At 42.1% G+C, this 72,089-nt stretch overlaps 1 protein-coding gene across 1 annotated transcript; it reads left to right on the plus strand.

The window, feature by feature from the left end:
- Positions 1 to 2,843: 2,843 nt before the first annotated feature.
- LOC140639341 (dehydrogenase/reductase SDR family member 2, mitochondrial-like) lies at positions 2,844 to 26,639 on the plus strand. The gene is made up of 11 exons (XM_072837711.1): positions 2,844 to 2,964; positions 11,118 to 11,281; positions 11,523 to 11,649; positions 19,878 to 20,042; positions 21,588 to 21,765; positions 22,659 to 22,760; positions 23,958 to 24,028; positions 24,748 to 24,799; positions 25,528 to 25,662; positions 26,015 to 26,070; positions 26,387 to 26,639. The coding sequence occupies exons 3-11, from the start codon at positions 11,558 to 11,560 to the stop codon at positions 26,496 to 26,498; spliced, it is 963 nt and encodes a 320-aa protein (XP_072693812.1). The 5' UTR covers positions 2,844 to 2,964; positions 11,118 to 11,281; positions 11,523 to 11,557; the 3' UTR covers positions 26,499 to 26,639.
- Positions 26,640 to 72,089: the final 45,450 nt, after the last annotated feature.

Consider the following 72,089-nt stretch of genomic DNA (forward strand, 5'->3'; position numbering starts at 1 on the left):
GGCCATTTCACTAGTGTTGGATATTTAGGTTGATTTTCACTTTTGCTATTAAAATTCATTTTATGGTGAATATATTTATGTATAAAACCTTTAGATATTTGGTATTATGCCCCTAGTATAGACTCCAAAAAGTAGAATCACCACATCAAAGAATACAAACATTTAAAAATCCAAATCGTTCTCATCAATTATACCCTCATGTGACTTCACTCTAGACATTTTGATTGAAGTTTGGCATCAACTTGTCTCTTCCGACTTTGATCTGTTCCTTAAGGTGAATTCTTTAGATAGCTACTCTCATCCATTAAAGATTTATTTTTACTAGTTTAAATCTCAGAAGGCAGGCATCTGCAAGCTGTATCTTTCTGGTTATAAGGCACAGTTATGTTAATGAACAAAATATGACACATACTCTTAACATAGCTATTTCTTTGGATTACACCTTAATGTCATGATATGTGTGTGGACATTTCACATTTGCTTACTAGAAAACACACATTGCAGTGGCATGGTTAAGGGTCTAAGCTCGTAGGTCAGACTTTCCTGGATACAAATCATAGCTCCACTGCTCACTACTTTGTCACTTTTGGCAAATCATTTACCCTCACTGAACTTTAGATATTTTAGATATTTTTATCTGTCAAATGAATCCTAGCCACTAGACCACCAGGGAGGTTTATCAGTCAAATGAAAACAACAATAGTACCTAACTCAAAAGGCTGCTGTGAGAGGTAATTGAGATAAAAATCTAAATCCCTGGGTACACACAAAAGAAGGTGCACAGTAAGCCCTCACAAGTGTAGCTGTTATTAACAACTGGACTTCAGAACCTGGTGGCCCCTCCCTGTGGCCCCCATATCCTGGTGGCAGACAGTGGCCATGGGGAGCCTGTCTCTCTCCGCAGGGCTCAGTTTGTCTCCTCTCTTTTCTACTTCTAATAACACGCTATAGATGAGCTAAGTGTAACATAATTATTTGTTTTATTTTCTTTTTATCTTAGTCTTTAATTTTTTTTAGTTTTTTTTTTTAGTGTTTTTGTTTTTGTTTTGTTTTTAGTTTTCAAAAACTAAAAAGTTATTGGGGTGCCTAGGTGGCTCAGTCAGTGGGCTTTCAACCATTGGTTTCAGTTTGGGTCATGATCTCAGGGTCCTGAGAACAAATCCTGCATCAGGCTCTGAACTCAGCATGGAGTCTGCTTGGGACCTCCCCACCCCCGCTCCTCCTCCTCCTGCTTGCACGCTGTCTCTCATAAATAAATAAATAAATAAATAAATAAATAAATAAATAAATCTTTTAAAAATATTATAGATACCACTGAATGTTTTTAAATTGTGGTACAATACACAACATAAAACCATCTTAACCATTTTTAAGTGTACGATTCAGCGGTATTAAATACATTTATAATGTTGGGTCAACTTCACCACCATTCATCTCCAGAACTCCTTTCATCTTCTAAACTGAAACACTATGCCCGTTAGGCAATTCCCATCTCCCTCTCCCCTGCCCTTGGCAATCACCATCCTACCTTCTGTGTCTATGAAGTTAACTCTTCTAAGTACCTCATATAAGTGGAATCACTCAGTGTTTGTCTTTTTGTGACTGACGTATTTCTCTTCGCATGATGTCCTTAAGGTTCATCCACATTATAGCCCATGTCAGAATTTCCTTCCTTCTTAGGCTGAATAATATTCTGTTGTACAGATTCACCACATTATGCTTATCCATCCACACTAAAGCCACTTTGACAACACTCCTACTCCCCAACCTCTCTCCCTCACATCCAGGTTGATCAGACTCATGAACTAAGCTTTTCTTTCCAGACTTAAAACAATTTTTTCATACAAATACTTGTACTCACAGAAAATGCATGGAATATGTATAGTGTTTTAAATAATCTATATCAGACAGCATACAATATTTTGCATCATATATTTTCACTTAGTGTTTTTGTGTTTATCCATGCTGCTATAGATGGATCTAGTTACTCCATTTTCATATAATATAATTTTCCATTTTATGTATATGTTTCAAATTTTATTTACCCACTCTCCTCATGATCCTTAGGAGGATCTTTGAGTTCAGTAGCTTTTGATGCCTTTCTGATACTTTAAGGTATATTAAAAATAATTTGTCCAGATTTTTCAGTCCTCAGAGAGAGAGGTAGTCCTGGCTTTTTTGTAGCTCTTCATCCTGCAAACCAAATATTCAAGAATATATACCCACAGAATTTTTTACAGTGTCAAGCTCCAGATAAAATGTCAATAAAATTTTCCACCAGAGAGAGAGAAAATCAACTATGTTCTCTGACTTCAATTCAGCAAAATTAGAAATAAAACTTTATTTTTAAAAAATTTTTAAAAGATTTTATTTATTTATTCGTGAGAGACACAGAGAGAGGGTCAGAGACATAGGCAGAGGGAGAAGCAGGCTCCCTGTAGGGACCCCGATGTAGGACTTGATCCCGATCCTGGGATCATGCCCTGAGCCGAAGGCAGACACTCAACCATTGAGCCAACCAGGCATCCCAAAATACAGAATTTATTGGACAATTTTACAGCTATATGTCTGTTAAATTTAAGAATACTGACCAAAATTAGTGTAGATATCTAATACCTTCTGAACAAGCAGAAATAAAAAGATAAACCTTTATCAATCTGACATTAGTCAAGAAAGGAGGGGGGAAATAGCTAAGAATAAGGAATATCAGGATGGTGCGCAGTGGGTTGAATGATAGCCCCCCAAAAGATATGTTTACATCATAATCCCTGGAATTTGTGATTGTGACCCTATTTGAAAAAGAAGTCTTTGCACATGGAATAAAGTTAAGGCTCACTGGATGAGATCCCCCTCAGTTATCTGAGTGGGCCCTAAATCCAAATCCAATGCTAGGTGTCAAGAGACACGCAGGGAGAGGACTGCTGGTCATATGAAGACAGAGGCAGAGATGGGAGAGATGCACCTGTAAGCCTGGGAATGCCAATAGCCACAGATGCTGGATGAGGCAAGGGATGGAATCTCCTCCAGAGCTTCAGGAGGGAACTCGGCCCTGCCATCACCTGGATTCCAGACTTCTGGCCTCCAGAACTGTGACAAAATAGTTTTTGTCGTTTGTTTGTTTTTTGGGTTTTTTAAAGTAAGATTTTATTTATTTGAGAGAGAGAGAGGGAGAGACAGAGAGAGGCAAAGATAGCACAAGTGGGGGAGGGTGCGGGGAAAGGGAAAAGGAGGCTCCTAGCTGAGCAAGGAGGCTGATGTGAAGCTAGATCCCAGGACCCTGGGATCATGACCTGAGCCGAAGGCAGGTGCTTAACTGACTGAGCCACCAGGTGCCCCTAATTTCTGGTTTTTTGAAGGTCACCACATTTGTAGTAATTTGTCACAGCAGTCTTAGTAAACTAGTATGGATGATAAACAGAAAACACAGTATATGTTAGAAATAAGTCCAAATTTATCGATAATCACAAGCAGGTAAACTAATCTATTCAGACTAGCAGATTGGATTAAATAAAGCAGTACAAAATCTAGTTTTAGGCTGATGACAAGAGGCGGAGTGAAAAAAAGTGGTTGCAGAAGTCATAAATATAAGGATGGAAAAGATAGAGTAGCCAATTATTAACCAAAGAAAGTTGGAGTAGCGATATTAAGTCAGATCATATAAAATATAAGACAATAAAGAATTAATGAGAATAAAAAGCACTGGTACATAATTCTACAGGGAAGACTCCACCAAGAGGGCTTTATTTATTTGCAAGTAAAGTTAAAACAGAAAATAACAAGCTGGAGGAAAGTATTTGCAGCTTATAGGATAGGCTAAGACCTTACTTTCCTAATGCAAAAAGAACCTCTGCAAATCAATAAGAAAAAGACAAAAACTCTTAGAAAAAAAAACTAGGAATATGAATAGGTGTTCACAGAAAATACTCAATTTCAGCAATACAGAAAGAAATGTAGCTTTAAACTATGCTGAAACACCATTTTTACTTATTTTATTTTAAAATTTTTAGTTTTGAAGTGTAGTTGACATGTAATGTTCTATTAATTTCATGTGTACAACATGACTCAGTGATTCTGTACCTTATGCAGTGTTCACCACAGTAAGAGTGGGCACTGTCTGTCATTATACTATGTTATTAAAATATCATTGATTGTATTCCCTATGCAGTACTTTTCATCCCTGTGACTTATTTTGTAACTGGAAGTTTGTACCTCTTAATCACTTTCACCATTTTAAAATGTTTGGATTGGTAAAGGTCCAATAAGTTGATCGAATACTGGGTTAACTGGCATTTAGGGTGTGATGAAACGGGTCCTCTCACACATTGTAAGCAGCAGTACAAATAGATACAACATCTATGGATGGCAATTTGGCAATATGGAATAAAATAACACAAGCATATTCCTTTTGACTTACCAATTTCATTTCTCCTAATTTATTCTACAGATACAAATAAAATGATATATGAAAAAGGCTATTGATTATGCTACTATTTATAAAAGTGAAAGATTGATTACAATTTAGTGAATAGTCATAAAATACAAATACTGTGTGTAACTATTAAAAAGAATGAAGGAGTACGTGGGTGGCTCAGTCTGGTTAAGCATTGGCCCAGGTCATGATCTCAGGGTCCCAGGATGGAACTCCACATTGGGCTCCCTGCTCAGCAGGGGGTCTGCTTCTCCCTCTGCCCCTGCTTGTGCACGCACGTGCTCTTTCTCTTTCAAAGGAATAAATAAAATCTTTTGAAAAAATAATAAAAATAATAAGGACTCTCAGGATATAGTGATTCATAATCAGCCCCAAAATATATGACTAAATGAAGGAAGTAATGGGCAGTACAGTGTGCACAATATGCCCCTCTTTTATGAGTTACAACTACACAAGTACAGTTCATAATTATATGTAGTTGCTCATACATGCACAAAATGGGAAGGCTAAGTAAAAAAAACAACTGGTAACATTGGTTGCCATTGGGGGAAACGGAGACGCTAGTGGAGAGAAGTTGGTGGGAAACTGAAACCAGCAAACCAACAAACCAAACAACAGTTACACCACACCAAACCAACACCACCATCCTCCCATCTCCATAGAAAGAAAAAAATTGTAAAGATAACCGACAAAACTAAGAGCTGGTTTAAAACGACTAATAAGGGGCTCCTGGGTGGTTCAGTCGGTTAAGCATCTGGCTTCAGCTCAGGTCACCATCTCAGGATCCAGGGATTGAGCCCCAGTCAGGCATCCTGCCCAGCAGGCAGTCTGCTTCTCCCTCTCCCTCTGCACTTCCGCTCCCACCCCACCCCTGTCCCACTCATGCTCATGCTCTCTCAAATAAATGAATAAAATCTTTTAAAAAATGACTAATAAAATAGACAATCTGGGGGAAAATCTGATCAAGGAAAAGAGATTGTACAAATAATATTTGTTAAGATGTGTCCTTTCTTGGTCCCTACCTGTTGTGTGTCAAGGCTGTGGATGAATTCCATGTCATCTAGAATGGGGTAAGGCATAGGCTTTCTCAGGAAAGGGATTGCTTCCAAGGCTGAGCTGCCAAGAGAAGTCATGAACCCTTCCATCTTCTCATCATCCCACGGAGCATGCCGGGGATTATCATGCCTGCAGTGTGGGTCTGCATTCCAGTGAGGGTCCTCATCCCCTTGTAACCTTTCCTTCTGAAAAGTGCCCATGTAGGGACAGCCTTTTCAGTGAAAAAACAAACAGATCTTTTGGCATCAGGAAAACTTGAAAAAATTAAAAGTTGTTAATGAAAACAATTAACAGTTAGTCAACCTCTGTCTTCCTGCCCCCTCTTAATAAAAACACCAGGACAAGATGGGGTTAGAGATGTGTTTTATCAACTAGAAATGGATCATTTTTTAAAAATACAAACTGTTTTGGAGGAGAAACAGAGACAAAGAGAGAGAGGAAAAGACAGAGAGAGGGGGAATTCTGACACTCATTTGCATCCTCCCAATTTGGTATATTTGACATAGATTTGTGTTTTCATAGTCACTCAATTAAAATATTCTCTAATTTCTCTTGTAAATCACTGTAGGTGTATGTGTGTTAAGCAGTGTGTCGTTTCCTCTCCAGATGTTTAGAGATTTTCCGAATACCTTTGTTATTTATTTCTAGTTTAATGTTGTTGAGGCAGAGAGCATACTTGTTTTTTTGGGAGAGTTTTTTTAGACTTTATTTATTTATTCATGAAAGACACACAGAGAGAGGCAGAGACATAGGCAGTGGGAGAGGCAGGCTCCATGCAGGGAGCCTGATGTGGGACCTGATCCCGGGACCCCAGGATCATGACCTGAGCCCAACCACTGAGCCACTCAGTTATCCTGCAGAGGGCATACTTATAATATTTTAATCTTGTTCAAAGTGTTGGGATTTGTTTTATGGCTCAGGATATGGTCTAATTATGATGGATGTTTCATGTGTGCTTGGGAAAAAACTATGTATATTCTGCTTTTGTTGTGTGGAGTGCTCTATACATGCCAGTTAGGTCATGTTGGTTGATTGTATTGTTCAGGTTTTTCATATCCTCATTGATTTTCCATTTTCTTGTCCTAGAGGAGAGAGGAGTGTTGAAGTCAAGTATAAGTGCAGATTAACCTGTTTCTCCTTCAAATTCTAACAGTTTTTACTTTATCTATTTTGAAGTTCTGTTTTTAGATACATACACATTTAGGATAGTTACATCTTCTTGCTAATGTGATCTCTTTTTCATTATGTAATGTTCCTCTTTATCCCTGGCAATAGTCTTTGTTTTGAAGTGTACTCTTTTTGTACTAATATAGCTCCTCCAGCTTTCTTTTGAGTAGTATTTGCATGATCTTCCTTTTTCATCTTTTAACTGCTAAAGCATTTCTTTCTTTGTTTTCAGAGTGAGTTTCTTGTAGACAACATATTGGGTCATGTTTTGTATCTAAACTAACAATCTTTGTTGTTTAATTTGGGGTTCTCTCTGGCCCTTTTTCATCAGCACTTGGTGGAGGCCTTTGGAAAAGAGCTTGTGGGTGAGTTCAGACTCTCTTGTGTCTGGGTGTCCATTGTTCTAAACTAGTGGTTCTCAAAAATGGGCATTTTGCCCCCAAAAGGAAATTTGGTAATTTCTGAAGACATTTTTTATTATCACTACTCAGGGGGAGGAGTGGATACTACTGGCATCTAGTAGGTAGATGCCAGGAATGCTGCTAAATATTCTATGATGCCTAGGACAGCCTTTCACAACAAATAATTATCCTGCCCAAAATGTCAATAGGGTGAAAGCTGAGAAACTGTTCTAAACTGCATGTTAGCCCATATTCAGTGTTAATGAATTCATTAAAATTTTATTTTATTTATTTTTTTAATTCATTAAAATTTTAGTTGCTTTCTTCTTTCACTTTTATGGTAGCCACCTCTTCCTCTCCTACTTTGACAAAAGTGAAACAGTCCCTGTATCCCATCTTTCCTTGGCCAGTTTTCTAAGTCTTCAGAATTCAGCTTGCATGGTTGCCTCAGCTTTCTGATGGGGTCTAGGAAAGTTATAATTCTGTAGATTATCTATATTTTTTCATTGCTAAGGTGGGAGTTGATATTTTCTTGTGGTTTTGTACATTCTAAGTGGAAGCTAAACTTCCACTTGGTTTGGTTTTTAAATATCAGTTTTAAACCAGGATAAGGACAATTATTGACCAATCTCAACAAGGAACATAGTACAAAAATCCCAAAGTTATAGTGGTAGTATATATAAAACAGAGAACAGTAGCTAGAAATTTATCTCAGTCAATGTTCAGAGGTGGAAGGGTTAATTATTCATTCCATTGTCTTCTGCAGATAACTCCCTTTTCGTACTGACATCTGATGGCAATTAAATTCTGATATTTTTTCAGCTACTGAACGAAGAGGATGCTGAAAGCCATCACTATACAGCATATGGCAACATAAGGACTCTTCCATTCACCAATTATGGTGCTGTGGTATATACAAACTAAATCATGGCCACGTAGAATTTATCCCAAGAACACAAGGATGTTCACCAGCAGAAAATGCATAACTATAATTCAGTTCCTTAAGAGATCAAAGGAACAATCCATATGATCATCTCAACAGAAGCAAAAAAATTTAAAATCTATTCAGGATAAAAACAAAACAAAACAAACCAACTCTTAGCAAACTAGGACTAGAAGGGAATTTTCTTTTTTTATATGTATATTTTTTTATTGGAGTTCGATTTGCCTACATGTAGTATAACACCCAGTGCTCATCCTGTCAAGTGCTCCCCTCAGTGCCCATCACCCAGTTTTCTTAACCCAATATAGAATCCTACCAAACATATACAATAAACAGCATTTAAAAGTGAATCCTAACTATATTCACATGGAATTCTGTAGTAAGACAAGGAAGCCTGCAGCACCTCTATTGTTCAATCTTATACTGGAGGTTTTAATCAATACAGTAAGATGAGAGAAGGAAGTAAGATGTAAGAATTCATAAGGAAGAGAAAGACTCAATATTTGCCAATGCATAGAATCTATAGAACTAATAAGATAAGTCAGCAGTTTGCTAGCTGCAAGATCAACATGCAAAATCGGTAATGTTGTCCTACAACATAACAACCAGTTCAAAATGTTAAAGAGAAAAGGGTATCATTCATAAAATCTATTAGATATCTAAGAATAAAAATAACATAGAATTTGCTCTATCTTAACAAGGAAACATAAAAAACATTTTTGAAGAGTGGAACAAAGTTCTGAGTAAGTGGAGAGATCTACTACATGTGGGAAGGCTCAATAACACAAAGATACCCATTTGTCCTCATTTTGCTCTATGGGGTCATTGTAATTCTGATAAAAATTACAATAGTTTGTTTTTGTTTCTTAGTGGAACTCCTACGGAAGAATGAAACTTTAAGAATAGTAAACAATTTTGATGAAGAAAAAAGGTGGGGATACTTGCCTTACTATATATCAAGACTTATTAAAATGCTATGGAAAACAAAATAGGCAAATAGACCAATAGAACAGAATAGATTGCCCAGAAACAAACTTTCACATGGATGAAAGTTTGGGAAATGACACAAGTGAGATTATACAAGCCAGGGGAGGAAAGGAAGGACTAGTCAATAAATACTAATGGTATGACTGGTTTTCTACATAAAAATAAATTAGATCCTGAGGCACCTGGTGGCTCAGTCAGTTAAATGTCTGCCTTTGGCTTAGGTCATGATCCCAGGGTCCTGGGATTGACTCCCACATCAGGCTCCCTGCTCAGTGGGGAGACTGCTGCTCCCTCTCCCTCTGCCCCTACCCCCTGCTCATGGTCTCTCTCTCTCAAATAAATAAATAAAGTCTTTAAAAAAATAAATTTGATCCCTACTTCAAACCATATACAAAAATAAATTGAAGTTGTGTAAAAAACTACATTTGAGGGATGCCTGAGTGGGGCTGCTATTTTATAAGGGTGGCTGGGGAAGGCCATCCTGATAAAGTGAGTTTGGCATATGGATATCCAGGTGAAGAAATTCTCAGACAGAATGACCAACTTGAGCAGTGGCTCTTAAGCAGAAGTATACCTGGTCATCGAGGAACAAGAGTACAGTATGTTTGGAGGAGGTGTGGATAAAGAGTGATAGAAGATAAGGTCGAAAAGGAGATAGGGAGACAGGGTATGCAATGCCTGAAAGGCCATTGATAAGGACATCTGAAGGGTGTGGGGAACCACTGGAAGGAAGATTTGAGCTAAGAAATGACAAGATACAGCTAACAGTTTCTAAGGATTACTCTAGCTACTGTGTGGAGAGTGGATTGGAAAGGGGTAAGGGTGAAAGGGACGGGGTGTTCAGTCAGTAGGCCATTCTAATAGTCCAAGCAGGAGATGATGACTTGTCTCTGGATAATGGTGGTAGAGGTAGAAGTGCATGCATTCTGATGTATTTTGGAAGTGGAGAATTTATAATTTGCTCATACAGGATGAGAGAGAAAGGGAGAGGTCAAAGTGTAGAGTTTCCAAAGCCCAAGTGACTGGGTTAATGGTGGTGCTTTTTAATAAGATGGTGAACTCTGCAGGAGGAGTAGGCTTGTGACAGAGCATTAATAACCTGGTTTTATTTTATTTTATTTTATTTTATTTTATTTTATTTTATTTTAAATATTTATTTATTTATTTATTCAGAGAGAGCGAGAGGGAGGCAGAGACACAGGCAGAGGGAGAAGCAGGCTCCATGCAGGAAGCCCAACGACGTGGGACTCCATTCCGAGTCTCCAGGATCACACCCTGAGCTGCAGGCGGCACTAAATCGCTGCGCCACCGGGGCTGCCCCAGAACCTGGTTTTAAACATGTTGAGTTAGAGATGCTTATCAGACATCAAGTGGACAGCTAACTAATATATGAGTCTGGAGTTCAGGCAAGATGGTGAAGCCAGAGATGTCAATTTGAGAGTGGCTAGACTACAGATTGCGTGTGAAACTATGGCTGGATGAGATCCCCTAATGAATTAATGTTCATCAAGGAAAGGAGGTCTGAGGCTGGAGCCCCAGGTGCTCCAGTTTTAGACCCGGAAAGGAAGAGAAGGAACCAGTAAAGGAGTATTAGTGAGATTTGATGAGAATCAAAGAGAAGGAGGTATCTCAAGAAGGAGGGAACGATCATGTCAGATGCTGCTGAGAGGCTGAATAAGATGAGGACCGAGCATTTATCATTAGATTTGGCAAAGTGGAGGTCAACCACAGCCTTGCTGATAGTTTTAGCGAGTGGTGATGATGAAAGCCTGTCGGGCCTAGCTTTAAGAAAGGACAGAAGAGCAAGGGGAGAGGGTGAGTGTAGAGGATCTACAGGAGTTTTCCTGTAGAGGGAGGAGGGAAAATGGGATGGTAGTTGAGGGGGATATGTATTAAGGGAGTTTGGGGTTTTGTTTTTATTTTTTATTTATTTTTTAAAGATTTATTTATTTATGAGAGAGAGAGAGAGAGAGAGGCAGAGACACAGGCAAAGGGAGGAGCAGGCTCCATGCCAGGAGATTGACGTGGGACTTGATCCCGGGACTCCAGGATCCCGCCCTGGGCCAAAGGCAGGTGCTAAACCGCTGAGCCACCCAGGGATCCCTGTTCTTATTTATTTATTTTTTTAACACAGGAGATATACAGAGTGTATGCTGAAGAGAATGATCCTGTACAGACAGTATCTTTGAAAAAGTGAGAAGAGATGCCACCCAGGGCAGAAGTGGAAGTGTTGGCTTTGCATGGGAGCACTGACAGTTTATCAGCTGTAACAGAAGGGAAAGTAGAGAATTGAAGTTGGTAATACTTTTTAGATTGCTTCTATATGCTCCATACAATTGGAAGTAAGGTCATCAGCTAAAAATGAGAACATGGAAGGCTTTGGAAATTTTAGGGAAGAGAAGTTATGAAGTAATTGTCCTTAAGAATATGAGAGAGTGATCAATTAGGGAAGTGGAGCTGAAAGAATGAAGGGCAGCCTGATGGCCTTCCTAAGGTTAGTGGTCATGAATATCACCGTGCTTGTGTGTTTTTTTCCCAGCAAACATCATTTGCTGATGTGCTATTGGAGAGTGAATGGAGAACCATATTTATTCAATGTTGGGGTTTTTCCAGAAAAGTTCAAGGGAAGAAAAAAAGAGCAAGAGAATGACCACACATACAGAGAAGTGAGTATAATGTTGGAATGTGGATTCTAAGCCACATAGGGTAGGGGGTAAGGACTCGAAGGTGTGTGGGATATTAAAAGTTGGCAGGTCAATGGAAAGCAGGCTGTTAGAGTTGAAGAATTATTGAAGTCAGGCTATCAGAGGCAGTGTGCTGAAACATAAATATTGAACAGGGGGACACTAGTCATCAAGAGAAAGGAGTGAATGTGATTATTAGTAACTGGCAAGGTCTCAGGCATGACTGGAAGCAGGTGGCGTGGGAAAGATGAAGGCAGGATCACTGGGTGTAAGAGGATTGGGAATCAAGATCATCCTTGTAGGTATTGAAATCCCTAGTAATTGAGTAATGGGGAGGGAGACAATGAACCAGGGGATAAAATCTTCAAAGAATGAGGAGTGATAACTGGAAGGCCAGATGACTGCAAAAAGTCAGAATAAAGGGAGTAGTCCACTAAAATTAGCACTCAGAAAGTGCAAATAACCCTTAAAAATTGATGAGAAACAGCCCAATAAATAGTGCACAGAGAATGACAGCCCATCAATTTACAGAAGAGGAACCCTGAATGGCCATCAAACATGCAATGAAGACCAACTGCACTGGTAATCAGGAAAATCCAGACCACAATGGGATGCTATTTCACATCTCTGAGAATGCCAAAAGTGGGAATATCTGAGAGCATAAGCATTAAGAATGACTTGGAGGAACCGGTGCTCTCAAATGAGTGTAAACTGGTACAACAGCTTAGGAAAACAAATTTGGTATATAGTAAAGATCAAGATGTGTGTGCCCTTTGACCCAGCCTCCTCCTCCAAAATAAATTCTACGGGAAAGTTTACACATGTGTGGTGCAAGGTGATGTGCACATGATGCTTATGGCAGCATTTTCTTTCTTTAATAGATAAAAACTAAAACAACCCAAATGTCCATCAACATGAAAATGGACAATTGTGTCTGTTCATACAGTGAGAACACTCTGTTCTGTGCAGTGAAAGCGAATGGACTAGAGATTCATGTGTTGTGATTCAATTCCAAAAATATAAATTTGATGACAACCAGTAAATTTCAGTATGATAGGTACAGTGCCATAATACAATTTTTGGTAAAGCATAAAAACAAGCAAAACAATACCTATTATTTATGAATGTAAATGTAATAAAAATGTAAAAACATGGGCAAGAAGGATGCACACAACTTTAGGATGGAAGCCTTCTCTGGGAAGAGTGGAGAGAGGGGAATAGGATCTTGGAGAAGCACAGAAGGAGGTTTCTACTCAATTTGTAATGTTTTACTTAAAAAATATGAAATAGGGCAAAATGTTAACATTTATAAAATGTGGGTGTTGGCCGCATTACTTTGTTCTTTGTCATTCACTTGAAATATTTCACAATAGAAAAAGTCCATGGCATATATAAGATGACAGCACTTTGAGAGGATCAGATAAACACATTTTTAACGTTCATGTAATTCCGCTGTTCAGTGTCAGTCTGTTAATTTATAAGTACTTCTGGAACACCTAAAAATTGCATAACAGTGCTCTCAGTATCAGGACAGCTGCAGAGGGTGAGTAGAATTTCGAAACAGATGTCAGATATATGAACATGCCACTCGTCGAAACATGTAATGCATCGTGACAAATATGCATTAGGAAGAGATGCTATCACTGGTAGATTAGTCTAGAATGGGCTGAAATTGACAAAAACCTCCTGAACTATTTCTCTGTGGGTATAGCTCTCTAGAGCTCTAATCTGTGACTCTGCTTTCCCCTCAGGCTCTCTTTAGGCCATAAGGGCATATGGAAACCTGTCTCTCCTTTCCTGTGTGATACATAAATATTTATTTAACAAATAGATACTAAGGGCTTCCTGTCAGGCTCATGCATAGCCATGTACTGTGCGCTCCCTTTCCTGGGTCCTCTCCCTGTTCCTGCAATCATTAGCCTATACCCCTCTGTCTGCACTCTCCTGGGAAGGTGAACCCCTATCGTCCTCCAGAACCTTTTGCTACTGGGAACCTAGCTGGGGAGGCAGAAGCTTGCCTTAGGAGGGGTTATTCAGGGATATTACAGGTAATACTAAGGATATCACATTTTGCTTAAATGTTTTCATGACTCAAAAAAAAGGGTTAGGAGTGTGATGGACAGGGAACAGGTGAGCTTAAAGGGAGTGTCCTGAAAGACAAGAAGAAATGGGAGGAAGCTCTTATATAGCAGAATGTTCGGGGTGATCAGCGGAGCTTCAGGACTGCTACAGCCCCAGGCTTCTGTTTAAGAATCAGAGGAAAGCACCTGAGTTCATTGGCCCCAGGTAGGTTTGTCTGTTTCCTCCACTGACAATCCTGGGGGACAAAGGGCTGTAGAGACTGGAGAAGCTAGAGTCCTCTAGAAGCACTAGAGGCCAGAGCCTCTTCTCAGCACAGTCCCTGCCCTGCAAGGCTTGAAATTGGTCAGGTTGGGTAGGGTGTGGTAGTGGACACTGGTCACCGCCAGGAGGGCCAGAGTATGGACAGGGATAGTCTTAAGACTAGGACTCAAGTCCTTAACAGAGGAAGTGCTAACCTCCTTATTTTTTATGTACCAAAGATATCAGCTCAAATCCCTACTCCCTTCTGTCACAGTTAGTATCAGCCATGCCAGAGGCACCATGGCACCAACTGTCCCTACCCTCAAAGAGCATGTCAAGGGGGCTCTTCCAGGGCTAGGCATGGGAGGGAGGGGAGTGCTCCATCTGAGCCCTCCTGTGAATCTTGGCACCTTGCAATTGTCTAGAGGTTTCTACAGTGTAATCAGAACATATTATTTCAGAAAATTTAAGAACAGTCCAATTTTCATACATTACCTAAAATCTCTAAATGTACAGCTAATTTAAAGTTATGAAATTTTAGCAGCAGATTTTCACTATTCACAGCTTTAGTAATAATTGCCAAATTCTACACTCAAAATCCTCTAAGGTATGTGTAGTTGGTAAAAAAATTTTTAATTAACCTTTTATTTTGGAGTAATTTTAGATTTACCGAAAAGTTGCAAAACTAGTACACTCTTCATTCATTTGGTTTCCTCTAACGTTAACCTTTTATGTAAAACAATGGCACATTCATCAAAACTACAAAATGAACACTGGTACAATTTCACACTAAACTACCTGCTTTCTTCCTAGCACTCCAATTTTTCCAATAATGTCCCTTCAATGTGCCACGATCCCATGCAGGATACCACAATGTATTATTTCCTTAATCCCCTCCTATCCCAGACATTTCCTCAGTCTTGTTTTTCATGATCTCAACAGTTTTGAAGAGTATCAGTCAAGACATTGTAGAATGTACCTCAGTTTGGGTTGGTCTGATGTTTCCCTCACAATTAGGCAGGGATGCTTGGGCTAGGGAGACCAATTCCCCAGCGGTGAAGTGCCCTTTATATCTCATCATATCGGGCACACATGACAGCAAATGACTTATACGGCGATGCGAACCCTGATCACTGGGTTAGGGCAGTTTCTTCTGGGTTTCTCCACCGTGCGGTTACTATTGTTCCTTTTCTACACTTGATTCTTTAGAAGCAAGGCTCCAACTCCAGCTTACTTTCAAGCGAGGGGAGAAGGGATTCCTCTCCAGCTCATGCAAAGGAAATATGATTTGGAATTCTTCTATAAAGAAGGCTTATTTCTTCTTCATTTATTTATTTAGTCATTTTTTTGGTATCAGTATGGACACATGTATATTTATTTTATACATTAGATTAAAATTCAATACTATGTTATTTATTTTGTTGCTCATTTGTTCCAGCTTTGGCCACTGGGAGCTCTTTCAATTTGGCTCTTTTGTCCTTTGACATCCTTCTGTCCTTTTTTTCTTTCTTTCTTTTTGTTTGTTTCTATTATTATTATTATTATTATTTATTTTTTATTTTTTACTACTGTTTACTTTCTGGCAGTACATGGTGTTCCAGGCTCTTCTTATATTTTTCTTGCTCCAGCCATAGAAGAAGTCATTTCTCCAAGAAGAAACTGGGCATTTTAAAATAGTAGACTTTTATATATCAAAGCAAAGTATTCTTTTTTTAAAAAAGATTTTTAATTTATTTATTCATGAGAGAGAGAGAGAGAGAGAGAGGCAGAGACACAGGCAGAGGGAGAAGCAGGCTCCATGCACCGGGAGCCTGACGTGGGATTCGATCCCGGGTCTCCAGGATCGCGCCCTGGGCCAAAGGCAGGCGCTAAACCGCTGCGCCACCCAGGGATCCCAACTTAACCACTTCTTTAAAGGCTCCATCTCCACTCCCAAGACACACTGAGGTAATTGAGGTTAGGGTCTCAACATATGAATTTGAGGGCCGGGGAGGAACACAGTTCAGGCCATTATACTCCTTAAGATCAAGATCGAACTTGTTTTCAAACCCAGAGATTTAAGCAGAAAGTGCATGGTTGTTTCAAGCTTTTATGTTGAATACAGATGTGAACTTGTCTATTCTGAATCCTATGATTCTGTTCTCTAAGAAAGGTTAGGTTAGCTATCTTCATTACTTCTCTACTTGTGTGAGGGCTTAATAGTGGTAGAAAGACTGGGATAGACCACTCAGAAAATAGAATAGGAATTCAGACAAAAAATGAGCACTAGAGCAACAAGTATTAGCTATTTCAGTCATTAGGGCCTCCAATGAAATTTATGCCTCCTTGAGTGTGATCACCATTTATATAAAAATTATCGATTTCTAAAAAACTCCAAGAGATTTTTTTGGTGTGTGTGTGTGTGTGTGTGTGTGTGTGTGTGTGTGTTTTGTCCATTGGAGAAAGCCCCAAATCCCATGGCCTTGCCTCAGCATCCCACCTAACCTCAGCAACCCAGGAGGCCCTCCGCTCTGTCGCTGCTGGCTGCCTATGTCTCCTGCCTCAGACCCACTCTGACTAGACTCTGTGTCTGGAGCATTCTTAGCCCCAGCTATCAAGATGAGGTGACTAGTAGCTCTACCTCACTTCTTTTACAAGTGCTTGCTCACCTCTTCTGCCCTGGGTACTCACTCTGTCTCAGTTTATCTTCTAGAGGCCAGGCACTTGTTTGTGTTGTGCTGTGTTTCAACAGCCAAGCTTGTGCCTTATTCCTCGGCTCTGTCAAATTGTAAAGACTAATGGTTAAAGATGTGCCTCCCTTATTAAGAGTCAGGAGTACATGTTACAGAGTAGATGTCTGTTTTAATAAAGTTACTTTAAAGTGATTCTAGAAATATAAAAATAGCCCCAGTGGATGAATTTGTATTTTCTTCTTCTGTAGAGCTTAGGTCAGTTGTTTTCTTCAAGTCAAAGCCAAATGAATTTCTTTTAAAGCTTTTAGGTTGAAACAGCTTTAGGTTCAGAGGAAGTTGCAAAAATAGTACAGAGAGGTCCTGTGTACCCTTCTTTCATCCAGAATTTCCTATCCATATTCTAAATGAAAGTACAGTATTAAACCCAGGAAACTGACATTGATACAATCTACAGACCTTACTCAGATTTCACCAGTTTCATATGCAATCATTTGCATGTGTAGTGCTGGACTATTATCACATGCAGATTTGTGAAGCCACCACCACAACTGAGATATAGAATTGTTCCATTAGCACAAATATCCCTCATGCTACCTCTTTATAGCCACACCCAGCTGCTTCCTGCAACCCCCTCCCTAACCCCTGGCAACCACAAATCTCTTCTCCATATGTATAATTTTGTCTTTTGAGAATGCCACATTAGTGGCATCATTAATGGAATTGCCTTTTTCACTCAGCATAATTTCCTTGAGCTCCATCCAAATTGTTGTAGTTTATTGCTTTTTATGCTCTAGAGTGTTTTCTCACACCAACCAATTCTTCAACACCAGCTAGGTGTCCAATAATATAATTCAATTGTGACATTAACTAGTTAGTGTCAGATGCCAGAGGTTTAAGGGTTTGGTCCCAAATGTCTGCCCCTAGTCCAGACACCAATTACAGGTCTCTAGTCACCCATGTTACTGACCAACTGGCTATAAATCGAGAATACCCACAACCTTCTTCTCAGATTTGATGATTTGCTAGTATGACCTGCAGAACTCAGAACATTTAGTTTACTTACATTTACTGGTTTATTATAAAGGATATAACTTAGAAACCGCCATGTGGAATTGATGTATAGGGCAAGGTATAGGTGAGTTTGTGTGTGTGTGTGTGTGTGTGTGTGTGTGTGTGTGTGTGTATGTGTGTGTGTAGTTACAATACCTTTTTCTGGAAGCTCTCTGAATCTCATTATTCAAGAGTTTTTATAGCACTCCTCCTCCAGCCCCTCTCCTCCTGAGGTGGGTGGGTGGAGCCGTCGGTTCCAACTTTCTCATCACTTGGTCTTTCTGTTGAACAGCCCCATCCTGAGGCTAATTCCCCCACCCTAAGTCACCTTACTAGCATTAACTCAGCTTGTGATTGAAAAGGGACCTCTTATGAATAATAGAAGATATCCCTATCACTCAAAAAATCCCAAGGATTTTAGGAGCTCTGTGCCAGGATCCAGGGACGGAGATCAACTATATTTTTATTTTATACCACTGGGTAGATGTACCATACTTGGCTCAACAATTCATTGAAGGACTTTTGAGTCATTTCCAGTTTGGGCTAATACAAATAAAGTTTCTATAAATGTTCATGTGCATGATGTTGTGTGGACATATGTTTTCATTTCTCTGGGATAAATGCCCAGGAGTACAATTGTTGGTCATATGGTAAGTATATGTTTATTTTTAAAGTTTGAGGATAGCCAAGACAAATATATAAGTTCTGTGGGCTCAGAACAAGTAGCCCCTCCCTGGAGGGGAATCAGAGAAGGCAGTAGAGTTTAGATATTAAAATTTCAAACTATATTCAGTAGACTTGGTTTTGAACCTGAGCTTTTCTCTTTTGGTGAGAGATTGAATAAATTCTCTCTTTGTCCCAGTTTATAGTTCTGCAATATGAGGATAGTAACTACCACTAACTCGAAATGTTATCATGACTATTAAATTTAAAATAATCATGTAGAGTGCATAGCACTATGCTTAGGACATAATGGTCAATAAATGTGATATATATAACAGATGCTGTTGGTGTCCTGCTTATGTCCCCTGGGCACTCACCTTTCTGTACATAGAAGCCCAATGTCCAACAGCAAGTAGCTAGGACTTTTCCTGAAGGCTCCTGAGCACAGGTGGGACAGGTTGACAATGCTTTGGAATTAATACTGCTCAGTAGCAGTCCTCAGTAGCAGACGGGAGTTGGAAATACACTCTCATGAGATTAACTGAATGTCCTGATTTGCTTAGGACTGAGCAGTTTCATGGAACATGGTCTTTCAGTGCTAAAACCTGCAGTCCTGGGAAATTGGAATGGTTTGTACCCTAAATCCCCAATGTCCTTGCCTTTTGGGTAGGATAACTCTGAACAGAGTTCAGAGTTCATCAGCAGGATTGACCTTCAGATCCCCATAGAGGTAACTCATTTGATAATGCACCTCCTATGGATGATCTTCCCTTCTACCTCTCTACCTCCACTCTCCTAACATTGTTTCCCAGGGCCATCTCCAGGGTCAACCTAAGACAATTGTTCCTTGATCTCCCCAGAAGGAGGTGAGAGATGTGGGTTGAGAGAAAGGCGTTGCAGAAATGAGGTCTTACTGATGCAGTTGCAATGGCACAGGTAGCATGGGATCTTTGGGCAGGTGGACCAGAACAGTGTGGAGGGGGTGGTGAGCATAGAGACTCCACAAAAGTTTTGGTACCAGAAGAGAGTGGTTGGACTTTTATCTCCAGTTGAATGAGAGTCATTTGTGATGAAGAGAAACAACTTGCCTGTCAAATGCTGACAAGTTTGGTATCTCTGATGTGGGGGCTAAGGCTGTTGCTTCAGTGGGGATCTGAGAGAAGACGGGGTTGTGGAAGCTCGGGGAGATGACAAGAGCTTGGGTCAGGTGGTTGCAGCAGGCTGGGGAAAGTTGAGAAAGTTCAAAGTAGTATCTTTGTGGAAGAATGGATGTGTGGGGAGAAGTACAAAGGTGGCTCCAGGAAGTATCACTTAGGCACCTACCTGGAGCCCAGCACTGCAGCTGCCCACGTCTGCTGTGGTAGTGTGGTTCACTACGATGAGGAAGCCCTTCACGGAACAGGTAGTGGAAAGGCATGAGCAGCTCTGTACTTCCCTGGGAAGTTTGAAGGATGCATGGAGACACAGATCCCTACGTATTTCATGATGAGATTGTCTTCCCAGGTTCCTTCTCAGTATGGGCTCTGCCATGCTCCGAGCTGCGTGGTGGACCTTGAGGGGTCTTCAACGTTCCTTGGTCCCTCTCTCCGCAAGAATGAGCAGCAATAGGACAGACAGGAGCTATGCCCTGGCTGATAAAGTGGCTGTGATCACTGGATCCACAAAGGGGTAAGTGAATGAGAATTCTCGCTGACCTATCATAACACGTCAACATCTCCATCCCACGTCAGGCTCTGCAGTCAATGCCTTTCTCATACAACTTGCCTGACCCCCTCACAGCTCTCACATTTATAATTAACTCCAAATCTCAGCAACTCTCCCTAAAACATCTGGTTTCTGAGTTCCAAAAATGATATGGATAGAAAACTAGCTGTTTCTGAGTCAGAGTAGTGTTGGGGATTTAGTCTCTGTCACTTACTTGCTGGGTAACCTGAAGACATTTAACTTTTTATCATCGGGACAGCCCTCTATCCCTGTCCTTCATAGGCACATCACTGTGGTCTTTTAGGGTCTTGGTCTACCAAGGAGAAGCCCAAGACCTACTTGTCTCTCAGACTCAGGGGTTCATTGGCTGCAAATGCCCACCAGCACTAGGGCAATGGGCAGGACAACATCTCAACCAACTTAGAGACCTTTTATAGATGTACCTCTCCTTTCATCACATTTCTTCCAGTGTCCTTCCAATTCCACTCATCATCTAGCTGCCATAAGGAGCCTCAATCTGTAATGAGGCACTACGGCAGGCAGGAGGAAGGGAGGCTTCTGGTGTCGAATGCTGCAGGGGCACCATCTTCCTTCTGACCATTCATGGTCTACACCATCACCAGTTTGGACTATGCAATTTTAGAAGTGCTTAACCGTTCCAGGTTTTCCCAGACCCCCGTGATGTTTTAAATCATGCCCCTAGTACCCAGCTGTCATAACAAATGAATACCTCTAAAATGCCAAGCTGCCCAGAGAGTTTATGCGAAACAGGAGAAATATGCCTTCTACCCTTTTATTACTGGGCTCAGCCAGCCCCTACCAGGGCAGCTTCAGACCTCTTCAGGTAAAGGAGCTGCAGAGGGGACAGAAATCTTTTTCAGCATGATCCAATGCAGAACAGAAGAAAGCTGTTGGACTTAGAGAAAATAATTCCTACCAGAGGCCTCTGGCTAGAACCAAGGGAGAAAACACAGGGCAGCTGAAGATTCTCTACAATTGAGGCTGGGTGCCCAGCATGTTCACAAATGTTTTTTTTTTTTTTTTTTTTTAAGATTTATTTATTTATTTATTTATTTATTTATTTATTTATTTATTTATGATAGAGAGAGAGAGAGAGAGGCAGAGACACAGGAGGAGGGAGAAGCAGGCTCCATGCAGGGAGCCGGACGTGGGACTGGATCCTGGGTCTCCAGGATCTCGCCCTGGGCTAAACCGCTGAGGCACCCAGGGATCCCCAAAAATGTTCTTTTGAAAACCTCCCTTTAACAAGATTAATATGAAAATTTACTCACCTATAAAATATGATTATTATACCTAGTGAGAATTAAATGAGGTAGCCTTGGTGAAGGCAGGATATGTAGTCAGATTCAATAGTTCTCCATCCTTGCTTGGAAAGATTTGGAGGCCACTCTTGGGCCATACTGTGGAACTCAATTTGTGTCTTGTGATCAGGCTCCCAGGAGGAGGATGGGGAGGGGATGAAGCCACCGTAGCCATCTCTGCCCACAGGATCGGCTTCGCTATCGCCCGGCGCCTGGCCCGGGACGGGGCGCACGTGGTGGTCAGCAGCCGGAAGCAGCACAACGTGGACCGGGCGGTGGCAGCGCTGCAGGGCGAGGGGCTGAGCGTGACCGGCACCGTGTGCCACGTGGGGAAGGCCGAGGACCGGGAGCGGCTGGTGGCCACGGTGAGGGGCACGGTGGAAGGCAGATGGGGACAAGCAGATTCAGCCCTGGTAGAAGGGGATTGAGGTCTCTAGCATTGGTGTCTAGGCCAACAACACATAGGATAGGGTCCTGCTCAAGGGATAAAACAAAGGGACAACCTGAATGGCTGAGAAGAGATGCTCCTGGCAGGAGGGAATTCACATGGTCTAGGCTAGAAGCTTGCTGTCAAAAGGTGATCTGATGATCAGTGGTGGGGCATGTCCTGGGAGCTTGCTGGGGATCCAGAATCTCCCATCTCCTCAGAGCTGCTGAATTGAAATCCACATTTAACCAGACCTCAGGTGAGTGTACCTGCTAGAGTTTGAGCAGTGCAGGGCCAGTGCACTCCAGGTATTAGATTGAGGAGCCTACTAGAGTCGCATTCTGGATTAAGACCAGTTCATTGAGACAGTCCTGGAAAGGGTGAGCTGTGAGGTAAATATGAAGTACTGTGAAATGCACAGGTACTTGTACTTGTGAATGGGCTCTTGTATGTGTGACCAAAGGAGGAGCGTTTCCAGAGTGGAGGGAGAAGGGAGGAGGAATTGATTAGAAATCTAAGATATGAAAGAAGGGACAGATTAGAGGCAGTAACCACTGTGAATGAAGATCTGGACTTGGGGGGTGGGGGAGGTGGCCAGCTACCAACCAGACATCTTGCGGGGGCAGAAATTAGATGCTTCCAGGAAGGTGAGAAACAAATATTTCACTCAACCTCTGATCCCTGAGGTCCGACCCTGCCCCAGAATGGCTTCAGTCATGAAGTGGTTACTTAGTTTGCTCTGTGTCATCAGTTTGGTGGGGGAAGGACGGAGGCTTCTAAAGAACCCTTTATTCCATTTCTTCACCCCACATTCTGTTGTTTCCTTCACAGGCCCTGGAGCATTATGGGGGCGTCGACTTTCTGGTGTGTGTGGCAGGGGTCAACCCTTTGGTGGGGAGCACTCTGGGGGCCAGTGAGCAGGTGTGGGACAAGGTGAGGACTGGAGTAGGATCTTACACATTCTGCATGGTTCTCTGTCCACCATTTTGCACACACATGTGCGTGGATGCATGCACACACACATACACAGTACCTAAGGTCCCTCATATTCCTGTCACTACTGACTCTGATGGGTGGAAGATGAGCTCACCTGGGTTGAACCACCCATCAGGAAGCTCAATAGGCACTACCATGCCCCGCCTATGCCAGGCACCAGCAGCCCCCCTCTGTTGACTCTCCTTGTGCTGGTCACTGCTACAAAGTCCTGAGATGCCAGAAATGATTTCTGATCTGTCCATGGTGAGGGATTCTGAGGCTGTCCCAGTCTGGACTCACTGGCACCCACTCTGATCCATCAGTCTGGCTGTCCCATGCCTCACCTGTCCAGCTGAGAGGAGGGACAGCTAAGAGGAGGGACTGCATCCAGACTTGCCATCCCAGCTGGAATCCGCCAGACATTCTAGGGACTCCTGTAGCCCTGGCCACCTGCCCCTGCTGTCCTGAAGGCCCTTGTGAGAGGAGCTGGCCCAGTCCTGACCCACCCCCTCACCTGACTCTGCTGGTAGAGATGAGTCCGTGGTCAGGGTGAGCCGTTCCCTCCTGTTGGAATCATCCTCTGAATAATGCCTGCTATTCATCCTTGCAGACACTGCCCCACTTCCTTTTTTTAGTTCTCACATTCCCTGGCCTTCTGGATACAATTTCCAGTTCCCCCTTCTCAGTCATACTCCGGCTTTTCCAATTAAAAAAAAAAAATCCTGGTTGTGAACATTTCCTGACACAGACTGGGTGCTCAGTGTGGATTCCCTCTCTCTCATCCTCACCTCCGTTAAGGCAGTCACTAAAAACAAGTCATCCTGACTTCTCCTCTTCTCTTTTCTCCAGCCTTCTCTCTGGAGGTGATGTTAACTGGGGAGAGCGGGTGTGGGGGCCCGCAGTGGGAGGGTCTCCCCAACCACAACTTATTGGTGGTTTCCCAGTGACCGAGGCAGGACAGAAACCTAAGATTTTTTTTCTCCTGAAGGACCCTGTCCCTCACACTCTGTTAAAGAGCAGGACTCAAGCTCTGAGTCTATGGGGAGTACCCTGGGTCCTGCTCTGGCCACAGGTCTCCAAGTGACCAGTGAGAATGGGCACTGGACAGACCTCATCTCTCCTTCTCCTTTGCCTCTGTATTTTCTCTGATTTCAGGTCCTGGACGTGAATGTGAAGTCCCCGGCCCTCCTGCTGAGCCAGCTGCTGCCCCACATGGAAAACAGAGGGTGAGGAAGGGAGGGGCTAGTGGGCACTAGGGGCCCAGGAAATGCAGTGTGGCAGCAAGAGAAGTGAGATGTGTGTCTTTTGGAAAATATTCTCTATTTCCACACCTACCCTCTTCCCCATGGGATGTGACAGTTGTGAATAAGAGAAACATTTGCTGGGGAGGGAGAAGAACCAGCTTTTCAGAAGACCTTTCACAAGCTCTTGTTCTTTTGATCTCAGAGAATGCAGACTTTGTCTCTTTTAGTGGCAACTCCAGGGAAGAAGGGTCCAGAAGGCAGTAACGTGGAGCGCTAGCTCTGACCCCTTAATTCCAGCCCTCCTCTAGGAGCCATCTCATTGGTTTCCCTTCTCGTTAGAGGCACTGTGGCATTTGCTGCAGAGCCTTGCTCTTCCGTGTCTTGGGCAGGCCAGGCTGGGACTGCTTGGCTGCACACTGACCTCAGAGGGGCTGTGACTTGAGAGCATGCATTACTGGGGCTTTGTTCTCCAGGAGTGCTGCCTCTTGGCTGTGACCCTGGCTGTGGTGACTGGCTAGCACTGACCCTGCCATTGACCTTAGTGTCCACTAGTTTCTGCTCAGTGTTCCAGATATTCTCTGACCTTATCATGAGTCTTGAGCTGCTTTCCTCTTACCGTGAAAGTACAATTTCCTGGGGCTCATCTGGGCTCTTAGTTGGACTCACCTGCTACCCCATCCCATCTGCCTTTCTCCTTACAGGGCAGGCTCCGTGGTTCTGGTCTCATCTATGGTGGCCTATGTACCAATACCAGTGAGTGTAAAATCCTCGGCATGGGGCTGGGTGAGGGGCAGTGGAGTCTTATTTCCTGTGAGACTCTACAGTGGGGTGTAGAAGAACTGGCCATTGATGGGAGTTGAGATTAACTTGATTACTACAAATTTGGGATTATAATCTCATTTGCCATAACATCTCTGAAAGCCAAGGATGTTAAGCCGTTTGCCCAGGGTATGCACAGTTCATGGGAAAGCAAGTTCTGAGTCCTGGGATGTCCCCATTCCAGTTTCCTGGCTGAATGTTTGAAAGTCCAGGGTGGCTTTCTCTGTTTCAAACTTGGACACACATGGCAGTGACTCCCTGGCATTTCTCTAATCCTGGACAAGGTCCTCTAGCTCAGAAATTCACCTCTTAAAAATGATTGTAGGGATCCCTGGGTGGCGCAGCTGTTTAACGCCTGCCTTTGGCCCAGGGCACAATCCTGGAGACCCGGGATTGAATCCCACGTCGGGCTCCCGGTGCATGGAGCCTGCTTCTCCCTCTGCCTATGTCTCTGCCTCTCTCTCTCTCTCTGTGTGTGTGACTATCATAAATTTTAAAAAAAATGATTGTAAATGGGGAAAGGCAGCGGAAGGGATTTTAGTTGGGGCCTAAAGTCTGGTGTTTCATCTCAGTGTGAGACCTAGAGTCACAGCTCTGGCTGTTCAGGTGACATTCTCTCCTGCCAATTCCAATCCCTTTGTCTATTTACTTTTGCTTTTCAGAAGCTGGGAGTCTACAACACCAGCAAAACAGCACTGTTGGGTCTCTGTAAGTCTCTGGCTATAGAGCTGGCCCCAAAAGGCATCCGAGTGAACTGCTTGGTGCCAGGAATAATCAAGACTGACTTTATGCAAGTGGTGAGGATCACAGTCTTTGCTCCCCAACCTGTCCTGTGGTTCTCATTTGTCCCTTCCCTGGCCAAGCTCCCGGTGCCCACAGACAGCTTCATACTTGGATTGCAATCTCAGTCCAGGCCCAATTCAGAAGCTCTGCCCTGCAGACTTTGGCACCAGCAGCCTCTCACTTTCCTGCAGAATGGGGTCTCTATTCTCAGTAGGGAGCAAACCAAAGCTCTGCCCCACTCCTCTCTCCTGAACATGGTCATCCTCCCACAGAGGCATCGATCTGCCATGGTGCCCTTCCCACCACCCCTGCCCTACCCCCGCAACAGTCCTTTTGCCTAACACTGACTCTGAAATCTTTTCTCAGGAGAAAACATTGCCATACTTGCTACCTGACTTTAATGACATCTATGGATTGCAGCGGTAGGTAGGGTTTGGGGCTTAGGTCCGTGGCTACTCTGAAGGAAAGTTCAATTTCAAGAAGAGACAGAGCCTGATTTTCCAGTCTGCTGGCTGATCTCCCTTGCTAAAGTCTGAGAATAGCCTGGGGTTAGGGGATGGAGGGTGGGCATGTTCCTGCTGAGCCCACCTTGACCTTCCCCAGAACCTGATTTGACTAGAGTTTTGTGAGGTATTGGTCTGTAGGCTCAATGTCGGGCCCCCTCTGGTCCAGCAGAACCTGAAGTCGGAGCTTAACATTGGATGGGCTGTGACCTCAGTTCTGCTCTTTTCCTCTCAGGTTTGGGGAGCCTGAAGAATGTGCGGGAATTGTGTCTTTCTTGTGCTCTTCAGATGCCAGCTACATCACTGGGGAGAACATCGTAGTAGCTGGCTACTCTCCTAAACTGTGAAACAGACTGTTAAGAGAGTGAAGCCATGGTCCTTGGTGTGAAACTGGGGGTTGGTGGAGAATATGGAGGTAGGGGAGCCTTAGGGTACAGAATCATACAGGGAAACTTGTTCAGGAAATGAGAAGGAAAGTCAGGACTCTGAAATTTCTCATTTGGAAATAAACATGTTTGGACATTCCCAATCTGGGCTCACCCTTGTTTGGTAGTGATATATGAGTGGTTCCTTTGACCTGGAAGCCTCATCCCCAAGATTAGTCCCTTCTCTTATCACCCCCAAGGCTTTACCTCCTCGTCCTTCCTTCCACCCTTCCCAATGAAGTTGAAAACTGAGCAGGATACTTTCTATCACCCCTTTGTTTCTGTTTGTTTGTTTATTTTTATCTTTCAGGTCTTGGATCAAATAGAACCTTCTCTGAGATACCTTCCCTTGACTACCCTATGTAATATCGTTCCCACCCAAGTCACTTTCTATGACATTATCTGTTCTGTTTTCTTCATAGCATTTTTAACTCTGACTTTATTGTTTTTACTTGTTTACTTATTTATTATATGCTTTATTCATTCAAATGTAGATTCCATAAGACCAAACACCTTGTCTGTCGTAGCCATGAGTTCATATGAGTATTCATAGCCATGAGCACTTTGCATATAAAAATGCTCAATAAATATTTGTTGAATGAATTCACTGCCATCTTCCATTCTGGCTCAGTGATTCTCCTGCTCAAGTTTCAAATTTTTTTTTTTAATTTTTATTTATTTATGATAGTCACACAGAGAGAGAGAGAGAGAGGCAGAGACACAGGCAGAGGGAGAAGCAGGCTCCATGCACCGAGAGCCCGATGTGGGATTCGATCCCGGGTCTCCAGGATCGCGCCCTGGGCCAAAGGCAGGCGCCAAACCGCTGTGCCACCCAGGGATCCCCTCCTGCTCATGTTTCAGACTGAAGCTCATCCATCTACTAGAGGTCACTTTAGGGAGCCCCGTAAATAGATGAAACATGCTCATTTCTGAATTAGACAAGATTTTTCTTTCTCTGATGCCTCACCTTCCAATATGATTTTGCCTTTTAATATCATCTGGCAATCTTCTTACATGGTCTCACTTGGAACATCTCCTTTTCCCTTTAACGTGTTTTGAAACAGCAGTTGTTTTTTTTTCCTTCCTAGTTCTGGAAGTTAGAAGTCTGAGATCAAGATGTCAGCAGGGTTGATTTCTTCTGAGGCCTCTCTCCTTACCTTGCACATGCCCACCTCTTCCTCTGTCTTCACGTTGTCGTTCCTCAGTGCCTGTCTGTGTTCTAATCTCTCCTTATAAAGACACCAATCATATTGGCTAGGGCCTACCCCCCGAAGACCACACTTAACCTTAATTTTCTTTTAAAAGATTCTATCTCCAAATATGCTCACACTCTGAGATGCTAGGGGTTAGGACTTCACCATAGGAATTTGAAGGATGGGACACAGTTTAGCCCCTAACGTCAATCTTCTTATATCCCCTTCCATAACACCCCACCCTCCACCTTCATAGAGGAGGCAGAAACAATGATCTGGGAACTCCAACTTCTCATCCTCCCTGCTGCTTATGAATTGGTGAGAAGTTCTCGCCTTTCCTCAGGCCCTCCCCATAGTGAAGGGTGTCCTCCCCCATTCCCCTCTAACCCAAGATGGCTCCTACTTTTGCTCTAAGTTGGGCTTCTCTTCCCACCCTCTTGGGGTCTTTGAGCTGCCAGTTATTCTCTTCTGTGTTTCTTTAGCATCTCCAGTGGCAAATTTAAGCCAGAGCACTTGATCTACCACATCTGGCTCCACAGATCTCAAAACACTTCTGCACCCATCACAGGTCCTTTTCATGCTATTTTGTGTTTGAGACTCTGCCGGGGGTTATGGGCTTCCTGCTTGGAGCTGGCATTCCATGCAATTACTTCCTTCCTGGTGTCTGGGGAGAGGAAGGATGGCTTCTCCCTTTGGGGACAGGGCAGGTGGTGAGGCCAGTTCAGGAAGTATCAGCTCACCTCTGGGGTGGGGAGCTGCTGGCAGTCACCACTCTTGCTCAGTCAGGAGGAAGAGTCTGTGGACTCCCAGAACGTTTTACTGCCTTCTTGGCTTCCTCATTTCCAGAGCTACCCGTACTATCCCTTCCCTTACAAAGCTATTTTCATTCCATGTCAGAAAAATCAGTTAAAGTTTGGCAGAAGAGCTGACAAAATATTTTCAGTGTGTATTGGGCTCGACTTTGTTATCTCTGAGCAAGGGTTAATGTGTAGGTTTTTGTCCATTAGAGATGCAAAGATTTTGTCTGTTAGAACAGATGATCCCTTAGGACACCTGGGTTGCTCAGTGGTTGGCTCAGGTTGTGATCCCAGGGTCCTGGGATCCAGTCCTGTATCGGGCTCCCCACAAGAAGTCTGTTTCTCCCTTTCTCTATGTTTCTGCCTCTTTCTGTGTGTCTGTTCTGAATAAATAAAGAAAATCTAAAAAAAAAAAAAAAAAAAAAAAGAAGAAGAAGAACAGACGATCCCAAAGGTTATGGTTTATTGCTTGTTGGACATTAAACAGTTTTGTGTCTAACCCCAAAATCTCATTCTAATATTCCCTAAAAAAACCTAGCTTCTCAAATGTTCTTTGAATTAGTCTTCACATCTTAACATCTCATCAATTAATCATTCGTTGATTAATGAGTCAAATATGATGTTGATACCCGTTCATTTTATTTTTGTATGGGGGTCATAGTATTATTTTTTTGAAAATTACACTTTAACACTGTTTTATTGTATGCAGGGGTAAATAAAAAGGAGAGGATTAGACTTTGAGGTAGAATCATTTTTATAAATGATGCTGCCGAATTTCTATTATTTGTTTACCTTTCACATGAAAAATTGTTTAAATCCTCTTTCATTTATAAAGAGAAAGCTCCCAGTAATCCTTTATCATTCTGTGGCTGCCATATAATACCCTCTTTGTTTGACAAAGTGGTTTTAAAAAGTTGTGTGAGTTGTTTAAAAAGTTACCTCAGACCAAATGTCTAAGGCAATACATGAAAAATATCATCGAATATATAAAATTAATGTTAGATGGGTGTGAAAGTTTCATACCTATGTGAGGTCATTACAACGACAAGAAAGGAGTTCTTTATGCTTCTCTACTGACTTTGCTGCAAAGTTTTGACCTCTGCCAGGCATTTGCAGGATCCCCACTGACCCTTTACCTCAATCAGCTTTAACTACCTCTCAAAGTAAGTGAAAGCTTGCAGTTGCCACACCTCTGCACAGACTGCCTCTTGTATCACCATAGAAACAAGACCCTCAGGTAGAAAAAGAAAATCCACATTTTAATGAGGAAGACCGCTGTAAAATATGGATTAATGAGCTGAACAACAGGCAAAGTGGAAGTTGCAGTAGGAAGGAACCCGGGTGGCAGCAAGGGCAGCTGGAGGAAGGAGACAGGATGGATATTTTGTTGGCCTCACAAGGCAGAGATAAGATGTAGAGTCTAACTCCTGTTCTATGTGCCTGTATGGTGCTTGCGTGCAGGCTCCCACTGTGGTGACGGAGCAGTGACAACAAGCAGAATACTCATGACCTTGAATTGCCTTCATATTATTTTGGGGGATCAGGCAAAACTAACACATGAGATTTAATAAGTGTTAGGAACTGAATGTTCGAATTTCCCCAAGATTCGTGCGGAGATCAACTCCACAGTGTGGTAATATTTGGAAGTGGAGCCTTTTGGAGGTAACGAGGTCCTAACGGTAGAGACCCATGATGGGATGAGTGCCGTCTAAGAAGGCTAAAGAGCTAGCTTGTTCTTTTCCACCCTGTGAGGGCACAGTGAGAAGTCAAAGTCTGCGACCCCAAAGAAGGTTCTCACCAGAATCTGATCATGCTGGCACGTGGTCTCTGACTTGTGCCCTCCAGAAATGTGAGAAGTTAACTTCTGTTGTTTTTAAGTGACTCAGTCTATGGAACTTTGTTACGGCAGTCCGATTGGAGGCACTCAGCTTCACAGAGAAAGTGTGCAAATTAATGAGAAAAATAGTTTCTAAGTAGGAAGAGTGCAAAATTGATGAAAAACAGTGCATAACAAGGACATCTAACTGGCCAACATCCATATGAAAAAAATTCAACTTAATTAGTAATTAAGGAACTATAAACAAAAGCAACAATGCATTACCGTATTGCTCATCAAATTAACAAAGATTCTAAAAGGACAATAATTAATGGTGAGGAGGGATAAGATGAGTACATTCACACATTTTTGGTGGAAATGGAATCCCTACAACTTTCCAGGAAATTGATTTGGTATTATGAATCAGGAAGTTCAATCCATTTAATCCAGGATTTCCACTCACAGGAGTCTATACTAGAGAAATAGTTTATGAAATGTCAAGTGCAAAATTATTTGTAAAATCAAAATATTGGTGAAAGTGAAGAGCTCTCATATAAGGAAATTCTTCATTGTGTGTATCCTGCCAGTCTCCCCTTGCTCACTTCACTTCAACCCCGTTGCCCTCTCTGCCGCTTTGGGAGCAGGACAGGTTTGCTCCAGCATTAGCACTATTGCTCTCGCTGTTCCCTCTCCTTGCAATACTCTTTTCCCAGATACCGGCATGATTTGCAACCTTCCTTCATCCAGGTCTACCCTCTACTATATTCTTTTTCCTGCCTTCATTTTTCTCTGTAGCCCTTAGCCCCATCGAACATGCTTGATTACAAGTCAATCTAGCTACAAAGTTCATCATTGTCTGGTAGCCTTGAAAAAGGTTTTAAATTTTAAACCCCAATTAAATTCTACATTTCATTGCACTGCAAGTTAGTCCATGTTTCTAAAAATAAGACAGAAAGAAGGACCTTTGAGTCAAATCAAGATTTAAAAGGGCAGAGACTCCAAAATGTGAAATTGGCTGAGTAAGAAGCTGTCTTTCCTTGTTATATGATAGTGATGTAGCTGGTTAAACTCTTCCTCACTGCGGACCAGAATGTTAGAAAATCTTGGCTGTGTAGAGGAGGAAAAATAAATTTCCCTCTACCCATCTAGGTTTTTGGCTGAGATACTCTTGGTAACAAAAAAAAGAAATTAACAGGAGAAAAACAAATATAATTTCATACCGACAGGGCCCCAAAGATATGAAACCCAAAGAAGTGACCAAAGCAGGCAGCTTTTATGTTATGTTTTGACAAGGAAAGGATAAATTTGTGAAGAATGAACAAGACAGAGAAGTTGGAGCTTGGGGTAAATTGGAGAGGAAGTAATAAGATTTGTGTACATAGCCTCTCGGCTCCAAATTCCCTGTGTCTGGTGATAAGGATGTCCCCTTTCCTCCTGGCACAGAGAGGGTACATTTCACACGGGAGATTTCTTTTCTGCGTTAAGGAGGCAAAGGACAGTCAGAGTGTCCATCTTGTATTGACTGTTTCTTATGTAACTTTAATTCAAAATAATCAATATGCACATTTTGGGGCGGCCTACCCTGAATCCCCTCAGCTATTTCTTGCTACTTTTAGAAACGTGTTACAAAATAGACACAAACTTTGACCCAAGCTGACCTGGCTAAAAGCAGAAAGAAGATAATACACAGCTTTGTTAACAGAGACCCTCCTGCCCATGGCAAGATTGCTGAGGTTCAGTTACTCATGCTTCTTGCAGAATTGCAAAACCTAGACTTTCTGCCTTGTTCTAAAATTAGCATAAAAGGCAAGGAGGGGGGATACAACAGGGGACAAAACTGGGATACTTGAGAGGCAGAGAAATGAAAGGAAGCCAGATTCCTTGGGCCCTTCTCATACACCTTCGTCCTTGAACTCTGATCGAGATAATCCTTCCTAGTGTCAGGGCCCGCCTGTGGGCTACAGTCTGATCCCAGGTACAGATGATTCTGCCTTGACTATGGCTTCACCAAGCCAAGAGGGAGACAGTCAGATTTATAACAGCTCCTCCCAACTCCTTTCTTCTGTAAAAGAGTGCTCCTCTCTTGTTCTCCAGACTTGCGTATGGTTTTTTCCATAGCTTACCTGTACCGAGTTGCAATTCTCTGCTATTCCTGAAGTAAACCCATTTTCCTGGTCAGATAACTGGCAGTTTTATTTTTAAGGTTAACCACTTGATATAATAAATCCCTTTCTTGTTAAGTGAGTTTGAGTTGGGTTTCTGATACTTGCAACAGAAAGGGCCCTGCCTCATATGGTAACTGACCTTCGGATCTTCCGCGTACCACAACCTGGCTTGGGTCCTGGGACTCCTCTGCAACTGCTCTTGCCATTCACCATTGATTGACTTTCTGGTCTAAATCTGATGGACCCTTTTCAATTTTTACCTTCCTGGATCTATTTATTGAGTTCCATGCTATTTATGATTTTTTTCTTGAAATTCTCCTCCACTGACTTTTAAGAGACACTGGCTTTTTGTTGTTGTTGTTGTTTTTGTGGTTGTTCCTACTCTCTTGTTTCTCCTTATATCCTTAATTTATTTTCTAGACCAGTGCTTTTCTCTAAAATGATTTGCTCCCAGTGTTACGCTCTTGACCTTCCTATTGTCCTCACAAGACAACTTCTCCCGGGGTGACAATATTCACATTGGGAGCTTTAGGATCTTTATCTTTAGACTCTTGACTTCTAGACTCATATATTCTCTGCCAACTGGAGGTCTCCTCTCAACTTGCTTCAGACACCCTCAAAAATAACATCTCGAATCCAATCTTGTCATTTATCCATCCAAATATGCTTTTCTTCTTTTGTTCCAATCAGAGTGACTGGTACCACATTTCTTTGTTAGAAATCTGAGTTTTATTGCTGGCTCTTCCTCTTCTTTACTCTTTCATCAAATTCTGTCAATTATATTTCACAAATATTTCTCAGACCTGTAGCTGTGTATCTTACTGCTTTTACCTTAGTTTGGTCCAGGACTATGTTGGCATCGCATGATTCCAGGAGCACCCAGGTAATTTCATGGTGAATGGAGTCATGATGGTAATGGCCCTGATTTAGGCCCTCCTAACTTCTCACTTGGTTTTCTGCTGCTTTCTAATGTTCTCCTCACCTTGAAACTCATTTCTCTTTAACCCTTTCTCCAAGTGGGGCAAAAGACATCTTCTTCTTCCTTTTTTTGATTTTATTTATTTGAGAGAGAGAGAACAGGCATTTGTGAGCACAAAAGCTGGGGGAGGGGGAGAAGGAGAGAGAGCGAATCTTAAGCAGACTCCACATGAAGCATAGAGATGGAAGTGGGGCTCAACCCTAGGGCCTGAGATCATGACCAGAGCCTAAATCAAGAGTCTAGCACTTAACTGACTGAGCCACCAAGGTGCCCAGCGAAGGATTTCTTCTAAATCCAAATGAGTGTATATTAATTTTCTACTAGAGGTTTCACCCTTGCCTTATTTTTCTACCTTAATCTTTTACCAGTTCAACTGTAAAAGTTGAACTGTGCTTTATTTCTTACCAAATATTTGGATTTTCCCAAGTGTGCCATGCTTTCTTCTACTCCATGCATTTGCATATATGCCCTGGGTGGTTTGAAAATACATCTTCCATTTTGCTAACTTATTTATCTACCTTCCAGATTCAGTCTAGGACTAATGTCCCAGACCATCCCAGTTTGAGTTGGTAAACTTTCCTATCTATGTCTTATTATCACACCTTACGTTTATCTCTATAACGGCATACACCACACCCTGTTGAAATATGTACTTACTTATCAATCTTGTCCATTAGATGCAAATTTCTTGAGGGGAGGTACTTCTTGTTATTTATCTGAGTTATTTATGTCACTTGGTTCATATTAAATGCTCAATAATTTTAAGAAAATAGTAAAAAGTAAAATAATTTTTGGCATCTGGCATTCAGCCAGTCCAGTCACCATAGGTCTATATGTCACACATTTTGTCTCTATGACAAAACCCATAAAATTTAAAGATAAAAATATAAACAAAGTTAAAATTTAGAGTCATATTTAGGTATAACCTTAAAGTAGATGAGATACTCTTTTATTTAATACTTTTTTAAGATTTTTATTTTATTTATTTATTCATAGAGTCAGAGAGAGAGAGAGGCAGAGACACAGACAGAGGGAGAAGCAGGCATCATACAGAGAGCCTGATGTGGGATTCGATACAGGGTCTCCAGGATCACGACCTGGGCTGCAGGCGGCGCTAAACTGCTGCGCCACTGGGGCTGCCCGATATTCTTTTTTTTTTTTTTTTTAAAGATTTTATTTATTTACTCATGAGAGACACACAGAGGGAGAGGCAGAGACACAGGCAGAGGGAGAAGCAGGCTCCATGCAGGGAGCCTGACGTGGGACCTGATCCTGGGTCTCCAGGATCAGGCCCTGGGCTGGAAGGCGGTGCTAAACCACTGAGCCACCCAGGCTGCCCAGATGAGATAATCTTAAACATAGCATGCAACCCAGAGCTCATAAAACAGGAAGATAAGTGAAAAAGATAAATATATTTGGCTACATAGCAATTCAACATTTTTGCGTGGCAAAGGACACCATAAACAAAGTCAAAGACAAATGATAGATTTGGAGCAAATATGTGCAACACATATGATTGATTATATAATGAACTTCTATAAATCAATTCCTCCAAAACCGCAAAAAGTTCTATAGCATAATGGAAAAAATATGAAATAAAAAAATTCATAGAAGCATATAATCTAAGTGACCAATAAACATGAAAATATACTAATTCCTATTGGTAAAGAAAATTCTAATTTAAGTAAATATGCAATAACATTATTAATGTACCTCATAATCTTCACCTTCTCTCCTAAATAAAAAGGAATCTGAAACTAACAGCCTGGCTTCTACCTTTTGTACTTTTCTCTATGCTCAAAACTATGTGCAAAGTATGACTACAAATACATAGAATTTCCTTGTTGATTTTTTTAGCCATAATGATTTATTCAGAATTTCATATTATCTTTTTTACTGAAGTATTGTTGATATATAATATTATATTAGTTTCAGTGTATAACATAGTGATTCAACATTTGTAAACATTACTAAATGATCACCACAATAAGTCTAATCTGTCACCATACAAAGTTATTACAATATTATTGACTATCTTCCCTTTGATATGTACTTCATATCCCTGTGAGTTATTTATTTTATAACTGGAAATCTGTACCTCTTAATTCCCTTCACCTATTTCACCCACCTCCCTACCTCCTCACATCTGGCAACCACCAGTTTGCCTCTGTATTTGAGTCTGTTTCTGTTTTGTTCTGTTTGTTTGTTTTTTGGATTCTATGTGTAAGTGAAATCATACAGTATTTATCTTTCTCTGTATGATATTTGTTTTTGTAAAAATGGCATGCATTTCTCTGCAACTTATTGTCTCACTCGATAATATATAAGGAACATTCATTCAGGTAAATAATATATACATGATTTATTATTTTGATAATCTACATAATAATATATTGAATGGATATCCTATAATATATTCAACTTTTCATTAATTTATTGGACAGAGAAAAGTAAGCAGTATACAAAAAATAAGAATTAGATTGGTATTAGGGGCGCCTGGGTGGCTCAATTGGTTGAGCTACTGACTCTTGATTTCAGCTCAGGTCATGATCTTGAGATCCTGAGATTGGGCAGCATCTGGCTCCACATATAATAAGGAGTCTGCTTGTCTCTCTCCCTCTGATCCTCCCCCCTTACTCTCTCTCTCTTTCTTTCTCAAATAAATGGATAAGTAAAACGTTTTTACAAAATAAAAACACATTAAAAAAAAGACTTTCAACTATTCATATCTGTCTCATAGAAATTCTATTTATCTGTCTTTAGCCTAAAGGTTTAATTAGGTAGAGAAACAAAGTATTGTCAATTAAGGTAAACACAGAATTATATGTAGTAAGGGAAAACTAAAAAAATAAATCAATAACAGAGAAATTGTTAAATTATTGTAGATGATTTATAAGATGACACAAGCATTTCTTAAAAATAATATTTTTAAAGACTATGCAAGAACCATGAAGACTGCTCAGGGTACAATATTAATGGTAAAAACAAAACAAAACCAAAATACCCACAGGTTTTATGGTAAAATACTTTGTAGCCTGGAAGTTTGTTATTGTAATATCTACCTACATTTAGTTATAAAACTATACAAACCATCACAGAACACCAGGATCAACAACCAACTTACAAAAACTAGATAATCAAGAAAGTGTTGGAAAAGTTCATTGCATGTGAAGTGACATTGGTGTTTCTGCCGAGAACAAGAGGGCTCATTTCAGTGAAGGCATTTTGTTCTGTTAATCTTTCAACCCCCTGGAATTGCATACCAATGTTCTGGATGTGGTGCTACAGCATTCAGAACTGTCTCACTCACTGTCTCAAAGGAATTTAATATACAATGTCAGAAATACAGATGAGTGTGTTACCAACTAAAATAGGTAACACAACCTATTGTTGTTACAAACATGCACTGAATGAAATGCAGAATCACAGTTGTGCTGGTGACTTGAACACCAAGTGACACTCTTGATGTGGAACCCACATAACTTCTAAAATCTTTCCATGAGTTACCATTATCTTCCCTTAATTTTATACTCATTTCCACTCAGGATCTCCCACTATAATATGGTCATATTATGCTAATGACCTCCATTTTGGCTTCCTTTCCTACTTCCACCCAAAGACAAGGCCTCTGTGTATGATGGAGCCAGTGTAGACAGATTCAGGGGATCGGCCTATACTGGTACCTGGGATATGTTTGTGTGTATCCATTTGTGGGAACCAAAAATCTGTTCTGATGCTTAAATGACTCAGCAAGAAGACTCGGAGGTGGAGTAGGGAGGGGAGGCTGAGTCAAGGGGAATGTTCTGGAGGAGGATGAAGGATAGAAGGGAAAGATTGAACCCAACCTTTTTTTCCCCTTAGGCAAAGAACTTTATTAACCTTGTTTCAAACTTTATTCTCAGGCTTCTTCAGTTTAATTAGCTGCAAAGAATGAATTGTGTATAAGCAAAAACTGAAAAGAGCTGCAGTGTCCAAGTGGCTTGGCTTAAAAATACTGGAGATCTAAGTTTTAACAGATCCATAAACAATATTTTAAAAAGCAATCATAATATAAAATGGCAGCTCCCAATAACTTCCTCAAGTTTTATCTTCTTCAGGAGTTGACTCAATCCAGTTTGCTTCATCCTTGGAAGCTTCATCTGAATTCTCCACAAGGTCTGGAACTTTATCATCAAACTCTCTGGTAGTAAGTCGTGCTTCTCCATCCATGGATTGTGTAGGCACAGCCTCAGCCAGACTCCTTCAACTAGTCAGACTGGGCACCAAGTTGGTTTCAGATTCTAGGTAGCATTTCTGTCACCTGCTTTGTCTCAGCAGGGCCTGTGATGATGAAGGTGTTTGCTGCCAAGGATCTACACTATAGGGCTGCTAACATGGCCCACTGCTCCTTGGTTTGTGAGCATATTCACTTCTTCCATACTGGAGATGTTGTTTCCCCCTATTGTTTCAGTTTTTTATGGAGAACTGAATTTTCTTATCATCTGCTGTAGGCATTCTATGAACCACCTTCTTTCGGGGAGTAGCTCCTTTCCCACCAGTATGCCCTTGTGCTTGCAATTTTGAGTTTCTCCTGGTTCATGATGGTTTCTTTCATCCTGTTGGAGTAGAAGTAGGGTCACACGAGGAACTCAGATTGGCACTCAGGAGGTCTCAGGAGGACCAGCTGAGATGCAGGGGACATACGTGACCTGAACCCAACTTTTAAATATCTGTGCCTATGGGAGATAGCATATGAGAATCTACAGAGGGGAATTGCTGCTGCCACAAACCTCTCCTTCCATAAATCAGAGAAAGGTCATTGGGACCCACATCTCAGGTTAAGGTTCTGTCCTGTTCAAAAGGGCATCTTTTCTTTTAGGGAACATGGGTGCAAATATCTTGCTGGGGTTGGGATTCTACAGATAGTAATCTTCCTTTGCCTAGCTCACTCCCTGCCTGCAAGATGTGGGGATGGTGCTGGGGGACCCTAAGGGTGAGTGACTTATACTGATCACCCCCATGTGTGAGTGACCAGACCATGGTCAGGTAGTGTGTATGTGTGTGTGTGTGTGTGTGTGTGTGTGTGTGTACACTTTTCCAAGGCCTCGGTTCTGGCTCTGAGTTGTTATTCTTTGAGTAGTAGGTCTTTATCAGAAAAAATTCTTTCATCCTCCTTGTTTTGTTTTGTTTTGTTTTATTCCTAAGGATAAAAGGCCAAATCCCTAGTCCAAGCTATAGCCATTGCCTGAGGCACTTCTGGGCCAGCTACTCTTCATTTTCAGAAGCCCCTGGCTTTCCTCCGCTTAGAACACAAATTCATAAGGTTTCCATAGGCTTTCATAAATAAGGATTCTGCTGTGAGGGAGAGAAAGCTTAGGGAACTCCTAGAGTTCTACTGACGACTGTCTAGGAAGGTTTCCACAACAGATCTAAGAACAGCCCAATTTTCAAACAATTCACCCAATTGTTTTTAGAGTGCAATTTATTTAAAGATACCAAATTTTATTTTATTTTATTTTTTAAGTTTTTTAAAAAAGATTTTATTTATTTATTCATGAGAGACACACAGAGAGAGAGAGAGAGAGGGAGAGAGGCAGAGACACAGGCAGAGGGAGAAGCAGGCTCTCTGTGGAGACTCGATCCTGGCCGAAGGCAGGCGCTAAACTGCTGAGCCACCCAGGGATCTCAAAGGCACCAAATTTTAAAAACAGATTTTACTACTGTAACTTTAATGTGTTACCATTTGAAGATTAGTCTTTCAAAGTCATCTGCATGTTATAGGACATTTTTTTTTTTAAAGACAAGATTTTTGTCTTTAAAATAAGCAACGCTTAATCTTAAAAAAAGACTAGTCCTCAAAATAAAATAAGATGAAAATTGAGAGGGAGACAAGCCATAAAAGACGTTGAACTCTAGAAAACAGACTGAAGTTTACTGGAAGGGAGGTGGGTGGAGCAGAGGGATAACTGGGTGATGGACATTAAGGAGGGCACTTGATGTAATGAGCACTGGGTGTTACATGCAACTGATGAATCACTAAATACTACCTCTGAAACTAATTTTTAAAAAAGATTAGTTTTCATAAAATTCCTTATTTTAAAAAAACAATATTTTCCTTAGAAAATTTGTAAGAGGAGAAAAGTAGAAAATCAAAGGAAAAGAAACACTTGAAGAAAATTAGTTTTGATGTTTTGGTAAATTTCATTTCAACTATACTGTTGATTTGCTTTCTAATTTCAATAATTTCTGCCTTTATCTTTTTTATGTCCATCTCTCTACTTTGACTTTATTAGCTATTCTTTTAAAACTAGCTTCTTGGGTTGAAAACACCCTTCTATAATTTTCGGTCTTTCTTAAATGCTTTCTGATTATTCTATATAAAATTGTATATCTGTGTGTTTTTTCTGAGTATGGCTTTGAATGTATCCAATACACTGAAAAAGTTCTGGCTTATTCTTATTGTTCGTCTCTAAATATTCATAATTTGTGTTTGAATTTCCTTTTTAAGTAAAGAAGTTTTAATGAGAGTATTTTGACAAAAAAATGTTATATAATTAATCTGTAGTTTTGTTGTCCAATACAGTAGCCACTAGCCACATGTGGCTAATGAGCACTTGAAATATGGTTATTCCAAATTGAGACAGGTTTTCCCTGAAGAATATGCTCCAATTTTGAAGACTCAGTATGAAAAAGTAATTATTTTAATATTGATTTCATATTTAAATTGTAATATTTTGGATATATCTGGTTAAATAAAACGCATTAAATTTCACCTGCTTCTTTTTTTTTTTAATGTAGCTACCAGAAAAATTTAAATGGCGTCCGTGTTTTCATTTGTGGATCACACTATATTTTTATCTAATCTCATTGATTTATAGCCTTTTTTTTTTTTCATTTGAACTGTTAATTTCAGAGATATGTGTTTTATTCATCTGCTAAGATTGGGATTTGACAACTTTGAAACTACACTGCTAGGTCCCAAAAGATTCATAACATATTATCTTTGGTGAGTGTACATTCTATCAATATAAATAAAAAACTATACTTATTTGTCCTTTTTTAATGCTTTTGGCCTTGAATTCTATCTTTCTCTGATTTTTTTTAAGATTTTATTTATTTATTCATGAGAGACACAGAGAGAAAGAGAGGCAGAGACATAGGCAAAGGGAGAAGCAGGCTCCATGCTGGGAGCCAGCTCAGTCCTGGGTCTCCAGGATCGTGCGTGCACTGGGCTGAAGGCAGCACTAAACCAGTGAGCCACCCGGGCTGCCCTGTTTTTCTCTGATTTTAACATTTCCACATTTGCTTTCTTTTGGTTAGCATTTTATATAGTATTTTTCTCTATTCCTTTATTTTTAAACATCTTGCATTATTTTGTTTTAGGTATATCTTTTATAAACTGCATACAATTATTTTTTTAAATACAGTTTGAAAGGCTCTCCTCTTAAATATATTAATTCGTTTGCCTTTGTTGTGATTATTAACATATTACAACTGGTTCCTGAACACTTTTTTCTGTATCTTATTACAGAGTCACTGTTCTTTCTTTCCTGACTTCTGATTTATTGGATGAGTGGCCTTCATTTTTCTCATCCTTACTCTCATTGGGTTTGACACCTTTGTTTGCCCTTGACTGCCTGGCAGAAGGGCAGAGAAGTCGTGCTTCCAGTGCAGCATCTGCATAGAGTCACACTGACCACTGCCCCCTCCTGGTACCTCCTGCTTTCTGACTCAGAGCACCATGACCCATCCCACATTTGACAGAGTCCTTCCTTCCAGGACTTGGGACTATGGTTCCATCTTTTTTTCTTTTTTTTTTTTAAGATTTTATTTATTCATGAAAGACACAGGGGGTTGGGGAGGGCAGAGACACAGGCAGAGGGAGAAGCAGGCTCCATGCAGGGAGCCTGATGCGGGACTCGATCCGAGGTCTCCAGGATCACACCCTACACCCAAGGCGGCTCTAAACCACTGAGCCACCTGGGCTGCCCTATGGTTCCATCTTTTAAGATATCTCCTCATTCCTCACAAACTCTAGTTCGTCAAGAACACCACTTCACATATACATGTGCTGCCACTGATTCTGTTAACTTTAAAAATAAAACTGTCAGTTGTTTTATCAGCAACAATGGGTTTATTCTGGAACCGCAGAGAATTGCAATCTGGGACATGCAAGCTACTGCAAAACCATAGGCAAGTCAGGAGAACAAAAGAGAGGAATTCTGTTTTATAGAGGAAAGGGGGGAGTTGGAAGCAGCTTGGAGTACCATGGCTTCTCAAGGCTGAGTTGTGACTGTCTCTCATTGGCTGGGCTGTTGCTAGGGCGAAGAAAATCTTTCTTCACCTATTAGGGTTATAAAGTAGTATAGACTTGCAGGGTAAATCCCTTCATGTTGGGGTCTGTAATTGACAGTGAGTGATAGGACTGACAGTACCCCCTTCTGTCCTCTTGCCTCCATTTTAATGAGGTTTCCTTTTATTAATTTTCCCAGTTTTTTTTTCTGTCTTTTTTCTCTTAGTCTTTTTCACAGTATCTACTGATTTAGTGTGGAGAGACAAGCAGAAGTATGGCTTAATTTATCATTTTCATCTCACTATGATATATTTACTTTCTGCTTTTTTCTATATGTATTTTTTTATCTTAATATAATTATAGTCCAATACTTGCATACATATTTTGTGTCTTGATTTCCCACTTAGCATTTTAAGTTTTTTCCCCATACTATTATACATATTTTAAAACTTCAATTTAGGGTCATCCATGTGGCTCACTCAGTTAACTGGCTGGCTCAGTTTCAGTTCAGGTCATAATCTCAGGGTTGTGGGATTGAGCCCCCTTTCAGGCTTTGTGCTTAGAATGGCGTCTGCTTGAGATTCTCCCTCTCTCTCTGCTCCTCCCCCCATTCACTCAGGCATGTGCATGCTCTCTCTCTCTAAAATTAATAAACAAATAAATAAAAAAATATATATTTAAAACCTTCATTTTAAATGTCTGAATAACATCCCATCAAGAAAAAATATCCAGTATTTCCCTGTTTTTAAGAATCTAGGTTATTTTCATTTTTCTGCTGTGAAAGAATGATAAAGTTACCAGCTATATTTTGTATTTTGAATTGTAGTCTTGGGTGGGATGCTGAGGTTCTTATAACTGTGAGCAAAGAGTTTATGTCATTCCAGATTTACTCTAATTTTAACAATTAGACAATATATGTGTGTGCTTAGAGCATACAGGTTTATCTGTGCTATTGCAGTTCTCTTAAATCATATGTCACTGAACACCAGGAGACTAGAGCAACTCTTCAATAGGCATAGGTCTAATAGTGAAAGTGATTGTAGGGGAAAGGAGGGAAAATGAGTGGGAAAAATTAGAGAGGGTGACATAACATGAGAGACTCCTAACTGGGAAACGAACAAGGGATAATGGAAGGGGAGGTGGGCAGGTGGGACAGGGTGACTGGGTGACGGGCACTGAGGGGGGCACTTGATGGGATGAGCACTGGGTGTTATATGCTGGCAAATTGAACCTCAATAAAAAATATTTTTAAAAATAAGCATAGATCTGAATTTAGGATGTAGTATTCTATCTATGTGCATGCTCATGTATACTGGTAGAGTATTCTCTGTTTCAAAACTCTCAGAAAGGGGATCCCTGGATGGCGCAGCAGTTTAGCGCCTGCCTTTGGCCTAGGGTGCGATCCTGGAGACCCGCGATAGACTCCCATGTCGGGATCTCGGTGCATGGAGCCTGCTTCTCCCTCTGCCTATGTCTCTGCCTCTCTCTCTCTCTAAAACTCTCAGAAAGGGAGTTACAGCAAAGTTGACCACACTTTCTGGACCACAACAGGAAAACATCTCATATATTATCCTGGTCTGACAAATTTTCTATATTTGTACTATTCAGTAAGATAGTCATTTTTTAAAAAATTTTTATTTACTTATGATAGTCACACACACACAGAGAGAGAGAGAGGCAGAGACACAGGCTCCATGCACCGGGAGCCCGACGTGGGATTTGATCCCAGGTCTCCAGGATCGCGCCCTGGGCCAAAGGCAGGCGCCAAACCGCTGCGCCACCCACGGATCCCAAGATAGTCATTAATCAGTGACTATCAAATCACTCTAGTGGCTAGCGTGAATTGAGAACTGCTATAAGTGTAAAATACACATTATTCAGATCTCTAAAAAAAATACACATTGGATTTCAAAGACTTGGTATGAAGAAAAGTAAAATGTATCATTCATAACTTTTTACATTGATTGCTTGTTGAAATGATAATATGTGGCTCACATGATAAAGTTCCACTGGACAGCATTGTACTATCTCATGCCATTTTGGATCAGGGATGTATGAAACCATGGATACAGCTATTTCCTACCTTGTCTTGCTTTAACACTTTATTATTAATTCCCTGAGCCTCTTAGTCCACACAGTCTATGTTACCGGCCATCAGCAGCAGCTCTTCTGTTAGACTTTAACTTGAGCATTTGAGAATTCGAGAATCTAAGGATTGTGATTTCCCTCCTGTTTTTGACTTCTTAGCATTCCTGCTTGCTGAAGGTCGGTGCAGGAAGTTAGTGGGTACTAATGTTAGGTGCTCAGGAGCATTCTTAAGTTTTTCCCCTAGGCAAACAAGTTTGAAATAACTTAGAAATTAAGAGCTTTTGATTAAAAGTGCACACATACATAAAGCTCTTGTGTAGGAACATATAACTGCCAAGTTTTTAAGAAAAAAAAATCACCTGTTCTGGCTGATGTGTCTAAGGATCACTCAGACTCCCACGTTGAGAAGAGACTTTAGGCAGGCCAGGATGGAAGCAGGGAGAGAGCTGGCAGTGGCTCCCACTAGGTGATAGCAGCACAGGTGGTGACAATAATACACTTTGACATATAGAAACATTCATTCACTCATTCATTCAAATATTTATCCAGTACTTACTGGGTGTCAGTCTCTGTTCTCAGCACTTGAGATACATCAGTGAACAAAACAAAGATCAGTGCTGTCTCAGAGTTTACTTTATAGCAGGTGATATGGACAATAAACAGGAGACATTATAAATAAGTAAATTAAAGTATATTGGGAAGCATAGTATGGTGGAAAAGAAAAGATAAAGCAGTTTAAGAGGTGTCCAGAGTGCTGGAAGCTGAGGGGAAGTAGCGAGTGGCCAGATTTGGTTTCATTGAGAAGTAACATTTAAGCAAAGACTTGCAGAAGGGGTGGGTGATAAGTGTGCAGATATCTGGGGGAACAGTCAATGCAGAAGCCTTAAGGTGGGAGTGTGTTCTGTGTATTTGATGACCACAAGGCCAGTGTGGCTGGGAGGAGAGTAGCAGTGAGGTCAGAGAAATAAGGGGGCAGTACAGATCATTTAGAGCCTTCTAGAACATGGTAAGCATGTTCATGGTAAGGGTTTGAACTTTGCTGTGTTGTTAATGTTTGTTCACATGTTGAAGTTCATATGTTGAAATGAATCACAAGTTGATGGTATTAGGAGATGGGGCCTTTGGGAGGTGTTCAGGTCATGAGGGTAGGTAGAGCCTTCACAAATGAGATTAGTGCCTTCATGAAAGAAGCCTGAGAAAGCTCCCATACCCCTTCCTCCATGTGAGGTTATAGCAAGAAGAAGCTATGAACCAGCAAGCCAGCCCTTACCAGACCCCATATTTGTCAGCACCTTGATCTTGGACTTCCCAGCCTCCAGATGGTGAGAAATAAATTTTTTTTTGTTTAGAAGCCAGTAGTCAATGGTAATTTTGTTTCAGCAGTCTAAGTGGACTAGGAAAGGCTTCTACTCTGAACGATAAAAACTGCCAAGTTTTTAAGAAAAAAAAATCACCTGCTCTGGCTGATGTGTCTAAGGATCACTCAGACCCCCATGTTGAGAAGACACTTTAGGCAGGCCAGGATGGAAGCAGGGAGAGAGCTGGCAGTGGCTCCCACTAGGTGGTAGCAGCACAGGTGGTGACAATATTACACTTTGACATATAGAAAGGGGCAGAATCAATAAGATTTCTTGACAGAGTGGGTGTAAGGTATGAGACAGAGAGGCTGGGGACATCCTTGACTGTCACCATACAAGAAATGCTGAGCCAGAACCACGCGGGTTGGCCACTCCTGAATTCCTGATCCACAGAAACTCTGAGATAATAAATGATTGTTGTCGAAGTCACCAAATATCAGAATATTTTGTTATATGGCAATTAGATAACTAATACAGTCTCCAGAACAAACTCTTCCCGTTTCTCCCAAACCTATTCCAATGTAGCCTTCTCTACCTCAGATGATGGTAATTTCTTTTCTTTTCTTTTTTTAAGATTTTATTTATCTATTCATGAGAGACACACAGAGAGAGGCAGAGACACAGGCAGAGGAAGAAGCAGGCTCCCTGCAGGGAGCCTGATGTGGGACTAGATCCTGGGACTCCAGGATCATGCCCTGGGCCTAAGGGAGGCACTTAACAACTGAGCCACCCAGGGATCCCAAGATGATGGTAACTTCATCCTTCCAATTGCCCAGGCTTCAGACTTTGGAGTCATTCTTTTTTCTTTTCTTTTCTTTTTTTTTAAGATTTATTTATTTATTTGAGAGAGAGTGAAAGAGAACGTGTTCCATTTTCAGATAATGAACTTATTACACTACAAGTATAACTCTCCACTTGCACAGTGTTCTCAAGAGTGCTGTAAAAGACTGGAACAGAGCATCAAGAAGGCAATTAAAAGACAAAGATAGAGAAGACATCTCTGTATAAAAGATGGACAATAGAAGAAGAGTGATTAGCCACTTCTATTAACTGAGACCTAAAATAAATTTTGAGTATGATAATTTGTCATTTATCACACTGAAGGAGATTTACACTTCCCTGACAAGGATCATGCCTTAGTCTGTTTGAGTTGTTATAACAAAATACCATAAACTGGGCTGATTAAAAACAGCAGAAATTTATTTCTTACCATCCTGGGGGCCGCAAGTCTAAGATCAGGGTGCCAGCACGGTTGGACATCAGTAAGGACCTGCCTCCAGATTGCAGACTGCTGGCGTCTTATATCCTCAGAGGGCAGAGAGGGGAAGCAAGCTCTGCCGTGACTCTTATAAAGGCACTGATCCCATTCTTGAAAGCTCTACCCTTAGGACCTCATCTAATCCTAATTACCTCCCAAAGGCACTACATCCTAATCCCATCACGCTGGGGGTAGGTTTCAACATATGGCTTGTGGGGTAAACAAACATTTAGCCCACAGCACTCACCCCTCTGTTCAGCACTCATTCCACAACTGAATGGTGCATGGAGGGCCCCACAGCCCTCTCCACCAAAACACATCCTCCTCTTGCCTCAAACCTCTTGTTGCACACAGCCTTTCCTATCCTCTGTTCCTGGGAAGCCATGCTCAGTCCCTACATCAGACAGTTGGACATCTGACTGCTTATTGTCATATTGTCATTAATCATTTTCTGTGGATCGTTTTCCAAAATGAGACCATGCATGTCCCAAGAGCAGAAAGGAGCCTTACACGATCTCTTCCCCAGGTACCACTCATTGAATTGCACAGACTAAAGGCTGGGCATGTGCCTGGCTTAGTAAGAGGGAGGAGTGAAAGGTTCAAAAGAGTATATGCTTCTTTAAACAAATAAAAGTTTAAGTAGATTTTAGAAATATCAATCAACCCTTTTAGTGACTTTTTATAATTATTTCCTTTTATAGATTGTTTTACACCCACATGTTCTACGGGTCGAAAGTTAGTGACTTCTTAGGGTAATGGGGATAGAAAAATCATTTGTGGGGTTTCAGGAAAAGTCAATCCAAGGATTCCACTGTCAGGAGTGAGAGGAAGTATTGAAGCTGAATTCTGACTAGCCCCAGGCTGAGCCAGAGCTCCTCCCCTTATGGCTTTGAGAGCTTGAGCAAGTTAGCAGACTTCTCTGACCCTCAGTAGCCTCATCTTTGAAATGAGAGTAATAATAACAGTGTCTGCCTCACAAGAGCAAGTGGAAGATGACAAAGACAATGCACATGTAGTGCTTAGTGTGGTCTCTTCCAAGGAAACACTCAATAGAAGGAAGATATCATCATCCTTGTTACTATTTTTCAATCTTCTCCAGAAGGCAAGGGATGCTGGAAGTAGAGGAGGCAGAGCCAGGGTTGCATTAGAAAGGAGACTTATTTTGAGATGAGGCTGTGAGAAGCGTAGAAAACTCCCAGTGGGATATTGGAGCAGATGGGCCTAAGCTGTTTCAACAGCATGGCCTGGGGTTGGCTAGGGGAGAGGGCTGCAGGGTTCCCTGGAGCACCCCTGGAAAAGTCTCCAAGCCAGAGGGGAGCTTTTGGACTTTGCCTACAGCTGGATGAGCACCATCTGAGAGGAGGGGATAATGTGGCCCATGAGGCCCATAAAGAAGACACATGTGGCGTCTGGAGTAAGGTGAGGACTGTGGGGAGAGGAGGCTGCCATAAACTGAGGAGAAAATAAAGACTAGGGGCCGTGGTGGTGGCTGCACCATATAAAAGGAGGGGAGCGACTAGACATAAACAGAAACAAGGGACATGGTCAGGTAATGGACGGAGGAGGCAAGGAATGGAGAAGTGAGCTCTGCTCCTTGCATGAGACTTTGGTGATTTTTGTTTGTTTGTTTGTTTGTTTGTTTGTGCAGTTCCCATACCCAGCATGGAGCCCAGCCCAACAGGGGGCTGAACTCACAACCCTGAAGTCAAGACGTGAGCTGAGATCAAGAGTTGAAATCTTATCCCACCGAGCCACACAGTGCTCCTGACTTTGGTGATCTTCTAAATAAGAACAACTTTGGTGTGACCATGCTTGCTCTGATGATGGAGTGGCCCACTGTGAGATGGGAAGCTGGTCTGAGGAATGGGTTGAGGACAACTCTGCATATTCCCTGTGAGACTGAAGTGATGTTGGGACATCCATTGGAGATACCACAGAGACACCGTAAAGAACCCATGTTGACACAGCTTCCACCATGCCAATCGTCTCCCTAGTGTTGGGTTCAGCGAGAGGGAGGCCTGACATGTGACCACCATGCTTGGGACTGTGTCATGGACTTTAGGCATTTCTTTGCTCCTTGGCCTCTCTCTCAGTTACAGTGCACAGCAGCAGGGCAGACAGGAGAGGTACACTGTCTGATAAAGTGGTTGTGATCACTGGGCCCACAGAGGGGTGAATAAATGGGAATCCCTGGCTGGCGCATACCAAAGGGTATAGTATCCCCATCACAGAATGGGCTCTGCCACCAATTCCCTTTTCCCACATTCTATCCAACCCCTCATCCTGTTATCCAGCTTTGGTAATTATTATCTTTCTAAGGGTGAGCTTCTTTCATTAAACTCTCCTATTTCCCGGGAGCAAAGTAAGAAAGTGGAAAGAGCAGGTGCTTTGGACTCAGAGCTGGATTTGAATATGGGCTCCACATTTATTTACTTGGGCAGATTTGGAGGTTGGGACACTGGGGAATGTATTGAGATCAGGTTCCCTGGGGGAGAGATGGAGGGGCTTCACCATTGCCCAGGTGACTGGCCCAGGACGAGGCCCAGGTGGTGGTCAGCAGCCGGAAGCAGCAGAATATGGACTGGGCAGTGGCAGCGCTGCAGGGGGAGGGGCTGAGTGACGGGCACTGTGCCATGTGGGGAAGGCTGAGGACCGGGAGTGGCTGGTGGGCACTATGAAGAGCCCAAGGGGTTGGGTTGAGATGAGAGCACGTAGACCCAGCCCAAGGCAGGAGCACTCTAAGTTAAAATGCTCCTCTCCTTAACATATTTTTGGATATTTACTATGTGCCAGGCATGTACTAACACCCTGTCACATTAGTATGTGAGGCACTCGATGTTGTTATAACAGCTTTATGGTGGGAAGCAGCCCCGGAGAGGTTAAGTGGTAGGGATAATTTTGAACCAAGGTCTGCCTGACTCCCAAACCCACATTCCTAGCCACAACTGTGGCTCTGCATCTGGGGGGCCCTGTGGGGAACTGGAAGCCCAGTGAAACTGAGAGAATACCCAGGACACGGGCAAATCTGTGTGCTGGAACAAGGGAGATGCCAGGCTGGGGAGCCTGTCGTGGTCACTGTGGGAGTGGGAACCATCCACATATGTTTTCCAGAGAAGAGAGTCCAGGTATACGGGGCTTGGAGAGTGAAGATTTTCAGAAATGAGGGAGGAGCGAAGAAGAGGGGTCTATCTGCCTAGAAGTACAAAGGTGAAGAGGAGAGAGCCCAGCAGGGCTAGGAGCACTGCGCTCCAATCAAACGCAGGGTTGTAATGTAGGCACTGCCCATTTTTCTCTCAGAGTAAGTTTTAGGGTGAGAGAAGTCATAATGGGGCCCTAGTGAAGTGCTGGGGAAGTGCTGCTCGGTGTTCCAGGACCTACCTGGCAGGGAGCCTTCCCAGATGACTGTGGAGGGAAGGAGAAGGTTTGACTCCTCCTCACCCTCTGTGCTGCCTCTGCCTCACCCAGGTCCTGGAGGACTGTGGGGATGTCGACTTCTTGTGCACAACGTGGAGGTCAGCTCCCTGGTGGGGAGCACTCTGGGGCCATGAGCGGGTGTGGGAGAAAGTGAGGCCTGGGGAGCACGGAGCTATGAGATTCTCCCTTTCTTCCATCTCTACTCACACACCTGCATGTGTTCCCAGCTGCCACCCGTGTACCTTCAAGCCACAGCCCCTGGTTCCACGGGGTGGAACGCACGTGGGTCAATCTACCCAAGTGGCCAGTGGTACTGCAGACCTCTTCTACTCCAGCCTGACTCCAAGGCCCAGATTTGAGTGGACACCACCTGCTCTGGGCCAGAGCTTCCCTGCTGGCTCAGGTTTCTGAGGCTGTCCCAGTCTGGACTCACTGGCACCCAGTCTGATCCCATCAGTCTGGCTGTCCCATGCCTCACCTGTCCAGCTGAGAGGAGGGACAGCTGAGAGGAGGAACCGCATCCAGACTTGCTGCCCCAGCTGGAATCCGCCAACCATTCTAGGGACTCCTGTAGCCCTGGCCACCTGCCCCTGCTGTCCTGAAGGCCCCTGTGAGAGGAGCTGGCCCAGTCCTGACCCAACCCCTCTATCAACCCTGCGAGCAGAGATGGGTCTGAGGTCAGGTGAGCCATTCCCTCCTACTGGAGTCTTCTTCCATTGACCAGCCCCTGCTGTCGGTCCTTACAGACCCTGCCCCACTTTCTCTGTCCAGTTCTCACATTTGCTGGCTTTCCTGGCTTAGCTCCTTGCTCACCTTCCCCAGCCCAGTCTCCAGCTTCTATACGACACTGAAATTTCAGCATCACCCCTGAACAGTGCCCCACACAGAGCTGGTATTTACACAGTGTGAATTCTCACTCTCCTTATGAAAGCAGACACTAATATGCCAGCTTTCCTAACGTCCTCTCCTGATACTGTTTTCACTGCTGTGCTTTACTGGAGACTGATGTGCCCCGTGGAGAATCTATGCAGCAAATGACAGTGAGGGGGTTCTTCAGCTAAGTATTGGGCAAAGCAGGACCTTCAGGCCCCTTCTCTTCCACTCCGGGGCTCCACAGCAAGAGCAGTGTCCACCCCCAGCACCCCTCCAAAGCCACTCCAGCCTGTGGGACTGCAGGCCAGTAGAGGTACCAGAGTACCCTACAGCTCCCCTCTGCCCCTGCTCTGATTTCAGATCCCAGACATGAAGGTGAAGGTCCTGCTGCTGAGCCGGTGGCTGCCCTCCATGGAGAAGAGGAGGTAAGGGCAGGGAGACCCTGGGGAGTTGGGGTGACTGCCTCATTCTCCCCTACACCAACGGGACACTTGGAGAAGGGGCGCCTGAGTGAAGCAGCCCAAGGACAGAAGGTAGGAGTGTGCCCTGGATGCCAGACCTGTCTCCTGTCACTTCCTGAATGATATCCTCAGGCTACTTGCCGGGGTGGGGGTGGGAGGGTGCGAGGTGGGGGATGTGGCCAACACAGTGAAAGGGAATATTAGGAAGTATTGTGAGGATGAATTCCAAACCCTTCCAAAGCCTCTGACCGGCTTTGTCCTTGAGACTGGCAGAGGCAGCTGCAAGAGACAGGGGCCTCATGGTATAACTCAGAGGGCTGAACCCCTGCAAAGATGGCAAGAGAAAGCCCCTCAGTTCCTCCCCGGCTGCCCAGCTTCCTCCCCCCATTTTGCTTTTCATCTTCTCTTGTGTCAGTCAACAACCAGTTACTGCTCCTGCTCTAGATTTAGATTTGGAACTCAGGTGACTCTTAATGCACTTCCCTTCTATGGGAATGGCCTTCCCCGAGGCGGCTCTGACCTTGTACTGCGGGCTCCGCGCTCCCGGGAGATCTAGGAGAGATCTAGCTGCTGGTGGGTCTCTGCCCATGGGACTGGTTCCATCGAGTCCTGGGCTTCGCCAGCAGGGGAGCCTGTGGCAGCCCCCACCCACATCCAACCTGCTCGGAGCCCCTGGGCACTGGCTGTGCTCTCCCTTCTCTCCTCATGCCTCTATTCTGCCTCACCAGCACTTGGAAGGAAGCCCGTTTTCTAGAAGCATCTGGCTTCTCGGTTGTGCCTGCCTTCCACCTTGTCACACCTGTCTGTCTCCTCTCAGGGAAGGCTCGGAGGTTCTGGTTGCCACTGCTGCTGTCTGTGGCCCCCAGACAGCGAGCAGGGAGCAGTGGCACAGGCGGTGTCCGGATGCCCTGGTGTAAGGGAAGTGAGTATTGATCCTGTGTGACAATAAAATTCAAATGCACGGCACTGAACACCATCCTGTCCATATTTACAATTATGCTCATTGCCTCTGTCTCCTTTGGTGCCCACAACCCCAAGGCGACTGCAGACGATCGTAAGATTGTTCACTTTACAAGGGCATGGAATCCAGGGCCAAGTCGGGGCTGAAATCCAGTCCGTGCTCTGCTTGCCAAACCTGAAGGAAGAGAGGTTTTCACATTTGTATTCACCAAGTCAGGCTTCCAGGGGGCTGTATCAATTCACTGGGGAGTTCTTTTTAAAATTCACACCAGGGGGAACATTTTAAAAATAAAGTAATTAAAAAATAAATAAAATAAAATAAAATAAAATAAAATAAAATAAAATAAAATAAAATAAAATAAATAAAATTAAAATAAAATAAAATAAAATAAAATAAAATAAAATAAAATAAAATAAAATAAAATAAATTCACACCAGGGGGCAGCACAGGCTCTCAGTGTCCCTACAGGATACTCCTGTGTCTATAGCAGAGAGTCCACACTCCATGTGCCAGGGGAGGAAATTGAGACCAGTTCACTGTGTAGTGTTGGCCAGTTCATGGTAGAGCAGGGATCCAGGCTCAGGGCGTTTCTGTCCCTGCCAACCTGGCATGGAAGCTCCTCTCTCTGGGTCAAGCGAGCACAGGCAAACCTGGCCTCTGCCTGCCTGACTTTTCTTTAAGCCCAGGCGTCCTCCAACGCCTGCTCAGATTTTGTTCCCTGGTACTTCCCAGGGCCAGAGGGAGAGATGCTTCTGGTCGGGGGTTGAAGAGTTGGGGGGAGGGTGGGCAGGAGGAAGCCTGTCCATCCTCTACAACTCAGGAGGCCGGCTGGAGGCCCTCCTCCTACCTGCAGTGCACTTTTCCTGATTCATCTTCCTTCCTAGATGCTGCAGCCTACACTACCAGCAAAGCTGCTCTGTTACTTACCAAGTCCTTAGCTGCGGAGCTGACACCAAAGGGCACCCAGGTGAGCGGCTTGTGCCAGGACTCTGGCCTCACGGTGAGGATGGAGTAGCTCCCAGGCCACCCACCCTGTGTGTCTTCCAGCCCAGCCACACTCCCTGAGACATACACGTTCAGGCTGCTCACTCTGAGACCCAGGCCTGCAGATGCTGAGACCAGCCACTTCTCACTTGTCTGTACAGAATCACACACCTGCTAAGGGCAACCTCTCTTTTTGCCCCTTCACATCCTATCTAGTACTGATGCTTTGAATTTTTTCACGTTGAAGGTAATCTGCTTTGCAAAATTCTTCTAAAAATCTCTATGGATGGCACTGGAAGGTGGTCTCCTTAGAGACTGTGTGACTGCATCCTTGTCCATTGGCCCTTCCTCTTATTGTGTCTGGGGCTGCACAGCCCAGGAGCTGGGATTTGGAGGGCAAGAAGGGCCCTTCAATATCTCTTGAGGGGCCTGGGAGATGGAATCCAGGGACGGAGGGTATGCTGAGGGTATGCCCAGCCAAGTTAGCAGGGCAAGAGGTCAGAATTTATTAATGTATGGGCCAAGACCTCAGTCCTGTCCTTCCATGGGTGCAGGACAGCCAGAGGACCATAGGGACTTTGCCTTTCCTCGGCTTTCCAGGCAGCAACTACATTATTGGGAGAACATTGTGGTGGCTGGCTTCTCCTTGAGGCTCTGATGTCCCCCACCAGGATCTGAAGCTCTCACTCTGGGTATAGTGACATTTTGCCCTGGGAACCAAATGATGATTGTATAGAACAAAGTCCAGGCTTCTAGAAGGTGTCACAGCACCAGGCACTAGTTGACAAACAGAATTCTGAGACAGCTCTAGCAAAGGGCATGATAGGTTATAGGACAGAGTTGCTACTGAGCAGTTACTGAGTTGAAACCTATTTGATCTTTTTTTTTTTTTTTTTTTTGCTGGCCACAAACTTGTTTTGAAACTCTTAACCGGGCACCTGAGTGGCTTAGTTGGTTGAGCGTCTGCTTTCAGCTCAGGTCATGATCCCGGAGTTTCACGACCGAGTCCCTGCTTAGCAGGAGTCTGCTTCTCCCTCTACCCCTCACCCCACTTGTGCTCTCTCTCTCTCAGATAAATAAAATCTTAAATTAAAAAAAAAAAGAAACTCTTAACCTTGGCCTCTTATGAGGCTGGCACATACAAGTAGCTGCTTTCCCTACAAATGTCATCCCTGTGGTCCATCTTACTTCAGTGTCCCCATCTTCTGGGGGTTCTTCCTCCATGTTTGTCACCACCACTTGAACATCCTGAGAAGCAAGAGAAGAGAGGTAGTTTTTGGCCTTAGGAGATGGGGGGTGGGCGGGTAAACTTCATGCCCGATGGTCCAGGAACTTGGCCAAGAGCTTGTCCCTCGGAAAGCTGGTGGTTCTACAAGGAGATTCATCCGGTTGTCTCCCTCCCCACTTCCCCACCTGGGAGCCATAGAAATAAGCCTGGAGTAGGAAGCGGCCATCTGCCTGTTGAGAGTCCCTTTCTGCCACTCTCTTTACCTCTCTGGGCCTCCGGGACCTCAGGCGTCACATAAGGGGCTGGACTGATGAACCTCCCTACACTCTCTTCCCTCGCTTCCTGTGAGACTCACTCAGTTCTAGGTCACAGTGGTCTCAGTTCTGGCTCCACCTCAGACCGCCCCCACCCCAACCTCAGCACACAGGGATTTGCCCTTCCAGTCCAGTCGCTGTGACACTCCAGCTCTTGTCCTCCTCGTCCCCTGAGCTGGCACCAGCACTCCACCACTTCACATCAATGCCACACCATGACCCTTCCTTCCTTCTTTCCCTCACACCCCTCCGATGGCCGGCCCAGGCCCTCAGGTCCCTCACTGTTCTCCCTAATGGCTTTCGAAAACTGCCACCATTCCCCACAGCTTCATTTCTGTTCACTCTAAGCAATGGCCTCATTGCGTACTTCACAGAGAGAACAGTGGCAATAAGATGCTATGCATGACTTCCCCACTCTGTCCAAGGTGTGCCGTCATTTGCTGTGGTTTTTTTCTGGAAGTCATCGGTGAAATAGGCATAACTCTCCTCTCCAGGGGAGCCCTTCCATATCTCCGGGGATCCTGCCCTCTCCCACTCCGCTGGGCCGCTGCTTCTGCGAACCATCTTCTCCCATCTCTGCAGCTTTAAAGACGATGCAAAAGCATCCAATAAACAAAACTCAGACTTTTCATATCTCTATCCTATATGGATATCCTATAGGATATCCTATATCCTATATCCTATCCAACATGCTATGTTGGTTCCCTCCTTCCCGTAGTAGTTCCTCTCTCCTGTGCCTCTCAGGGTTTTTGTTTTGTTTTGTTTTTTATCTTTATCAGTGCACATGCTAAGGTTTTATTTTCCTGCCTTTTTGACATTTAGGAATTTACTGTGCAGATCTTTGCTACTTTCCACATACTCAGATACTCAGGAGGCTTTTCCAGAGTTCTTTCCTAGTCATGGCCTCCATCTAGCCCCCACACCTGTTGTCTCTAATTTTTTTTTTTTGTTTTCTCTATGTCTCAGAAATTGGCCATTTCTGCCCTAGCTCTACAATGTGGCTGCTATCCTGGGTTCCATTGCCCATCCGATTGCCTATTCTATCCTTATCCTATCATTTTGGTTCTGCTCCAAGGAAATTTTTCCTAGGTCTCTGGGGAGAGGAGGACATGATATCTGCTGTGGATTTCCCCTGTGGTTCTGGAAACAAACTAGTGTCCATAGATGTTGCTTTCCAGATAAGCTTCTAAGACATGCTCATGATCCTTTTTAAGAGAATGTAAATTGTGCCATCTCTTAGGCAGCTCACAAAGGAAATGGGTAGGCTCCCTCTGCCTGACATTTTAGGGCCTCAGAGGTCCATCCCGGGGCTTCAACTAGACAAAGAGGTTTCATCTCCTTTCTTCTAGTTGGTATCTCAAGGCTCATGAAAGGGCAGTCTGTATCCCATGGTCCTAGCCATGAAGCATTTGGTCACCGGTTATGAGTCATGCCTGGAAATGAGAAGTGGGAAATCCCACACCCATCTGGGGAGCATCAGAATTTGCAATATTAGAATCTCTTTAGTAGGGACTCCAAAATATGGATTGGGACTTCCAAATTATCTATATGTCTATGCACAGAAAACAGGGTCATAACAAAAGTTATAAATCATTATTTCTTTGGCTTTGCCCCATCAGCTCCCAAGATGCTCCGTGGGCCTCACAGACTTTTGCAAGAGGGACCTTTCTCATCTTTTCTATACATTCTTGCTTCTGCTCATAGAAGAGGACACTTTGTACAGTAGCTCAGCCCTTTCAAAAGTGCTGGTGAGGAAACATCTACTCTTTGCTCCACTGCCTTATTTACCTCTCCCTGTAGTCTAAGGAATAGCTAAACTGATCAGTGCACATTACTGATGGCAGCTTACACAAGCAAGGCAGTATGCCCTGTCTCCTTCCCTTGGGCCACCTGCACTTAGACATGGCAGGTTCCAGTGATGTGTCTAGTCTCTAGCAAGCAGGGCTTGCTTCTGCTCTATCCATCCAAGTCTCTGCTCTGGGAAAAAAGATGCTTTACCTGAAACTTGCTGAGTACATCAGGCCAACTCTTTTCTGCCAGTTACCTTCCATTTAGAGAAGAGGTGATAGCAAGACTTGTTCTCCAAATCAACACTAACAGTGGGAAGATGACCTTGGCTTTGCTCCTGGCTGTCTCCTTCCGTATAATTCTCAGGAGCTTAGAACCCACTAGGGAAGGAGGTATGTGACTACCTTCTTCTGTGACTATCTTGTGTTAGGAAACCTTCTTTTCTGCTCCATTTTGACATGGTGAGAACTCTTGGCTCTGCCAAGCCTGTCCAAAGATGAAACTCCTGCTGGTGCCACCACTGCTTGTGACCACAGATATTGGCACAGATGTGAAGTATGCATGTCTGAGCTAAGTGTGCTACATCTCATTTGCTGCCAAAATCTTTCATGCCATCTTTTATTTCTGCAAAAGCCAAAGGCCTTGGCTTCCATTGCCATAGGGACAGCAGACACCAGCTCTTGGAGCTCTTGGGAGGGCTTCTGTTCTCTCACACAGCACTTTTATTTATTTGTTTGTTTATTTATTATCACATTACTTTAAAATTTATATAACTTCATTTTTGTAATTCTCTTAAGTGCTCAGGACTCTTTGGAGTTAGACTGGAGGAAAGTTAATGACAGTGACATGGAGGATCACTGGGAAGTCAAGATTCTTCTAAGACTGCTTGTTTAACCGGACATAATCATTGCTTTTTAGACTATGATGGGTAAGTCTGCTTCCTTTAGGCTGGCCTTCTTGATTTTCCAGAATTATACAGAAATCTGAATGTCTCATTGTTTTTAACACAAGATATCCCAGTTGTATCTTGATTTTTCTGCCCTGTAAGGTAGCACGTGGAGATGCTATGGTTGTTGGAATAAAATAGAATGAAATGCAATGAGTTGCAAAGATATTGCACAGCCACATTTGAATACATGGTACTGAGCAGAGTAAGAAGCAGAGTGAAATCCATATCACAGTATCATTTATATAATAAAAAGGTATGCACAAAAAGTGACGATACAGATTTTAATAAGAACATATACAAATCAAGAGCTATAAATTGAGTCTATTAGAATGGAATCCTTTGAGGAGAGGGAAATGGGAGTGGAGGTTGGGGAGTAAAAAAAAGAAATAAATAAATAACCCTGAAGTCAGGAAAATGAATGTTAACCTTCTCTTCTCATGATTTTTTAAAAAAGATTTTATTTATTTATTTGTGAGAGACAGAGAGACAAAGAGAGGGAGCCTGATGTGGGACTTGATCTTGAGTCTCCAGGATCAGACCCTGGGCCAAAGGCAGGCATTAAACCACTGAGCCACCCAGGGATCCCTCTTCTCATGATTTAAAAAACCTGGGTCCTGAGACTGGATGGTACAGTCAAGTGAGGTCCCAAACAGTGGAACCATAGAACTTATAACTCCTCCCCTCAGTCTCTCAGGAAGGAATGATCTTGCTGCTTGGCTATGGGGCCACTGAAAGTAAAGGGTGGACATGCAGAATTATGAAGCGAGAGGAGACAGACTGCTCCACAAGAGGAAGGCAGGGAGCTGCTGGGGAAATACAAGTGAATCTCTAGGAGTTGGGAAAAGTTTGTGGGGCGGGGAGGTGGAGAAGAGAGAAAGAGAGTGAGAGAGAGTCACCTTCAGTTGGATGTATGTGAGAAAATACTGATATGTAGAACTTGAAGTTTCCTGGGGCCCAGAGAGTGAGCGTATTTGCATAAGGAGCCCAGGAGCATTCTGGGAGAAGAACAGCAAGACCCACATTCCTTCTTGATGGGTTTAAAGTCAGGGTTACCCAGGACAACTAGACCAACGCCCAATACAGCTTCTAGCATATAATATTGGAGAACATATTCATGGTCTCCTGGTAGGGAAAGATTTCTTTAATGGACTAGAAGAATACCAGCCATACAGAAAAGACTAATACACTTGAGTACACTAAAAGTAAGAACTTCTTTTTATCAAAAACACTAGTAAGAGGGTAAAAAAGCAAGCCACTGAGTGGGGGAAAGTACAAGCAACAAAAAAACTCAAAAGAAAATGGGCAAAAGACTCAAACACTTTACAAATTGGGATTTCCAAATGACCCACAAGGATATGAAATGGGGCTCAGCCACATTGAATTTCAAGAAAATTCAAATAAAAAACACAATGACATAAAAGTTAGACAAAAAACTGACAATATCAAGCATTGACAACCAGAGTGCAAAATCATACCTGGGCCAATTTAAATTAATGCCACCACCATGGAAAACTGTATGGCATTGTCCCCCAAATTTGAGCATTCCTTATGGAACATCAATTCCACTTCAGGTACGTAAACAACAGAAACATGGGCAGTTGTATAGCTTCAGTTCTAAACTGAAACAACCCTGTGTCCATCAATAGTAGAATGTATACACCAATGGTCTAGCCATACAATGGCATACTCCACAGACATGAAAAGAAATGAAATGGACATGAACTGTACCTGAACAAGGAAAGAACATACAGTAATGTAGACTCTGTATTTTCTCAAATGTAACACTGAGTCAAATTAGCCAGTCACAAAAGAGTACATATTGTGTGACTCCATGTATGTGAATTTAAAAGAAAAGATGCAAAACTAAACCATAGTGTTTAGGAATGCATTTAGTGCTTAGATGGTAGAAATATGGCTCAGTCGGTTAAGCGACCGACTCTTGATTTTGGCTCAGGTCATGCTCTCAGGGCCCTGAGATCAAGCCACTCGTTGGGCTCTGCAATGGGCATGGAACCTACTTAAGAGTCTCTCCCTCGGTCTCCCTCCGTCTCTCCTCCCCTACCCCTGCCTGCTCTCTCTCAAAAAAAAAAAAAAAAGAAAAAAAAAGATGTTAGAAATATAAAGAGAAGCAAGGCAGTGACTGCTCTTGCAGTCAGAATATTGAGGGAATGGTAATGGAAGAAAGGTGTATAGTGTTTAAGAGGGAAGTTTCAAGGGCTTTTGGGGTGCTGGCAATGTCTGTTTATTGGCAAGTGGTAGCTATATGAGTCCGATCTTTATTATCCATTGTGCTTGCTGCATATTTTTGTTTAGTGCTCTCCTTTGTATGTGTTCTCTAATTTATAATTTAAAAGTTAAAAAGTTACTTTACCTTAATAGCAAAGGAAATGCAGATGCTTGGAGTGGACCTGCTTACAAAATTCTGGTACTTGTAGTTTTTTAGTTTTTTCTTCTTGTGGATTGGTAGGCAAAAGTGGTGGCACTTTATTCTTTGGTATTGCATTTGGAGTCACTTTTCTCTCCTCCATCTTTTCTATTGGGGCCTTTTAGCATCCATTTGCAGCTAGGAGATCTGGCTCTGAAAGAGAATTCAAGGACCTGGTTATCCACCTAAGGAAAATCAGCCATTCTGACCAAGTTCAGAGTATACATCAAGGATTCAAGTTCTCTAGATGTGACATTATAATCTATAAATGTTGGGGTGAATTTATAGGGAGGTAGCACAGTTGGAGAAGCATCCAAATTTGATCTCAGCTTAGGTCTTGATCTGAGCTTGATCTTGGTCCTAGTTTAGCCCTACATTGGGCTCTGCATTGGGCATGGAACCTACTTAAAATATGAATGAATGAATGAATGAATGAATGAATGAATAGAATCTATAAATGTTGCTCCAAAGAGTCTGTAAAGAAACCAAGGCCATCCTCCCAGAATCGAAGAATAGCAGTATATGCACATGGGAGTTTGTTGTGATATAGCACAGATACAAATGTTGATTCTGCTGGTTGACTTTGGATCTCAGATCCAGTGCTCTGAGACAATTGACTTTGAAATCAAAACTGCTAAAGATGAAGATGGTAAATCATTCTTAAATGTTCCATGGTCTAGGATTCTTGGAAGTATGGGCTAACTTTCATTTTTGTCCTGCATCAAAAACTGTAGAAAGTAGATATGGAAAGAGAGTGAATTGATTGGGTTTAATACTTATGATACATCATTAGGAACCACTGACCAAAAAGAAATTCCTCTGTGTCTTTATTCCAGTCATATCATGTTTATACAGTGTTTAGGGGAAACTCCATAAGAGAGGACTGTTATCAATTGTTTATACATCTTAACTAATGGCCCAGAATACTTCTTATATTTCACCTTAGGAGAAAGTGATAAATAATAACTGTAAGTCCACAGGGGCAGATTAGCTCAGGCAAGTTTATAAACCATCACATTTATGAGCTATTTTACAAAACCCTAAGATGTACTTATGGATTATTTTAAAATATAATATCTATTTGTTCTTAAGTGACATGTACAATTTTGTACAGTTCAATTACTGACTGTTCTGTTCTATTAGAGATTTTACTATGAAGGTTGAAGTGAGAACACATTAAGAATAGGATTTGTGGCAAGATGCCTGGGTGGCTCAGTGGTTGAGTATCTGCCTTTGGCTCAGGGCATGATCCTGGGATCTGGGATTGAGTCCACATCGGGTTTCCTACGAGGAGCCTGCTTCTCCCTCCGCCTGTGCCTGTGCCTCTCTCTCTCTCGCTGGGTCTCATGAATAAATAAATAAGTCTTTTTTTTTTTTTTTTAAAGGAATAGGGTTTGTGGCATGGGTCAGGTGTCATAAGTGCTGATATCATTTCCATCAACTTCTGCCCATCTCATTCCTTTGTCCTTGATCTTCTCTAACCATCTTTTGCTACTAGAAATAGGCACCTGTGCCTCAAATAACTGATGTATTGTTAAAATAAGTATCATAATTGATCTATACAAACCTAGCCTACCACCTCTGTCATTGTCTTTATATCTACCTACCTATACATATTTCTATCCATCAATCATATCTATTTTATCTATACCTATACATATTTCTACCTATACATATTTCTATCCATCAATCATATCTATTTTATCTATTTATATCTATTTTATCGATTTTTATCTATTTATCTGGCTAGATAACTGGAAATTTCATATGGTTCAGCTAAATGTCTTTCCTTGGGGGGCCTGAGTGGCTCAGTTGGTTAAGCGTCTGCCTTTGGCTCAAGACATGGTCCCAGGGTCCTGGGATCAAGCCCCATGTCAGGCTTCCTGCTCAGCGAGAAATCTGCTTCTCTCTCTCCCTCTGCCTCTTCCCCTGCTCATGCTTTCTCTGTCTCTCTCTCTCTCTCAGATAAATCAAATCAAATAAATAAATAAATAAATAAATAAATAAATAAATAAATAAATATCCTTCATTCATCCTATCTGTTCAGATAAGGACCTGTTCCCTTTAAGACCCGCCTTCTCCAAACAGCCATCTCATGGCCCACTAAAACAGGTTGTGGAGGATGGTGGTGAAGGACTGTCTGATTTTGAGCTCCAGGGCTGCTCCACCTGTCCGTCTTACACTTTACTCTGCCAAGCATGTGTTTGGCACAGAGGGTGACAACTGCTCCACCAGAAGTGCCCAGAACAAGCAAAGAGAGGTTTGCAGGTTGGATGGCTCCACGAAGAGGAAGTGAGGGTGTGTGTAAAAGGAAAAGGGGTGGGTGGGAATGTCTCCAAACCTCAATTCTGTTCCTGAATGGCTTACCCTGTGGGGTCCAGGTCCTAATCAGAGGCTCTCCTTGCCCTTTCTCTTCTGCTACTGACTATTCCTAGTTCAAGTACTCACATCTCTCACAGCAGCCAGCTAAATGAACGGGAGCCACCAATTCCCCTCTCCAGGGGGATAGGAAGCCCTCCAGATTCCTATCTTGATCTGGGGCTCCCATCAGATGAGCACGGGAATATTGTGATCACAACATTTAGGGTGATGGATACCTCAATCTTAAGCCTCTTTTTTATTCTTCTTGATAGAAGTGAGGTCAAATATTACATTATGATTTTGGATCAGAGGCAAAAGACTAGCCCAGTTTGTGCCAAATTGGTCATGGTTAACAAGTCCCATGTTTAAGGAAGACATTTACTCATCTTTACTAGTACAACTTTAACAATTGCAGCTAAGTCTTGCAGTAGTCATATGAAGATACAAACTTTAAAAAACTGTAGGCGCTATGATATTTCTAAATTCTTTCCATAGTGATGCATTTTAAAATGTTTTTAGGTCAGATGCTTGGTTAAATATAAGGCTGCTTATCGTGAACCTAACATACCATTCAGGGCTGAAATTAGGTATTTAGCAACACTAACGTTTTCTTAAACAAAATAGAGACATATGGTTAAAAAATGTATGCTTATTTGTGGGGAAAATGGAACAAACACTTAAAAGTGAACTTTTCTGGGAAATCTAGGTCATATAGTTGTATATATTTTAGAGGATCCAGGTGTCACCAGCAGAACCCAAATTATCTAAGAACTGAGTGTTTCCACTTTGCTTTGTGCTCGGTGAGCCCAAGTGATTCTGCTACTCTGGGCTAAGGTGCAGCTTATGAGGGTTTGGTTGAAGAAATGAACATTCTTTACCAGCTACTAAAAATTCAAATCTATTACATCATTTTTAGTTAGTAGTGTATTTATTTATTTATTTATTTATTTATTTATTTATTTATTGAGAGGGAGAGAAAATGAGCAGGGAGAGGGGCAGAGGGAGAGAGAATCTCAAGCAGACTCCACACCCAGCATGGAGCCCAAAGTGGGGCTCCATCTGATGACCCTGAGATCATAACCTGAGTCAAAATCAAGAGTCGGATGCTTAACCCACTGAGCTACCCAGGAGCCTCAATTAGTAGTGCTTTTAAATCAAACACCCATAAATAAGAGTAAAACAACTCTTCAATACATGTAGTTGTGTTATTCATTAGGGCTTGGCTTCTTATTAATTCACTGGGCCATTTTCCAGTGAGAACCAAATTGAGAACCAAATACATGCCAAGTACTGCCATGAGGTTTGGGGATATGGAATACAGACTAGTTGCTGACCTCGGTGTGCACCCGATATAGGAGGCAAACAGATATCTTGGCACGTCAGAGCATGGTAAGTGTTGTAACTGAGGAGTAAGCTGAGTTTGGAGGCTAAGCATATAGGAGGAGTACCACCTTCTAGTCTGGGTGGGCCAAGGAGAGGTGGAAGCTAAAATGCATAGGCATTCGGCCAGGGAAACAAGATGGAGAATGGCATTCTTGACAGAGGAAATGTCATTCTTGAAATAAAGAGGCATTTATGAAATTTGCTTTGGTATCCCTGGTGCTCAGACACAATGAAAAAGAAGCAATGAGAAATAAGGATAGAGACAAGAGCAGAGACCAGAGCAAGAAATCCCTTAATGTCAAGCGAAGGATGTTGGAATCAGTCCTGAGGACAATGAAGAGCCAATGGAGGGGTTTTCTTATTCTTATTTTATGAACAAGACAACCCTCCATGGCTCCTAGTTTTATACAAGGAGCTCAGGTTGAGTTCTTGGCCATATCCAGGCCTGAAACAGAATCTTCTGTCCCATACAGTTGTTAAAACTCCAGCCTCTATGTTTCAAGGATCTCCATTCGTCATTGAGTATCTACTCTGTGCTGGATACTCCACCTCACTGGATAATGTTGATAGAAGATTGAATAAGAAAAAGTGAATTGATTAATGTAGTATTCTGTTATAATGTATAAACTCTAAAACTGTAATGGCTTCACACAGGGGTCAGCATACTACCACATACAGGCCAAATCCACCCTCCACCTGTTTCTATAGATATTTATGGAACTTGGCCATGCTCATGCATTTATGTATTGTCTATGGTTGCTTTCACATGACAATGGCAGAGTTGAGTATTTGCAGCAGAGACTACACAGCTTGCAAAACCTAAAACTTACTATCTGGTGCTTTAGAGAAAAATGTTGTTGACCCTTGACTTAGTATGATAGAAGTTTATTTCTCTTTTATGAAAAGTTCAACTGGAGGCAGAGAGTAGGCCTGTTCCACAGAACCACTCAGAAATCAATGGGGCTGATGGAAGCTCTGCCATCTTCAACAGTTGCCATCTTCAATTTCCAAGCTAATGCTGACATGGACATCTGGGAAGCCAAGAGAGGAGCGGGGTTGTGGCGGACGACATGTGTAGGTTTTATAGGGCTTCCTCTGATAGGTGCTACGAGGGTGAAGCTGACTCAAGCTGGAAAGGGAAGAAACTTTCACTTGGGATAGATTCCAGAATTTTTATTATTATATTGGACTGAACCAGATAATTACTAAGGTGAGACTATGCTGTGACTGAAGGGGACTGGTGAGCTTTTATTGTCTAAGAGGAATCCCATCCAGTATCACGACTATGCTGTAGTCAGGAGCCCAACTTTGAGACCAGTGCAGCCTCTGGAAGCCAGTTGTCTTTGTAGCCACAGTACTGGCAACATAAGGAACTTGTGCAGTGCTTATTTCATTTACTTCTGGATTGAAATCTTGCATGGGGTCCTCTGATTGGCAAAGCCAATGCCTATGTCCTAGTGCAGAGGAGTCAGTGATGTCATTTTCTGACTAGAGAGACTGGAGTAGAGGAGGGGGGAACTCAATGGTCAGAAATTCTCCAAACATTAGAAGAGTCGTCAAATGGTGCCAGGAAGCCAGAAGATAGGTAGTGGTCCAAGTTTTAACATGAATTTAAAAAGTAAGTGTAAACCTGGGATATGTTGGAGATAGTTGGCATAGTACAAATATCAATAGTTCTATGCTCAACGAGTAGTGATATTGGGCAAGTTATTGAATTTCTTTATGCCTCAGTCTTTTAATCTATCAAATGAGAGACTGAGCTAAGGAATTTCTCACATCCTATCTTCAGAAGGAAACAGCTGAATATGCACTCATTAGACACTTTTAAGCCACTCAAAACTTGAGGGCAAACTTGTGTCCTTCCAGAAGTTTGGAGCACAGAAAGGGTATTTGGGGCTTGATGCAGAAATGGGTACTTCATCGAAGATCAGTCTAATCTCAGAGAGCACCATATGACACTAAAGTATAAGGACTCACTGAATTTCGATTTTCATTTTGAGATGTCACTTGATTGGCATTTGGGTATATCTTTGCTGCACTGTCTCTTCCACTCACTGCTGGGGAAGGTGGTGAAGACAGAAGCAAACTGAAGCTTGCTGAGCTTGGTTTGTTCCTGCTCCATCCCCCGCCCCACCTCCCAGCTTCTCTCACCCTCTCCCACTTCCCAGGAGACCTCTGTTCCCTCAGGTAATTTCAGCTGTTGATTGCTGGAAACTCAGAATTATGTGACATATCCCCTTCAAAGATTATCTTAAAACAGTATAGCAAAATTCCTTAGGAATAGGGCAAGTGCTCTCAAATGTTGGTGATATCTCAGAAAGGGCTGATGTTTGACTTTGCTTTTTGTTTTAAAATAAAATAAAATCATGCTGTACCTTCCTGGTTCTAGAACAGTTCCTGTAGGCTAACATTAATGACACCCAATGGTCTCTGAGTCTCTGGACAGGAGGAAACCTGTGTCTCAGACTGATGTGGTAAGCAAGTTTCTAATGTGAGGTCCCCATTCTCTCTCATGTAACTTCAATTTCACAATTTCCCTGTGGATCTAGAGGAGAAAGTGCGGTGAGTGTATGAGGGTAAGACACGAGTAACTCAGACCCACTTTTTATGGTTAGAAGGAAATTTAATGTTCCAATTAAGGATGAGATGTCAAAATAATTTTTCCCAGCAAATCATTGCCCAGCAGTGTAAGGAACAGCAGAGAAGTAATGTTGGGATATGTAAAAAGCCTCCTAGGAAGGTGGAAGTCCATTTTTAAAAAGATTGAATTCGAGGGGCACCTGGGTGCCTCAGTCAGTTGAGCATCTGCCTTTGGCTCAGGTCATGATCCCAGGGTCCTGGGGTGAGCCCTGCATCAAGTTCCCTGCTCAGTGGAGAGTCTACTTCTCTCTCTGCCTCTGTCCCTAATACTCCCGCTCACGCTCACTTGCTTTCTCTCTCAAATAAATGAAGAAAATCTTTTTTTTTTTTTAAGATTGTATTTGAATAACTTAGTGGCAAGTGGGGATCTTAGAATTAAAGTACACAGAGATGAATTTAGCAAACTACTTTCCTTGATGAAAGTAACTGCAGTTATTTATGTTCAATGCATTTCGGATGAGTAGAAATGTAGCAATATTATCTAAGATACCATATCCACAGGAAAGTCGTGGGAACTAGAAATCCAAGGCTCCATAATTAATTGGGTTCGAATTATTTCTACATTTCCTACACTCCCAATGAAAGGATTTTAGATAAGAAGAAGGAGCTTTGTGGATTTGGGGTTTGCAGAGAATGGACAAATTTATGTGCTGGAAGCATGGGTAAGTGCAAAGTAAATAGGACCAAAGGGGCTGGTACTTCTTCTGAAGTCATACTTTTCTTTGAAAGAACTTAATATATGACTCTAACCAATGGAAAGAGATATGTCATTGACAAAGTCCTCAAGAAGATTCTTACAAGAAATAGAGTATCTGATTTCATAACCCCCACTTGCTGATTGATCACAGAAGAAAGGCCAGATCTGAAGCCCAAACATAGAAAAGCCGTATACTTATTAAAAGCATTCGTCAAACAACTCTCATAGGGAGATAAAATAGGGGAAAGGTGGGATAAGTCTTACACGCTCATAAAACTGGCCATTGTACTTCCAAAGACTTCTGTTACCCAGCTCCTCTGGCCGGTCAGTCAGTGCTCTGTGAGTCCCTGCCCAGTCTCAACCTTCCCATTTTATCTCCCACATCTCCACCCTGCTGGTCCACGGAAGCATGCAGCCCGCCCTCCTGCCATCCTTCATCCCTCCAGGTTGGCTCAGCCAGTAGCCAGGGCCTCTAGGCTCTGAACAGATCACTGGTCCAGAATCAAGATCTAGGACTTGCCCTAAACCCCACAGAGGTAGATAAGATCCTGCTGCCTGTGGATGGATATCTTAGGTCACAATTATGTAACCCATGAAACAATAAAAACAATCAGGATAATACCCATTGATGAACCTCTTCCCACAAATGCTATGGCAAGCCCTGGCCTGACTCACACCTTTATTTGCTGTGTTCTTTGCACACTTTACTTCACACACTGGGCTGAACTTCCAGAGTCCTCTTTGGGTAGTTCTTTCATGTCAAGAACTTACCCATCCTTGTCTTTTAATTACATCTGATGTATTTTGCAGGTTTTGTGAAGAATTTCTCAAAGACTGGAGCAGTGAGATCTGTGACACATGATACTTGCTCCGTGTTTAGCTACAGTTGCTCACCACCTTTACCAAAGAAGGAACCTATAAATCCTCTCTCCTGTTTAAAAAATGGACACAATGGCCCAGCTGCCCACTTCATTCCAGATTGAGCCAAACAGGTGTCAGCTGGTATTCATGAAAATAAGACCTTCCTTATTTGACACTTGTCATTCTGTGTAGTTTCTATCAAAAAATCCATTTCCCCTTCTCCTCTTACTATAATTACAATATTCTGAATTAAAAAGGAATGCAAAAAGTAGGAAAATAATTCAAGAGACGTTAAATTTACAAGTTCAATTTTCAAATAAAAGGCATTTCCAACAGTGGGGGAAAAAACAAATATAAAAATCAAAATCAATACTCAAAGAAAACAAGAGAAAACATATCATATTTGGAAAAAATTACAGACAGTATGTCCAAAGTCCCAGGCAAAATCAATAACAAAAGCAACACCATGACATAGTTTCATAAAAATTTTAAACTATAAGGGGGGGAAAAAAGAGAATTCTGCAAGTTTCCAAGCAGAAAAAGTAGGTCATTTTCAAAGAGCAAAATATCAGACTAGCTTTGGCTTTTTCCACTGCACTGAGCAATGCCAGATGACAATACGATGATATCTTCCATAGGAGGGGTAAGCTGCAGTTCAAGAATAATGGCCCACATCAATCTACTGGTATAGGGAGACACCAGAGCAATGTTCTCAGACATGCTCAAGTCTCAAAAAATGTGGCAGCCAGGGGCCTATTTTTTTTTTTTTATAAAAAAATGACTCAAAGTTGTGTGTGTGTGTGTATATATATGTGTGTGTGTGTGTGTGTATATATATATGTATATATACACACAGAGAGAGATTTATATATATACAATGTATATATAAATATATAGAGTATATATATACACACACAGATTTTAGTTTTACATATTATATATATAATATATGTATGTATATGCATGTATAATATATGTATATACAATATATAATATGTAAGACTAAAATTAGAGAAAAAAATTGGAATGGATAATGACTAAGAAAATGAATCTGTGCTAATTGTTGATACCACCTATTGTTAAAGAAGTAAGGATACCAGTGGAAGGGTTATTTCTGATACAAGTATAATTATTTGAGAAAAGCAAGACAGAAAACATAAGAGAAAAAAGTGAGAGATATCAAATTTAATTATGAATCTTAAATTAGAGTCAGAAGTAAGAAGTGCAGACAAAGAGCAGTATCCTTTGTCTTCTGCACAGGAGTGTAGAGCACTTTTGATTAGGAAAAGAGACCTTGAATGCTTGTAGAGTATTCTAAGATATTGAACACATATGGCTTCAAAGTAGGATTTTTTTTCTCTTCCAAACCATATTGAAAGATAAAGGGAAAGTTCGAGTCCATATAACTAAAGAGACAATAAAGATACCTGCTGTACTTCAAAATGATTAAGACCAAGTATACCAAATATACTAGATTTCATATAAATAATTGAAACCCACCATTAACAGGCTGCTTCTGCCTAAATCTCAAGCAAAATTATTTTTTTTCAAGCAAAATTAATATGCCAAAAGCTTATAGCTAGAAAGGTTGGTCCAAGATAGGTCATTTCAAAACAGTAAAGAAAATAAAATGGAAAAAATAAAGTTGGTAAAATTAATATCAGTTCATAGAGTTGAAAACAAAGCTGATAAAGCATGATAGAAAGTTTCGATAATAAAAGCTATCAAAATCCAATTAAATGGAATTGTAAAACAATAGATGTTAAGAATACAAGAAATTTCAGGTCACCTGGGTGGCTCAGTCAGTTAAAGATCTGGCTCATGGTTTTGGCTCAGGTCATAATCTCAGGGTCTTGGGACTGAATCCCATGTAGGGCTCCACAGTCAGCATGGGGTCTGCTTGTCTCTCTCCCTCTGCTCCTCCTTTCTCTCTCTCTCTCTCTCTCTCTGATAAAAAAATAAAATCTTTAAAAAAAATTTCCCATTGTTATATTCTCCTTCACCTTACAGTAAATTGAACCAAGCACAACAAAGATTGTTTTTACTTTCATTGGTCTGTCATAGACCTTTTCTATAATTCTATGCACAGGAACTAATTATATGAACAAGACGTATATTCTTGGCTATTAATATTTCTGCAAACTTGTATGGTAGCTCAAAACTTGTTGCCAACGGCAGGAAGAGGACACACATAAAGATTACAGTTGATTCACATTGATCAGAGATGGTTAATCTTCATGTAAACTATTAAAAACATCATTGCTCAGATAATATTCTCCAGGCTTTTGGTGAAGGTGATAAGTATTTCCATGAATTCTGGTTTAGTTTAGTGTCATGGCCAAAGTGAATATTAAGGTTAGATATAAATCTCTCTTGTGTATCATGCATGATACAGGTACTAATTTTCTCATTTGGGCTAATATTAAGGTAACTAGAAAAACAATATCATTCATTCATAGTTTTTTGTTTTGGAAGCTTTTTTTGGATAGGAGAATGATAGATCCTCACAGGAGCAACCCTATTCCATTTAGGGAGAATAGAGATTCTGCAAAAGAATGACCCTGCTCCTCATATAAGAAACTTTAATTTGAAAGGGTATATGGCCCTGAAACTCATCATTTATCAAGCCCTGAGGCATGTTCTGAAAGAAGTGTGAACAAAGAGGGCCCTCCAGGGCTCTGCATAACAAAAAGACAGGGCTGGCCTGGGTTGGGGCTAAGGCGCTGATGCTACAATAGGGGAAATGTTCGGCTTCTGAATATTCGTTTAGGCTCTAAAGTCTTATAATTAATATCTGTCCTTGGGAGGGGTGTGGGGGTTTGGGGAATGGTTAACATTAATGAGAGGATATATAGACCTCCAAGTGCAGGTGCCTCCAGGAGGACAGGCCTTGAAGATGAATGCTCATCCAGACATTTCTACTAGACTTCCTGCTTCTAGAAGTCCTTGTGATTATTTACATGGGATAACCAGCATTCAGAAAGTGAGCTGTGGTGTTATTACTCTGTCTCATTGATATGGAAAGGCAGGGAGTTAGACTACTAGAGCTGGCTTTCTAACAAAAAATTAAACATTCAGAACTGGTAAAAGACACCTTAAAACAAGCAGACCAGGGCTCCCAGGAAAAATGGTGGATTCCAGGACTGGGATGGAGAAAATTACAATGAGCCTGTAATATCTCTTTCAGGGACAGTAAGAAAGGACTGAAAAAAAAAAAAAGAAAGAAAGAAAGTTGGAAATATGTTGAAAGGACAGAGAAGTCCACCTGAAGGGGCTCCCAGTGGCCAAAGCTGGAATAATTTGAGCAAGAACTTAAATGTTGATAGTATTGCATTAGAACCCATAGAACAAAATAAATGTCCATGAGTCCATATTGATATCCATAAATGACTGAGGAAATAAATAAGGGAAGAGAAATAGAAAAATGCTATTAATAAATGTAGAAGAAATGAAGGAAACAGAATAATCAGTAGGCAAGCAGCACAGCTTGATTGTTGCAGGCATGATCTTTTTCTAGATGCTAAAATTAGTGAGCAAGAGTTCCAAGAAAAACTGAATATTTGCATAGTCTCAAAGTACCTCTGCAGAAGACAATTAAGAATTACAAAGGAAAAAATATTCTCTGTGACTATAGAGAAATCTGGCAGACATCATCTTAACCAAGTGATCAAGGTTAATATAATCAGGAACAAGACATGCCAAGGTCACACACCCCCTGGTAAGAGGCACCAGAAAAGGGCGCAACACTTCTTGCTAAAAAGTGTAACTGCAGCCTCGTTATAAGAGAGCATCAGACAGGGACCCCTCGGTGGCTCAGTCGGTTAAGCATCTGCCTTCCGCTCAGGTCATGATACCGGAGTCCTGGGACTCCTTATGGAGTGCAAGACATTAAGGAAGCAGATCAACTAAATGCTGTACGGGACCCTGAGGAGGATCTTGGGAGGGAAATATCTGGTGAAATTTGAATTAGCAATCTAATTTCGTTAATAGTGTCAATGACAATGTCTTTCTTAGTAGTGATCATTGTGCTGTGGTTACATGAGATGTTAACATTAGGGAAAGGTAGACGTAGGATATAGTTCAATTCTGTACTAGTTCTGCAATTTTTTTGAAAACTTAAACTACTTTCAGGAAAAAAAAGTTAGAAATCTAAAGGAATAAACTCTTTGAATTGGCTTTTAAAAACAGCATTAATATATTAAAGCATCTACAAATAGGAAGAAGAAATTCGAAGACTTCTAAAAATAC

The sequence above is a fragment of the Canis lupus genome, chromosome 9 (genome assembly GCF_048164855.1).
Source record: "Canis lupus baileyi chromosome 9, mCanLup2.hap1, whole genome shotgun sequence".
Taxonomy (NCBI): Eukaryota; Metazoa; Chordata; class Mammalia; order Carnivora; family Canidae; genus Canis; species Canis lupus.

What these genes read in the sequence shown, in the direction of transcription:
- LOC140639341 (XM_072837711.1), top strand. Translation starts at nt 11,558, where the DNA reads ATGGAGAACCATATTTATTCAATGTTGGGGTTTTTCCAGAAAAGTTCA. An exon ending in ATGACCACACATACAGAGAA is followed by an intron (nt 11,650 to 19,877) that starts GTGAGTATAATG and finishes TTGTCTTCCCAG; the next exon opens with GTTCCTTCTCAGTATGGGCT. An exon ending in AGACTGACTTTATGCAAGTG is followed by an intron (nt 25,663 to 26,014) that starts GTGAGGATCACA and finishes ATCTTTTCTCAG; the next exon opens with GAGAAAACATTGCCATACTT.